Source organism: Blennius ocellaris (genome assembly GCF_963422515.1).
Source record: "Blennius ocellaris genome assembly, chromosome: 17".
Lineage (NCBI taxonomy): Eukaryota > Metazoa > Chordata > Actinopteri > Blenniiformes > Blenniidae > Blennius > Blennius ocellaris.
In genome coordinates this window covers 2,853,164-2,925,252 of record NC_137666.1, presented here as the reverse complement: position 1 = coordinate 2,925,252, position 72,089 = coordinate 2,853,164, and the positions used below count along the sequence as shown (strand labels likewise).

The 72,089-nt window shown below is 43.6% G+C and overlaps 3 protein-coding genes across 4 annotated transcripts in view; 1 reads left to right on the top strand and 2 right to left on the bottom strand.

Annotated features, from left to right (window-relative positions):
• Nucleotides 1-6,049, bottom strand: part of bcl11ba (BCL11 transcription factor B a) — a 40,445-nt gene extending 34,396 nt beyond the window's left edge. Inside the window, exon 1 of the mRNA XM_080513348.1 lies at nt 5,948-6,049. Coding sequence (XP_080369474.1) covers nt 5,948-6,002 — 55 coding nt within the window. The 5' untranslated portion in view covers nt 6,003-6,049. The remainder of the gene's footprint in view (nt 1-5,947) is intronic.
• Nucleotides 6,050-21,902: 15,853 nt separating this feature from the next.
• Nucleotides 21,903-43,559, bottom strand: setd3 (SET domain containing 3, actin histidine methyltransferase). Of its 2 annotated transcripts, none has more exons than XM_080512281.1 (13): nt 43,534-43,559; nt 40,049-40,167; nt 39,762-39,854; nt 39,227-39,375; nt 39,072-39,144; nt 37,358-37,614; nt 32,316-32,374; nt 31,400-31,514; nt 31,060-31,134; nt 30,641-30,807; nt 28,513-28,598; nt 26,917-27,077; nt 21,903-26,820 (listed from the first exon to the last, which is right to left on the bottom strand). In XM_080512281.1, exons 2-13 carry the CDS (start codon nt 40,149-40,151, stop codon nt 26,344-26,346), a joined length of 1,815 nt encoding a protein of 604 aa, XP_080368407.1. In that variant the 5' UTR covers nt 40,152-40,167; nt 43,534-43,559; the 3' UTR covers nt 21,903-26,343. The 2 variants fall into 2 exon arrangements, with proteins under 2 accessions (XP_080368407.1, XP_080368408.1); XM_080512282.1 differs by lacking the exon at nt 43,534-43,559 and adding an exon at nt 41,453-41,590.
• Nucleotides 43,560-59,360: 15,801 nt separating this feature from the next.
• dio2 (iodothyronine deiodinase 2) lies at nt 59,361-71,691 on the top strand. Its single transcript, XM_080513063.1, has 2 exons — nt 59,361-59,775; nt 66,679-71,691. Exons 1-2 carry the CDS (start codon nt 59,551-59,553, stop codon nt 67,255-67,257), a joined length of 804 nt encoding a protein of 267 aa, XP_080369189.1. The 5' UTR covers nt 59,361-59,550; the 3' UTR covers nt 67,258-71,691.
• Nucleotides 71,692-72,089: the final 398 nt, after the last annotated feature.

Below are 72,089 nucleotides of genomic sequence, written 5' to 3'. Positions count from 1 at the left end.
CGCAGATCACTGTACAGGTGTTGCTCATCCGTCTGAACCTTTCACACTCTCCACAAGAAATCATATTCACAGAGACTGTTAATGATCGACAGCCAATCAGAGAGCTGGAAAGCACGGTTGAGGGGTGAAGTGTGTGTGTGTGTGTGTGTGTGTGTGTGTGTGTGTGTGTGTGTGTGTGCACACGAGTGTAAAAACAGTAAATATAAACCCCGCGAAAAAACAATTGCAGCAGATGACAAGATCACAATCGGTGAGTTTTAAGCCATTTTTCCAGTTTACACACACACACACACTGCTCTCTGCAGCTATTTTCTCTTTTTGCACATATTAATTTTATTTATTTATTTTTATTACTACTTTTGGCTCCTGAAAGCACCCAGATGTCGTAGCAGCTGCAGGTGAACACATCGCAGCAAAGGGATGCAGCACGTAAACAGTGCACACCAAAATACTGGGAATCATAAAGGGGGGAGGGGGGGTGACTGTCTTGATGTCAGAATGAAACGCTTCTAAAATTATCTCGAAGGAGCGAGAAATATTTCAATCTGATAATGAACTGTTTTCAGTATTTATTTCAGGTGGTGTGTTTGCAGAGCTTTAGAATTAATTCCGGCTATTCCTCTGTGTGTGTGTGTGTGTGTGTGTGTGTGTGTGTGTGAGCAGTGAGTTTCCAAGGTGCAAACTGTGTAACCTTCACCAGCTTGAAGCTTCGTCTCCGCCATTTCCTGTCACCTCACTCCTTCCAAACGATCAAAACATAAAAAAAAAAAAAAAAGCTTCTTTACAAGAAAAACGCTCTATTTTTTGCACAGCAACATTCATTTGACGTAGACAAAACAAAAAGTGACGAAAACATTAGGATTTTTGACCCCGTTTTGACGCTCAACGCCGCCTCGACGTCGAGATAAGGGCGTTGGGCCTGCGATGGTGCGAACTGACTTCTGCACCTTGTTCGGCTGCGGTGTCGGCGGGATCCGCTGCAGCGCTGCAGCCATGCAGCGCTGCAAGCGAGAGTGGCAGAGGGATCAGATTACGGCACGGAAACACCTGCCCGGGAGGTGCCGTGGTGGGGATGAAGCGCACCTCGGAAATACTTGCAGCAGCTCAGCCACCAAAAAAAAATGTAAAAAAAGAAGAAGAAACACTTGGGAGTGCAACTCGGAACTCGTTACTGGGCTACTAAAAAGACCGACGCTGATGAAATGGTGCGAGAGGGCCGAGGCTTGTGAGAGTATCGTGGAAACACTTTTACACAGGACATAAAATACCAATGGTACGTACAAGGGACGTCTTTAAAGCTTCAAAACTGATCGGCAAACAGACAACAAACTACAAGATTTGCTTCATCTGATCTCAGGATTATTATACTCTAGTGTATACATCTACACACACACACACACTCATTCGAACACTGTCGATGCAGCTCGAGACGTCAGTCAGACCCTGTTGTGAATTGACAGTACATGCTGTAAATAAGAAGTGCCACAGGGAGACAGACAGTCAAGTACAGGGTGTGCAGCTGTTGACAGTTAAGAGGTGAATGTGGTCTTTCAGCGCTGATGTCATCTGATTAACACACACACACACACACACACACACACACACACACACACACACACACACACACACACACACACACACACACACACACACACACACACACACACACACACACACACACACACACACACACACACAGTAACCCTTCTCACTGGCAGAGCAAGTACAGCACTGACAGCCTGAGAGCTCCCCCTAGCAGAGCGAGAAAGAGAGAGAGAGAGAGAGAGAGAGGGGGGAGAGAGAGAGGGGGGAGCGAGCGAGCTTACAGAGCCTCAGCTGAGCAAACCAACATGCTGGTATGCAAGCTATGGCAGGGAACGTGTGTGTGTGTGTGTGTGTGTGTGTGTGTGTGTGTGTGTGTGTGTGTGTGTGTGTGTGTGTGTGTGTGTGAGTGTGTGTGTGTGTGTGTGCACACGGCCTCCTGATCAACCAAATGAGTTCAGACATGCTCTCTGAGAGGTCTCAAAAACCTGTCCTACACACACACACACACACACACACACACACACACACACACACACACACACACACACACACACACACACACACACACACACACACACACACACACACACACACACACACACACACACACACACACACACACACACACACACACACACACAGTTATGCCTTCTGTGATAAAATTTCCAGCAAAAACAAGCAATAAAAAAAAAAGACAATTTATGACGACTTTATGCACAAACAGACATGCTTTCCTACTTGACATCAATAAAATTTGTACAAATGTACACCATGTCTCCAGAAGCCAATTTCTCAATGGCTATTGCTTCAGGTTTCACTCAAATTTTTTTTTAGCTTTTTTTGGTTTGTTTGTATTTTTCGCTCCAGCCGACTTCAGATACAGTGTCGAGGAGTGCAAGACGAACTGGAGGCGTTTGCTTAGAAATAATGAGTGATACGACTATTAGGGCATATCATTATGTATTCATTACAATCAGCGGCGACACTTAATACGACACAGTGAAGGAGTGCATTTTCATTTGTGGCCTTTAAAAAAAAAAAAAAAAAAGAAAGGCACCTCATCTGCAAAATGCTTCAGTGCATGAAAGAAGGAGGTGCTGGCTTCTCTCGCTCTCTCTCTCTCTCCCTCTCTCTCGCTCTCTCTCTCTCTCCCTCTCGCTCTAACAAAGACTTAGCCCCAGCAGGGTGCACGGCTATTTGACAAGCCAAAGGGAAACATGCATCTCAAGTGGGCGACTGCAATTTACACGCAGCCCTTTCTGTGTGCGTGTGTGTGTGTGTGTGTGTGTGTGTGTGTGTGTGTGTGTGTCTACAATGGCAGCTCTCGTCCTGTTTGCGTCTCCTCACACTAAATCAGCCTTCTTGGAGGGAAAATCTGGTTGTTGTTGTTTTTTTTGTTGTCTCTTTTTTTTTTCTCATTATTTGCAGCGAATGAGAAGCAGAAGGCACGTCCGCACCTTCGGGTGTAAAGTGTCGTGGCGTGGCGACACTAAAACGTGCACCAAATGCCTCTGACTAAACAAAACAAAATAGATTTCCACTGATTAATCCCCCCCCCCCCACCAACACACACACATGCACTACTTTCTCCTTATGTGTGGGGAGGAAGACAAGCTCTACCCAGAGCTCTTTCCACTCCGCTCGATTTTTAACGGTGCGAGGAAGTGCGAATTAGGTGAGAGGGGAGGTGGAATTTTGTGCATATTTACCGAGGAGGGGAGAAGGCAAACATGCAAATTACTACTCGGTATTCACGGAGTGCTCGAGATTGTCCAAATCCTGATTTATTGCAATGAAACAGATGAAATGTGAAAACCGTGTCTGAGACGTAGCTTCTGCCGGGAAACAGAGGAAGGAGGCCGCAACTCGGCAAAGAGGAGAACATCTCGACCGAGTGTGAGTGTTAAAAAAATAAATAAAAATAAAATAAAAATGTTGCTTTCGGAGTGAGGCCTTTTCCAGAGAGCGGTGGGAAAATCAGGCGATTTCACCTCCACGTGCGTCTCGCCTCTCTTCAATAAAGGGACGTCACCGTAGAATTGATGCACAATCTTTTGTCTTGGCATCACGCTGTCAATTAAAAATGCAGCGCAGTTAAGAACCCGGGTCAGATGGATTTTATCACCTGACAGCTCGAGAGGATTTATGGAGATTTTGCCGCACATGTGTGTATTTGCATATAGCCGCGTGCGTCTCAATGTCCATATATATATACACGTGTGTGTGTGTGCTCAGCCAAAGTGAATCAGGGAGTTTCTCTTACACATAAATTATGGAGCGTACATGCTGCAGCGCGAACGGTGATAAATCAGACCAGCAGACAGACAGTCAGGTCGGACCTGCTCCGTGGACACGAGTACCGAGCAGCTTTGTTCCAAACAGCAAAGCAAGAAACTGTTTTTTTGGGGGTTTTTTTTTTTAATGAGCCTGCCTTTTTCCCCTCTCTACCTGTCCACATGTCTGTGGGCTGCACCGGGGGTTCCAGACGTTTAACGCCCGGCGCTTCACTTGCAAGGCCTGCGAAGTTGCGGCTGTTTGCCGATCCGCTCCCCGACGAGCGGTTTGACATCTTAACCCCTACAGGCAAGTTCCTTTTGAGCGTGCAACGGCTGTGTGGGTTGGCAGTGCGTCTCTGCAGAGCCGGGCATTGCAAACAAGCAGAGGTGAGAATTAATATACTTGTAGACGAGCAAAGCCTTCAAAAAAATTGCAAAAAATAAAAGAGAGAGAGATGAAGGCAGAGCCCTACTGTAAATACCAGTGTTACACGCTCAAAGCCACTGAGGTGAACGCTGATACTCTGTAGTGTAACTGATCTGATCTGGCAGCCCCCTCACACAAGACAAGTCTCCCCAAATAACCTCAAGCTGGAGGACAGAGAGGAGGAATATTCACCATCATCTGACACCCCTCTCCAAAAAAAAAATCAAGCCCCATCTACCCACCCCACTCCTCCTTGGCGATTTCAAACTCAATGATGCACGCATGAAAGGGTATTAGCTGTTTAGCCGAATGCAGGTGTCAGTCTTTGCTGTTATTCGTTTTGCTATTTGCTTTTGGGGAAGTTCTGCAGATCAGGAAGAGGCTGCTGTCAGGATGCAGCCAACATGCAGCCAACATCAGCAGCAGCAGCCAGGGAAAGTGATCCGAGGCCAGAAATATCTTTTCACTGCTGAGAAAGTTTAGAGGCGAATAGTGTCAGCAGCCTCCCCAGAAGAAAGAAAGAAAGAAACAAAAAAAATAAAAGAACAGAACTGGGAAGGCCAAGTGCTGAAATTCATTTTGGGTAATTTAGACGTCATCGCGTGTCAATCGAGTCGATTTTCTCCTCATAAAATAAATCAATGCATTTTTGTGATCCTTTATCACACATATTTTCCAGGATCTCTAAATGCATTGGAGATTATTTCGATTATCCTAATATTAATCTGTAAATAGCATCACTTAGTGCGCACTGCACGAAAAATGCCCTGGGAAGAAAAAAAAAATAAACCTTGATTTTCGCGCAACTCAAAGAGGCGTGGGGAGTTTTAAATAATCCAAGCAGTGCATTAATACTACAACCGAGGGGTGGAATAAGCTTTGCATCCATTCAAGAAGGAGAAGGGGGGGAAAAGCACAGGCGGGGACGAAATAATTATATAAAAAAACAGTGCGACCCGTGCTGCTGAGAAAACACACCAGTGACTTTCAAAACTTTCAATTTGATATATTGTTTATTAAACATGGCTAAACAGCAAACGCCTGAGTTATCTGCTTCGTTAGGCTTTCTTAATAAAAGATTAACAGAAATTAAAAATAAATCACTCATTAAAATCGGGGATGGGTGTAAGAAATAGCGTTGGATTTGCTCACCAGCAAGAAGTATATATATATATTTTTTTTTGAAAGACGCAGAGTCGAAAAACACAGATTTAAGTTGGATAAATAGCGAGTCTCTGTATTATTAGGATTTTGGAAAAATGACACGTAATAAAAGCATCAACGACTCCGCTGTTCAATGTCAAATCAAAGAAACGGCGTAAAAGTGTCAAGTAAAAATGATTGGATTCCAGTAAATACTCAGAGATTTTTTTCCCCCACTCCCTGCGCTTCGTGTGTAAATTTACTACCCTGATATCGGGTTATCTATAGATCAAAAATAATCAGATAAGAGTATTATTGGATTTATCTATTTTTTTTTTTAAAAAGCGAAAAAGAGGCATAACGGGAAAAGGTCGAAGTCTGGGGGAAAGTTTTCTGCTCCGAAAGCCTGAAATTGTACATTTTACGCACTGAACGCTTAAAACATAAAAAAAAAAAAAGAAAGAAAGTGTCGGCGGAGAAGTTAAAAAAAAAAGAAAAAAGAAAAAGGAACTTAAAGCTGTGTGGTATGAATGTGAAGCCACGCAGGTATACTTACGTGTTATTTCTCTCTGGGACAGGTGCTGCGGGTTCCCCTGCTTGCGTCGGGACATCGCCCTGGCATTTACACTGGCATCGCCTGGAGAGCGGCGCTGGAAGGGTCGGCTCTCCTTCTCCTCCTCCGCCTCCTCCTCCTGCGGCTCCGGTAGCTGGCCAAACTGGCCCCAAAACCGGCCGACGCGTGGCCACCCCAAACTGACCGCTGCGCACTGGCCCCTGCACGCGGCCCTCGGACTGACCCCTGCGCGCGGATCTCCCCTCGGCGGCTCCTGCGCTCCGCGTTGACCGGCCGTGGCGCAGCGCGCGGCGCCCGGGCGCTCGTGGAGGAGCTCGGTGCTGAAAGTGGCTGCGCGACCACCCCGCAGTCGGTGGAGGTGAGGGAGGAGGAGGACGGGGGGGGGATAGTCCGGCTCTACCCGTCCGCCGCCTTCACACCATCTGCGAGAGGAGAGCCGAGGGGGGGACGGGAGCGCGGGGTGGAGGGGATGGAGACGCGGCGCGCCGGCGGTCACCTCCTGGTGGTCAATCACTGCTCCGGACACCGGCCGCTTGCCGTGTGCGCGCGTGCGAGTGGGGCGACGGCAGGTGTGCTCAATTAACGTGCGAAAATAGGAATCCAGTTGTCTTCCCGGCACTTCTGCGCGAGATGTCGCACAAGTGGTGGGCACTTCTGCTGCTGCTGCTGCTTGCTGCTGCTGCTGCTGCTGCTGCGCTGACAGTGCCGGCCGGCCGGGCGAGCAAGGCGGGCGGGCGGGTGAGACTTCAACTCTTCCAAGTCAAAGCCCAGCACTGGTCTGAAGACTGACTGCCACCCTCTTTTGTCTTTGCGCGAGCTGCGGAGTCCCGCATCCCCTGGACTGTGTGCGGCTCTGTGCGGCTCTCTGGCTTCTACGGTGGGAGAAAACTCAAGTTCAAGTGCGGACGTGACGTTCAGTCTGCGGTGAGAAGGGAGAGTGGAGACTGAAGAGCACTGGGGGCGACTAGTGGTAGCTTTCACACACACGTGTACACACACACACACACACATTTACAGCCACACACACACACCATCGGTCGCACACACAGGAGTGCCGCGTGCGCGCACGGCGGCAGCAGTGGACAGAGTCGCTGAAGTCACTGTAACCAACAAAGCGTCACTTATTAGAGGAGGTGGGGGTTTGTTTCTATTTATCTTTGACCTGGGGGGGGGGGGGGGGGGGGGTCCGTCCTCCTGTACCTGCCGGACACCTCGCGCGAGCTCGTGTGCGCCGAATTAAAACGTCTTGCGCGCTTGCAGCGGGTTTAAACGCAGCACGGTCCGTTACGCACGAGGAATGCAATGGACGGACATCATCTCGTCAAATTAATAACTATTTTCTTAACTTCACAGTCAAGTTTGACCCTTTTTACGCCACGCTGGTACGTCTGTGCGTGCGGTGACTTCACGTCAAAGGCCTTCCGTAAAACAAATTAACTTAAAATGTGCAGAAACGATTTTTGGACATGAGCAACCCCCCCCCTCCAAAATACTCTCAATAAATTGATTCCAATTAGGAAAGTGGATACAATCCCCCTTCATAAATAGTACATATACTACACCTGTATGGTCATTTAAACTTTAAATGACTACCATACAAGTGAAGTTTCACCAGACTTGTTGTGGCCTCGATATACACTCACACGTATCGATCTCTCACTAAACACACGCTCTCGCGCACGCACATGCACAAGCCAATCATTTTAATTCCAAATCCGATCATTTATCATTTCTACACTCCATTTTGAACGGTCGTATCTTCGGAATCAACCTGACCGACAGAGGATTCTGAATAAAGTGTATTTTATTTTGGTGGAAGGTGTTAATTCGTCTTTTTTTTTAAAAAAAAAAACGTATTTTAACGAGGCAGGTTTGTCAGTTCACTGACTTGATCTAGTCTTTTTTTTTTTTTTTAATTTGTAAATGAAAATTAGAGGAATTTAATGAGGATTTTACTCAGCCGGTAGATGAGGCAGCATATTGCAAAAAAAAAAAAAAAATTACACATTTCTATTTTGAGAATTAAAGTGTGATTTAATACACAAGTCAAGATGAAGCTTTAAAAGGTGTCACAGCTTCACCAACAGTATGACATGTTGCTGTGTGTGGTGCACATGAAGTTAGTTGGAGGCCGGTGATGGTGGAGAGAAGCATCTTTGCAGAGAGAGAGAGAGAGAGAGAGAGAGAGAGATGCAGGTATGCAGAAGGAGGAGAGGCTCTGATTTCTGTCTCCACCCCTCCCTGGAGAAGAAGTGAAGGAGAGTCGGAAGCAAAAGTAAAAAAAAAAAAAAAAAAAAAAAAAAAATGGGTGACTTGGAGAAGGAACCCTGTTGAGGTGTGTGTGTGTGTGTGTGTAACGTGTGTACACACACACGAGTTACAGTCAGGGAGCAGTGGCGTCTCTATGATGAAAACCCACCTAACTCAGATTTAGATTAGAGGAACATCAGTAGGTTTTTTTTTTTTTTTGTACAGTGGAGATTTGAAGTAGTGGCCAGTCAGCCTTGACTAGCGACTGCAGCTGCCAAACCCTCTTCATCCCGGCAGCACCGCATCTTGAGCTGGATTAAGCCGCTATCACATTCCAAAAAACACTCCCGTCCCCCCCCCCCCCCCCATCCCCCCCCCTTTCGTCTCTTCATCATCTGCATGTCTGCGTCTCAACTTGGTCGCTCCGTCTCTATCCTCCACCCTGCGGCTCGCAGTCGAAGAGGAGAGGGGAACTAGAGAGAGGAAGAGGAGGAGGAGGGGGGGGGGGGGGGCACGGGCCTCGGGGTTCTTTTTATCCCTCCTACCTATCTAAGACAAGCCTGTAGTTTGTTCCTGGGCCAGGTGTTGTCAGAGCAGCAGATCATCCAGCGAGAACGCCTTCTCTATGCCCCCCCCCCCCACCACCACCCCCTACATACACACACACACACACACCTTCGCTCATCTTCTTTCCCTTCATCCACGCAGCTTTGTGTTGTTGGACTTCTCGCTACTTTTCCACCGCCATCGCCTAGAGTGTTGGTGCAGCGTTCCTCTGTCCCCCCCCCCCCTGTCCCCCCCCCCACCCCACCTTCTTCCTCGCTCTTTACAGCGTATCTTCACGGGGGCTCAATCTCGGCGGTTCGGGCTGTCTTCCCAGCCCTCTCCTCAATTCCACCAGTGCAGCTGTAGGAGGACATAAATAGATTTCCCATGCTCATTTACAAGTAAAAAAAAAGAAAAAAAAGAGGAGAGGATGGCAGGTTTGTCCAAATGTCTTTGTCGTTCGCACAACAGAACACCCACTTTCATTTGGGAGGGATTCACGCGGCACCGTGTCACAATAACAGGCGACAGAGAGCATTATGTTGAAATGTAAATCATTGTCAGTTTTAAGGCACAACTCAGCGCCAGGCGCCGTTTTTCTCTCTTTTAATGAAGATATGCGATTAAAGCCGCTTTGAGTCGGACGGAAGGTAAAGGAGAGAGGAAGCTGTCTTTTTTTTTTTTTTTTTGTCAGTCATTTTCAATCCACACACACACACACACACACTGGTATCGGGGAGGCTGGCTTGGAACGTAGGTTTTTCAGGTTCCCTCCCGTTATCAGCGGCGAGCTCTGCTAATGCTACAACCGGTGAGAAATCGCGTCTAATTGCGGTGCTTTGTTGTTTTCTTTTTAAATTTTATTTTCCAATGTTGGGACTCTTTTCCGGGGAGCGTTGTGTTCCGTTGGCGTCGTCTCAAGCTGCGAAATCCTCCTCGCCTTCGGTGGGAGTCGCGAGTGCCTCCGCGCCGTGAAGTGACACTCCAGGCCAACATCACTATCTGGATGTGCTTCCTTGTCCTTGCAACCTGATTGGCTCATTAGTCAGATGGGCGACAGGTGCATCATTCCACTTTCTTATTGGGGGGTTTTTTTCGACGGCGATTTCTCACTTAAAGGCCATCAGTGTGAGTTATGGCGGATGGCTCCCGGCATCCTGCTTTTGCCCTTCCTTCATTTGCATATATATATGCGGCTGTTTGTTTTTATGTTAATGCTAAATAAGCCCCCCCTCTTTTTTTTTTTTTTTTTTCGCCTCCTCCTCCCCTCCACACCAACCTCTTCTCTCTCTCTCTCTCTCTCTCTCTCACCCCCCCCACACCCCCTTCACTATCACCACCATCGCCTCGGCTGGGCGGTTAAATTTTAATTAGAGGGACGTGGACGTGTCCTTTGGAGTTTTTAAGATCACTTTGCCAACAACTGTTCACCACTAAACTGCTAATATTGATGTTTATGTGTTCAGATGCGGGGCTGGCAGATAAAGCAGGGTGTGGAGAGAGATACAGAGAGGAAGACAAATGTGTAACACCAGCTTTTTTTTCTTTTTTTTTGAAAAAAAGAAAAACCGGATGCATTTTGCCTATTTCTAAGCAAAGCAACATTTTTTTTTGTTTGCTTTTTTTAAGGCCAACAACCAATCAGAGAGCAGAGGCATCTTCTGATCAGAGACGTGTAGGTGCTTGATTTTTCTTATCTTCAGTCCACTTTTCTTCTTCTACATGAGTGGGTTTTTATTTAATTTTTTACTTTTTTTTTTTTTTTTAAGTGTAGCCAACGCTACAAGCAACCCTCACTGGTAAAGCGAACCGCAATAATTAAAACTTTAAGACGGGAGATGTCATGCGGGGATAAGTTTGAAATCCCCTTAAACATTTTCTGCAGTTGTGCACTTTTGATTAAAGCGGGACAAAAGTTACAGGAACACACACACACACACACACACACACACACACACACACACACACACACACACACACACACACACTCTCTGCACCTCACATTTATATCGCTCAGTTTATCAATGAGCAGCTGACACGTCCTCTTTAACAGCAGCCATCAAGTCTTAATGTCAGCTTCATCCATTAAAGGGGTGATTTTCTTTTCTTTTTTTTTATGATCCAGTCATCAGTAATGAAAAGCAGATTAGAAAGGCAGGTGCTGGAGTGATGAGCTCCTCACTCGCTGAGAATGATGACCCTCTGCGCTCCGACCAGCAATGCAACACCACCCTCTATTGGTTATCCCACGACACATGCAGCATCCCTGTCGCTCTCTCTCTCTCTCTGTGTGTGTGTGTGTGTGTGTGTGTGTGTGTGTGTGTGTGTGTGTGTGTGTGTGTGTGTGTGTGTGTGTGTGTGTGTGTGTGTGTGTGTGTGTGTGTGTGTGTGGAGGAGAACAGAGTGACCCCTCAGTGGGTTGGCAGACTTTTCTATTCTTGGAGTCCGAGCCTGTTTGACAGTGTGTGTGTGTGTGTGTGTGTGTGTGTGTGTCTGTGTGTGTGTGTGTGTGTGCTGTAGATGATTGATCACTCAGAGCTCCGGCTCCTCTGTGTGTCCCATGCATCTGCATCTGCATGCACGTGTCGCCGCGAAGCGCGGCCGACTTCGGCTCACACGCCCTCGCCGAGCGTCTCGCCGGTTTTGCCGTCGTGGCTTTCTTTTATTTAAAAAATAAAAAGAAGTAAACGCCTAATTATTGCAGGTTGCGAATGGGAGGGGGGGGTAAATGAATAAAACGCCGCTGCGATAGTCTCCACATGGGCTGAAGAGCGAGCGTTTGAGGGCCGGCGGAGACGCGCACAAGCCCTTAAGCACAATTACGGGATATCAAAGTTGAAATTATTCCGTTTAAAGGGGGGGAAAAATGCTAATCATAGATTTATTTAGAGCAAGTTAGCAGCACCACTGAACTCTCATTACACACACACACACACACACACACGCACACACACTCTCACCCAAACATGTGTGCGCTCACACTTCAAGACCTTTCACTCCTTTTATTCTCTCGCTTTTCAAAGGAATTTATTTTCAGAATCATTAATTCTGCCACAATTACAGCCGTGGTTAATGTATATGTTGGTCATTATTCATTCTCATATAATGAGGCAGAGAAGGAGGAAACGGGAGAAAAATAAAGGGATGTGTTCTCAACTCAATGTGTAGCGTCCTAATTAGCTTCGCCTTCAATTAGAGACTATAGATGAGCGGGGCCAGACCTCCGATCGCTCATAAAAGTTTGGGTACACCGAGAGGGATCCGCAGCCTCCCGCACAACTACAAGTAATTAGTTATGTGTGCTTTTAACGCCTCGTTTCGCTAAAATAAAACGTGAAATGTACATTTTATCATCCAGGTTTTGTTTCTGTGGAGTTTTTGCGAATGTTAAAAAAAAAAAAAAAAGTTGTGAACGTACATATGGGACTGTTTCCTGATTGAAATTGTATATAACTGTTCACATGGAAGCATAAATATAAAGAGAAGGATTATTTAAAATATGCAATGTTTGTTTGACATTACATTCAACATATTTACTTGTAATCTGAATAAGATTTACAATCATTTGATCGTTGTGTTGGCTCTTATTGGGATTATTTCTCAACATTATCTCTATTTTCCTGCATAAAATGGCTTTTAAATGTTGCTGGTGGAGAAATTGCCGACAAAACAAGTGACCCGAACTGCTTCTCTGTCCATCCAGCCAATAACAAGACAGTTTTCCGAAGAATTCTTTATGTCAAATCTTCCTCAGACAGGAAAAACTGAGCGTTTGTTTGTTTTCTGTGGGGTTTGTCGCCCACATTCTTGTGTTTTTGTACGTTTTTCTCTCTAAGGAATAGAACCGAAGCTGCACGACTGTAGACTTTAACTTAATATGAATACCGTTGTAACCCTGCTAATTTCTATTTCTCCTACATACTGTTAAGAATGTGTCATTGGAAATGAAAGAATTTAATACAACATCGAGCAAGAGGAAGATGCTCTATGATGTGCACGGAAGGACTAATGCTACTAGAACTTCAGAAAGTAAAAGTAAACTCATTGCGCAGCGTTGGCGTCCGACAGTCCGCGCGCAGGGACCAGAGAACTCGAGGCTCGATGAGCAGAACGCGCTTGTGACTGGTGACGGGACGGCGCGGCGTCCGAATGGAAATACTCCAAGCGCCTCGTCCATCTGGCCGGCCGCGCAGCCCTTCGGCCTGAAGAGCAGCGAGCCAGCTAGAGACCGTCAGGCCCGGAAAGATTTTGAGTGTTGAGGGGGGGGGGGGGGGACGGCTAAATCAGGTCCGCTTGGCAGCCGAGCGGCGAGCCCACTTCCACCAAAGTCCCAGGAGAGCGGCGAGCGAGAGCAAACAAAAGAGTGAGGGAATGTACGGCCCAGAGCGTGTGCACACACACACACACACACACACACATAGACACACGCTCACACAAATTCTGGCATCTGATCGATGAACCAAGTGCTGCCAAAGCTTTGTATTCACCACAATTAGCTCCGTCCTCAGACGATGGTCCTAAAAACCCGGCGATGGCGAGCCAAGTCCTCGCTTTTTTTTGTGTTGAAGAACCTCTGGTGTCCTTTCCCTTTTCCAATGTTGACATGACTTCTGGCTGCGTAACCCCTCAACGGTGTCCTGTGGTGGACCAAAAGAAAAAAGGGAGGAGAAAACAAAAACCCCACTTTACTATACACTGACAAACAACAAAAATCCAAATCACACAGGTCTATTCGCGAGCGGCACCTTAATGAGGTTTGATTTACGCGTGAGGATGACAGCAGGCTGTCGCGGTGGCAGTCCCGGCTACAAGCGGGGCCCGAGCTCAACGTGTAAACCCGCAAAAGTGCATTTAATTGAGTTTGTAGATGATGGCGAAACAACGGAGCTGCAGAGTCTCACAGCTGTGACAGATTTTGCCAAGAAAAAAAAAAGAAAGAAAAAGTGAAATGAAGCAGCCGCGGACTCCCATTTAGGCGAGCAAAGCGGCGCAGCTTTCAGCGCTTACCCGCACCGCGGGGCGTTCGGGGGGGTTCAATTTCAGGAAACATAATGAAATATAATGGAGGTAAGTTTGCCGGCGAGGGAGGCGCGCAGATAAACACAGCGGTGAGTCTTCCTCGGGATGAAGCCGAGGTGAGACGCGCCGCGCTGTCACAAATAAGAGCTGAAATGATCAATACTGAAGAAAAGAAGTTGTCAAAAATGTGGAGCAACACACGCTGCATGTACACAACAAACGCACGCACACACACACACACACGGAGCCAGAACTCGCTGCTATTTCATGTAAATGAAGCTGAGGTGGAGCTCTTATCGGCCTGAACCGTGGCTGACTCCTGTGTCAGGGTGGTGAGAGACAGAGCCGAGCCTATCCATCACTGTGATGTATGAGGGAGGGGGGGGGGGAGGGAGTGGGGGGGGTGGAAAGAGAAAGAGGGAGGGAGGAAAACATGAGAGGGAGAACAAGTAACATAGCAACTTCATTAAAAGATCAGTTGTGAGACACAGCCACAAGTGAAACCTTCCCACTGAGGATACATTCAATAGAGGGGGATTCACCCCCCCCCCCCCACCCCACCCAAAACACACACACACACACACACCTGTCTATACTCAACCCAGCGCCACAATATCAAGACAGTTCAGTTGCAGGATTTGTTTTTCCTTCAAGCGCAGATCTTCCATTCTTGCTAGAAAACTCAAATTGTTCCCATTTCGACTTGCTTAACTCGAAAATAGGCCAAAAAATAAACAAATCGTATGGTTTAACAGAACCAGACGACACAGTAAGCGGTCGCTCGCGTCCGATTCTCCCTCTCTCCCCTCGAAAATGAGATTTCCACTTTCGTCACGAGGCCACGTGTCGCTGCGTTTGATCTCAAACGTGCCGGACCAAAGAAGTTATTTAAATTAAATAACAAGTGACTCAAACTGTTTCCCCTCCATTCAAGTATGAACAGTACAGCTACTATCTGGAAACTTTGTACTTGAAACATCCACAAAACGAAACAGCAACCTGAATTTCTCTTTGAGGAAATCGTAGTGGACGTCGTCTTTGCCACAGCTATTGCAGAATTCTTAAAAAAAAAAACGATACTACGAATGCAGATTCCTTATGTTAGGTTTCTCTATTCGCTTTGCTCTCTTCATAGATGGACCTGAGAGCCATGGGGACACAGTAGGAGTCGTCCCGCGCGGCACAACGCCAGCCAGCAGAAGGTAATCTCACTACATCCTCAAACAAAACCTCGAGTATCAATGTTGTGCTCAATGCAGCCCCATTTAAAGAGGAAAAGCTTGAAGTGACTCCTTTGATATATTTGTTAGATTCTCTCTCTTGCACTCTATGTGGCTGTCTTAGTCAATTAAGCCGCTCCACTTGGTTTACTGTCCTCCGCTGCCCCCTCCTGGTCACTCTCTCCTGGTCACTTCAGTCCCACCTTGTTCTTCCACTATTCCTGGTAGGTCATTAGTCAGCGGGTGTTGACTTGAGGACAGGGCTTTGGCGGTAAACTCCTCCGTCCCTCTGTCCTCCTCATCCCTCCGTTCTTTCCCCCCCCCCCCCCCCTCTCTTCAGATATTTGGCCTGACAGTCGTGGAGGAGCCCACTGTTGCCAGGAGCCATCAATGTCAGGCACGCTCTGTCCACCTGAGCATCCGCAGCCACGGTAATCATTGATGTGGTCAGAGGGCGCACTCCCACACACACGCACGCACGCACACACACACACACACACACACACACACACACACAGACACACAGACACACACAGAGGAAGCTCGGGTGGCAGGTCTGGACGATTCTGGGTCAGGGCTGGGAGGTCTGATGAAGATAAGGTAGGACACCAGGACTGGGCCTCTTCACCGCTCACTGGTCAGCGCACCGCTGTGCCTGGCCGTGTCGTCTGTGTGTGTGTGTGTGTGTGTGTGTGTGTGTGTGTGTGTGTGTGTGTGTGTGTGTGTGTGTGTGTGTGTGTGTGTGTGTGTGTGTGTGTGTGTGTGTGTGTGGATCAGGTCTGATCTGAGCTGATTTCCTCGACTCTCCGTCCTCTCGGCAGCGTCTCCTGACAGGCCATCACACCGTAACCAGGACAAAGAGCAGGGTGGGGTGTGTGTGTGTGTGTGTGTGTGTGGGGGGGGGGGGGGGGTACGGAAAATAGCAGAACGAAGAAAGAGGAAGTCGCTCTGCATCTCTGAAAGCCGGATAATTAAGTCTGTGAGCCGGTGCCGCTTTGTTTTGACCGGAGACTCCAATTAAGCCAAAGTCATTGGTAATCTGTGTGACGGTCCCTTTTTTTTTTTTTTTTTTCGTTTTTCTAACGCCTTTGCAATGTTTTGTTGATCATCGACTAGATTTTCACTCACGTGTCGCGTGTGTGTTTGGAGACGGTGTAGATGTGATCGACGCCTGGGTTAATGGCCGCATCACAGGTCATGCTTTGTTCAAATCTGACATAAGACATTAGTTATACTTATTATCATCCCATTCTAACCAGGATCATGACCCTGACTTAAAAGTTAATCAAGCTGCTTGTGCAGCGGAATCGAACTGAGCAGCGGAGGAAACAAGTAGGTGATGACTCTCGTCATCATGAGGTCGACTCATACAAAACAAATCATTATAGTAGTGTTGAGAAGTGCATCATGTTGTCAATAAAGAGTTTAATCATTAGTTGTGATACTCGTGGCTTTTGGTTCAACCTGAAGGGTACTTTGGTTTTTCAATTACCTATGTGGGAAAATTATTAAGTAAACAGCTTGAATGTTTAATTTTCTATGTAGAATGAGTCTAGAATATGCAAAACTAGATTAATTTAGTTTAGTTCATTGTAAAAATAAAAATAATTTAGTACAATACTTATTCTATAAGATGTCTGTCTTCTTATGACAGTTGGCTGATCCTGTTGACAGTTTATTTTATTATCAGGTAAGGACATTAAATATCTTTTCTTACCTGGATATGTCTATTTTTCACCAATCCAGAGTATTTAGAAAGTACTTATTGCCATCCAGGCATTATGGAAGGGATTAAGTTTGTTTTTCTGCGGTAAAATGTTATTTAAACCATTAATATATAACAAAAGCAGTTTCCAAGCATAAAAGTGACCAGAATCGCACAACTCAGAATGCCATGCAATGTATTTCTCACTGAGCACTCAAGTCCCAGTAACATTTTCTGGTTTTTAAAATAAGTAAGTGAAAATTAAATCAATTGCAATGTGTGCAATTATGAAAAGTTATCTTAATCCAGAGAGCAACTACATTTAACCCTGTATTCAGTGATTGTCTTAACTTCTATTTTAGTTTGAAGGTACCACAGTTCGGGAGTTTCCAAATATTGTTTTTAAAACAATATGTTTACACGGAAATGTCAGAAATGCTGGAAACGATGTTGTTTTCATGTTGGGACACTAGTTTGGCTGTTATTTACCATTGTAATGAAACCACATGAGTCAGACAACAATATGCTATAAAAAATGTTAACGTTTTCCAAAAAATTCTACTTTTGAGAGCCGCTTTGCATTTTCACTGATTCCATGCTTCAAAACAAGACCCAAAACCCAACAAAGGTTTTTGTTTTCACTGGTAAACAAGGCCTGTGAATCCTCTTTTCGGAGAGATCTAAATATGATCAACCAAATGCAGTCCCTAGTCAAAGAGTTTGTTCACAAGTTTTGTAGAAGCACCAGGAGAATTAACGTCTCAGACCTTTAGTCCAACAGCAAACAGTATGAAGATGAAAACATGCACCAATCTCCATGGCAACATGCCATATCTCCAAGCACACTATCCACAAGTAAAGTATCAGCTTTTTTCTGCATTAATGTCCATTTCATATTCATGTTTCCATTTTTAAAAAAATATTTATACTCACATAGCCGCTTGGGGGAAATGCTAGTTAGCCACAAGCTAACATGTGGCAACGGCTAATAAGATCATGTGATAAAGTTACTTACTCAAAGCGTATCCTACTTGAGAAGAATCAAGAAATCCATTCGAAAAGCACAATACAAAATACTTATTTATGTTAAAATAACTCAAAGAGACCCTCTTTTGTCAAAAAATATGCCTTCGGGGTCTTAATGACGTCAGCGGGACTGACAAGTGGCTGGCCAACAGGAGAAAAGGACATTTTATGAGCAGTTCATGGTCTAACTCAAAAGTCAGGAATTCTAAATGCTCTCCACATAATTGTTGATATCTTGAAAATAGTTATCAACTGAAACAATCAATAGAGAAATAAAACGGAGAGTCATTAGTGGAATACATAGAGTGTCTGAATTTTGTGAAATTTAACTTTTAAAGTGCTCAATGTGGAAAAGCTGGTCTCTTACAAACGTATCACTGTTTGGCCAAATATGCTCCTTACTTCTTCGTGAAATTCAAGCTCTTTTATTGGTTCATATATGTGAAACCTCGCTGCATGTCACTGATTCTCGCTGGATGGCTTGAATTTCCAGGTATAACAAACTCAGTCTTGACTTGACTCATATTGTGCGCTCTGCACCTCAGTGACTTATTGAGTGACACGTTAAGACCTTTCAACATCTTCACATATCAACACATGCAACAGGAAACTGTTTAATTACATGCCGAACCAACAGGAGGCGACGTACAACTTGAGCACTGCTGCGTCAGCACAGGTTGGCTTGTACCATTGAGTATTTGCCACGTGGTTCTCCTGAGCCTCTTTCCCAAGTGTGCAACAACAAAAAACTAAACTCAGCCGTGCTCTTTGCTGCGTATCACAGTCGACGATTTTCTTATGGTTGTGCTTCTTCCGCACACTTGGTTTAGGTGGCGGCGATAATGGTGGAACCATATTCCTCTGCTGCTTGCAAATTTGGTACCACTGGACTTCCTGTTGTTTCAGTGCCCTGAAACAAAGGAGCGGCTTGACCCACACTTTGAGAACTGCCGGCTTAAATATCCGAATTACAGCATTAACCCCCGAATTATGATGATCGTATGTTGTGGGTTGAAAATGAAAATACAGCCAGGGTGTTTGTGTGTGAGTGCGTGTGTGTGTTCCCGGTCCCGTAGAGTCAAGCAAGGCCACACATACAACCACACACCACAAGGTGATGAGGAAGGAGAGCTTTCAACACCACGCACATGCACAAAACAAGGACGGCACATTTGTTTGTGCGTGTGTGCGCGGCGTGTGCGGACGCGTGCGCGCGTCCCAGATGTCCTCCAACGCAGACGTACCTTGTTAAAGGTATTAGGGATCAAGTAAGTGATTGATCTACACGTCAGGTGACTAAGTAGTGTTGTGTCCACACCGCAGGTCAATTAGAGGCGTGTGTGAGAGCGAGAGAGTGAAGTGAACGGAGGAGAAAGGTGACTAAAGGTAACAAGAGAGCTGAGAGCCACAGCAGTTGAGACGGCGGACGGACTTGCGTGTCTTTGTTTTTTCATTGATTTGCAACAGACGTGTTTGTAGTTAATTAACAGTTTTGTTAATGATCATGAAAACCTCACAGGTACTGTGCTGTTGAGTAGTTGTAAGTAGACATTTGATTTTTTTTTTTTTTTTTTAAGGCTTTTGTTTGCATAAAACAACACGATGGACCTGGCCTATATGATGCAATTAATTGTATTCAAAGTTTATTTCCCCAAATGCAGCTTTTCAAACCAGGCACTTGTTTATGTTATGTTATATAAGCTGTATTGTGTGCAGGTTTGAAATAAAATGATTTACTTACTTCATTTTTCTTGATTTTCCTCCATTTGAATATTGGATCATCGGAGCTGCATTCAGAATCTGCTGCGTCTGTGTGAGCTGGACTGGCTCCGCCCACGCAGGCCCATCTTGGGAAGAGGAGGAAGTACTTCCTCTCGTGGTGCCATGTGCCAGAGCAGAGCTGCGTGATTGTGGGAGGGGCTTCCTTGATTGGGATTGGCCACACCAGCCGTTGACACTCTACATGGAGCAACACACTTTTGATGAAATGAAACAAGCCAGAGAGAGAGATGACACACTTTCTTCACTTCTGGGACGCTATTCCAGGTAGGGGGACGGTTTTTACTGTTGAAAACTACAAGAAAGTCAATTTTACATAATATGACTCCTTTAAAAGTCACAATATGTTAATATGAGGCACCATTAAGTTGTTTACATTAAAAACGTTGATTTTGTTCACAACTGTTAGTGACTTCACTTGACTTGACAACCAATGAAAATGTAAATGAATGTGAAGCAACACTTGTGCTGAATCCAATGGAAGGTAAAACTTTTTTTTCTTCTCTTCTTCTTTAGTTTGTCTTTCAGATGCTTTGGGCCAAATATAATAATTTCAGTTTTATCCGAGTTCAGAAGCAGGAAATTACAGCTCAACTGGTCTTTATGTCACAAGGTGTATGAACAGCAGGTCCACTTGCATTGAAATCGTCTGAAATGCTCCGCCATCGTGCATTTCTTCACTTAGGCCATTTTTTGGTCTTTCTTGTGGTCAGTTTCTTCTTGAAACACGATAATTCATGATCAGATTATTCCTGCCATGGTGATGGTGGTCCTCGTCGACGTCGTCTGCAAGCCTCCATCAGCTCTAACAAATGAGCCGCTCGGCCGGGCAGGTGGCTGCGTCTCCTCCCGTCTCCTCCAGCCTCCTCCCGCCTCTCCTTTGGTGAGAAATGATCCTGGAAGGGTTAACCCCACCACTGCCACCACCACCACCACCACCACCACCCCCCCACAAGCTCTCCTGCCCCTGACTTTGCTCGTCTCCCTCCGCCACAAAACTCCCCACCCACCCGCCCACCCACCCGCCCACCCATCCTCCATCTCCCTGCATCCATTTGCAAATGATCTGGCTTGTCTGCATATTGTCAGCTGCAGCCGGCCCGGCCATTCATCACCTGTCAGCGACTCCCAGCGCCCTCCACACTTAATTGTTCCCTCTCTGACCTGGAGAACAGAGAATGATGTTCCTTCTCCACGAGAGGGGGAAAGAAGGAAGGAAAGAGAGAGAGAGAGAGAAAGGAAGAAAGGAAGACTAGCACAGTGTGGCGAGCCCCGTTTATCTTTGGTCAGATGTTTTGTTTTGTTTTTTGTTTTTTAGGTCAGATTAGAAGAGAGGAGAAGAAGTGATAGAACACAAAAAGGAAGACGAGTGATCCAGGTCACAGCAGCCAGTCGTCACGGTGTGACTGTCGGATGGGGAACGCTAGATTTAATAGCACGGGCTCACAACAAGGAGACGCAGCCCTTATCAGCAGGGACATTTCCATTAATCGATCTTCCTTTTCTTTCTGGGGTTTATCGCCACCAATCCATCACGCGTCTTTTTTTCTTTCATCACTCCTCACATTTTCGAACTAAAACTGATATTAAAGACTGACGAACCCGTTCACACGCCAGCGGTTCATGTGAAAACACGCTTTTGCATTTTCATTTCTTAAAGTTTTGCGTTCAGACGTCAATGAAAATCGATCTAGTTTTCCTGTATGACCACTATGCTGATGGTTGTTTTTCAGAACAATATTCATACCACGGGACAAAATAAACCTCCGAGCGGCCCGATACACAGTCCATCTTCTGTGCAGCTGCAGCTTTAGCCTCACCCCAACCACTGGGAATGGCATGTTTATAAGTCTCGAGCAAAGAAAGGACATCCATTATAGATACTGCACTTTCGCTGTTGTAAAACACTGCAGCATTTGTGATTCATCCAGATAACGTGGAGCTTCAGAAGCACGGAAAGCTTTAAAGATATCCGGGTTTGGGTTAAACACTATGAGGGCCGAGTTTATAAATGGGAATCCAAAAACAGAAATCCAGTTGACTATTTCTACTGTGCCGCAGTCGTGTTTGCCCGTCCGCGACTCGATATTGTCGCATTGCCATTGGCTCAGAACAAGATCTCAGAGTCGACATAAATAACACACCTGTGAGAAAAAGAGGTTCATGGTTTGTCAAGCGTTCATTAAAAGAAAAGAAAGAGGCAGGAAACCTTTTCAATACAAAAGGGGGCCCATGCAGGAACTAGCACAGCGGAGATATGACGGTGAAAAGAAATCAAGGGAATGATTCAAACGAAAGATGTAAAATGAAGTAAACCTGAGACACACCGATGCTAAAGCACAATTATCCAGGTCCTGTTTATATGATAACGTTTTCTTTTCAAATCTTATTAGCATTTTCACTTTTATTTTTTCTTTCACAACAAAAGAACAATGTGTATAAACAAATGTGTTGAAAAGTAATTGGGCCAGTCAATGTAGTGCGTTTTTATTAAATTGAATAAATTGTGCCCAATCCGTTTCTACATCCGAACTAAAGTCGTGATTTTACGTCGTCTCTTCCCACTCCGAAAAGTAAAGACATAAATGAATAAACAAAATAGAACTAGACGGGGGAACTGAGACATAAATCGTTAAGAGGAAGAAAATAAAAAGAATGAAAGGAGACATACAGAAAAGTACACGGGGGAGGGGAAAATTATATTTTCAACTTTATGGCATTTTGGGTGTCAGTTTACAAGACAACGGTGCAAGTTTTTGAAAACGGGGCCTAAGTATCAGCTATCAAACCAACTCCAACCTTGTTTTCTTGAAACACTACCGGTGGCCAATGGGGGCTTTCTGTGTAATTTGTTTGTTCTCTAAGTTTCCTTCTCCTCCTCCTCCTCCCCCCTTCATCTTTCATTCCCTTCACCTCTCACACCAGGCCACAGCCTCCTCCACCCCTCTCCCATCCGCTCTCTTTAATAATGAATGGCCGCCTCCATTATGAGCCGCCCGGAGCGCCGGGCCGTAGTCGGTCATGGCGTGGGGAGAAGGGGGACGGGCGGAGACAAGCGAGGACAGGCGAGGACACGTTGCATGTTGGCCTGAAAAATGTTAGTCGAGGTTCCTGTGGATAACGTGTGGATAACGTGTCGAGAGACGACGAATTCCTGCCAAAGAACAAGCGACTATCTTACCTGTATTGAAACCGACGTACCGTTTCCTCGGGGAGACAGGAAGATTCCCATTATTAATAAGATTGCTTCTTGAAATAAACCCATTTATAAACCCAAGGACAAACGACAACAAAATAGGTAAACTACCATCACGCAGACAGTGGAAGATGTTATTACAGGCGAGCGAATAAATACTCACACGTTGCCGTCAGGACGAATAAAACGCATCGTTTTTGTGTTTTCCGATGTCGTCAGCATGTCACGTTGGTCCGTTTTTGTATTAAAACAACACATGTGCGGAGAACCATCCACTATAAGCAGAAACAATGGCGACAGCACAGACATTTGTATGAACAAACAACGCAGTTGGAGAATATGGACTCGGGGAGTCGAAATAACGTTCTCGACAGAGAGACAATATTTCCATATTAAATTAAATCCATCTCCAAAATTCACAAACATGACGTCACATGTTGTGAATTTAACCGCCGATGTGTTTTGCAGAACAATCCGACATGAGTCTAAGTGGTTTACTGGCATGAACGAGCTTTTCGTCCTCTTGATTGTTTCAAAAGCGTGAGAACAGAAGTGAGATTACGGACTTCAAGTATCACAGCTTCCGTCGCAAACGAAAAGGGATTCAAAAATTTTTTTAAAAAGAAAGAAAAGAAAACGGTCCAGGAGTTATATTGAGGTGTGGTCAGGGTCTGAGGCAATCAACTGTCTTCTATATATGTTGACATCTGTTCTCTCGCATGGAACCACAAGAGGTGACCACACCGCCGCCATCAATGTACAAATCTTTTTATTGCAGACGTTAGCGACGCCTTTCACTTAAAGCTCGATGTGAATGCTTGATAAAGCTGCAGAATAGTGGGTTTTCTTTTTTTTCCAGCGACATAGCTGAGAGATATGGCACTTTATATCAAAAAATGAAATTTTTTTTAATTATTCGTCCACCGCAGTGAAACTTCCAATAGCTTTGATTCATTTTAACCAAAACAATTTTTGTAACGAGTTTTAAAAGCCAATCATTTGTGGAAAAAAATTAAAAACAAACGGGTGGAAACAAAACTTTTACTGCATTCTACAATGTCCGTTTACATGGCAACGGCTGCTGGTAACACAACTTTTCGAAAACGTGCGTGAGAAGATTAACAATAACGGCGGCCGTCACCGTAATAACGATCCAACTTCATCGCCTGTCCTCACGACTTTCCGTGTGCTCGCCATCGTTTATAGCTTATTGCTCTCTAGCACATATGTGTAGTTTGATTCCAAAACCAAAATGACCCAAAGACCTTGATTTTTAATTGTTGGTGTGAAAACATCGATCATCCCAGTTAGGATGAAACTTTCACTTCAAAAAGTGGGGAAACCGTCTGCGGCTTTATACCTGGAATTATTGAGGCATTAGTACCTGCTGTGAGAGACATCTTAAATTCAGCACAGGATATATTTTACATCGTTTTGACTTTCAAAACGCTGATATATAAAGATATGTACCAGTTCAGTCGAATGCATCCTGATACAAACCCTCAGGTTCATCAATTTCCAAGTGCCTTTTGGAAGTGAAAGTACCTTTTTGCATTAGTAACATCAAAACAATAAGAAATTAACCAAAATCATAAATAGTACCCACTTTAAGAAGTCTTGGTTACTTTTAACCACACGTTTACAATGTAGGCAAAACCGTATCGCTGGGGAAATTATATTATTTTCCTTTAAACCACCTGTAAACACTCGCATGACAATAGTCGCGGTAAACAAGCGGGGCTCGGCGCCCGGCATGCCGTATTAATAAGAACGGCGGTTTATAATTCATGGGGCAGGATTAGTTGGGAGTGCTCGTCCCAGGTCTGGTCGCGGCACTGACACGGCGAGTACTAACAATACTGGACATGCCTCGCTCTCCACTGCCCACCCCTAGTGCCCATTATAATAATATATTCAAGGATTAAAGTTTTTTTTTTTTTTTATCTTAGCCGGCCCATAAATTATGAATACCGCACTTCAAAATTTAATTGCCCCGAATTAAATGATTCAAGATAATGTTTCTTTTATAAATTCCTAATAAGGCCAGGGGGCAGAGGGAAAATACACTCAATAAATGTTCTTTCTTGGAACAAAAGGAGGAGGAAACGGAACAATGGGCGGCGGAGGAGGGGTAACCTGTGGCCTGGAGAGGGACGGAGGCTTCAAGAACTACAGCAGACACACAAGAGCTGCGAAATGGATGAACTTTAATCTCTTTCTTTTTTTTCTTCTTTTTGTGTGGAAAGTTTCCTCTCTGATGGGCGAGGGCCGCGGTTCAAGCTGGAATACAATGGGAACCCCCACAGAGGGCTTTAGAAAAAGCAGCCGACGGACTGAATTTGTAAAGGAATTGCATAAAAATACAGATCTGTGATGGGGGGGGGGGGGGGGGGGGGGGGGGTGGAGTGCTCGAGCGTATGGCGAAGGAATCGACTCGCGTCGCTCCGAAGACGCCGCTCACGGATCTGCTTTTCTAACTGAAACTCAAAACGAACAGATCTGCGGCGCCCGAAGCTTCGCCGGCGCGTCGAACGGCGACGTGACGTCTTTAAAGCTTTTACGACACAATTAAAAACCCCCGACTATTTCTGGAGTTTGCTTCTGTCGTCGAGAGTGGAAGAGTTTGATCTAAACTGAACTAATTAAGCCGGGTAAACACGGGAGTCCGTTTTTTTGCGGCAAAAAAACATTGAAATTACGACAAAACACCGAAGTAGAACGCTCGAGCTGAAGCTCTATTGGAACCGTTTATCGACGAGGCACGTTCCGTAGGTTTCTTAGTTACGATTAGTGGGAAAGCTTGTCTAGTTTTGTCGGAAGAAGAATCCTCTATCAACAGGTTTGATGGTGTTTTAAGAAAAACAAGCCGCCGGTGTGTGAATGAAGGCCTTCATAACAACCTCGACAATCCAGTCCAAAAAAAAACCAGAGCCTGGGTGAAATCTTATTCGGACGCCTCGTTTTAAGGCATGGAAGGAAAAGTAACCAAAAAAAAGAAAAGAAAAAAAAAAAAGCTTCCTAAAAGACAAATCAGTGAAAAGTTTCGGTTTCACCCGAGAACTCGACGCTGTTTATGGCTTCACCGACGGTCATCAGTCCCTTTAAACCACGGAGTACATTCTCAAGCAGACTTATCCCGCTCAACTTCGATTGGTCGCCAGTAGAGGAGGAGGAGGAGGAGGAGGAGGAGGAGGAGGAGGAGGAGGTTAGAGGTCAGTGACGATCCCCACGACGCGCCAGCAAATAACGATTGTCGACTGAAAAACACGCCGGAGACGAACTGCTGCGATGAACGGACGCCGGCGGACCGACTCGCACCCGGGAGCGTTTTGGCTTTGCGGAAGCAACTTTTCCACCCGATTCCCGTTTCTTCCCGTTTTTCCTCCTTGTTCCCGTCTCGCCGACGTCATAAAATGTAAACCTACGCTTCGTCACATGTAGAAACGAACGTTTCGATAGAAGCCTCTGCGCAGAAGCCCGTGGGACAAAGTAAAAGCCACTCTGGATGAACTTATCGATGACTTTTGATTTGTCCTTTTTTTTTTTTTTCCTTCTTCTTCTTCTTCTATTTCTGAGTCCTTCTCGCAGACACAAAAATAAATAAATAGCGTGGGCTGCGGCAGTAAGTGGGATCCATCTATTCGCTGTTCTCTTTGGGATTATCTTCAGTCCGACTGGCACTTCGGTTAGCCGGCTCCCTTTGGCCCTTCTGGCCGGAGCCTTCCACCGAGGCCGGCGGCGAATCCACCTTCTCAGTCTCCTCCTCGCCGTTGGCCTCCTCCATCACCGCCCCGTACGCCACCTTATCCCCGTTCAGGAGGCGGGTGTGCTCCTCCAGCCGCGTCTCCGCGTCGTCGGCGTCGTCGTCCTCCACCTCCTCCAGCTTGCGCAGGATGACGGGGAGCTTGGCGTCGGCGTTCTCCAGCAGGGCGATGTCGCTCTCCTCGTAGCGCGGCAGAGCGGCGCCCTCCTCCAGCTTCCCCTGGAAGTGCAGGCGCTTGGCGCGGCCGTTGGCCGAGGCCTTCTCCAGGATCTGCTTCTCGGCCAGGCGCAGCTGGACGGCCAGGCGGGAGTGGAGGGACAGGTCGGGTTTCTCCAGCGTGGCGAGGTCCTCCTGGACACAGAAATCACATCTCCGACGTTAAATAAAGAGAAATAAAGGTTGAGTCGACGGGTAAAAGATCTCCCGACGCAACTCGTCTCCACCGACCTCCGAGGTGGTCTTGTAGGTCTTCAGCAGCAGAGCGGCTCGAGTCTCCAGGAAGGTCCACAGCTTGATCTCGTTCTCCCAGCTGACGGGGAAGTCGCCGTTACCCAGGATGAACACCTTGTTGATGGCACGCTCGCCCAGCAGGTAGTCCTTCAGTTCCTCTGAAAGGAGGCCACATGTTAGCATCTCGCATGCTACTACACTGCTGAACGTTTCTGCCATTAAATGCCACGAAAAAAAGTGTCTGCAGCAACTTTCTTGATCTGTTGTGTTGCACAGACGCTGCGGACGTTGCTGTGCTGCAAAGCATCAGAATTATTTAAGTTAACAGTAAAAAAACAACATTCAAAGTCATTTAGAACTAGACAGAACATTAAGTATTTAAATTTTGCCAGTAGATCCTTTAGGCTTTTTAAAGGTAAATCACAAGCCAAAAATAGCACGGATGTTCAAAGACGCCCAAAAATTCAACACATTAATGATTAAATATGTTGGTGGATCATTAAACACTGTGTGGCAGCGTCAACAAATACACAAATCACGCCAGGGTTTGTTTTTCGACTGGACAATACATGGCAGGTGTTTTTTTTTGGGGGGGGGGGGCTCCTTCACAATAATGCTGTGGTTGGCTCTTAAACGGAACCGGGATGCTGTTCCCAGAGAATTCTCCTGATTGTTTATTCATGCACCGGAGTGCAGTGGGACCACACCTGGATTACGTTAAGGGTCCCGGATGGCAAACGTGAACGCTGGAGATTCTCGGCATAAATCCAGCGCTTCCAACACTTTCTGAACTTCCATTTAAGTAAACTTCATTATTTACATGTATGTCATAAAGTGTTACAAAAAAAAAAAAAAAAAAAAAGCTGGTGGAAGCATCTTTGGTTTCTTCCCCCCCCCCCATGCTGCCTTTGATCTGAGGACTGGAACATGACTCGGTTACCCTGGAAGATGAAAGAGTAAAAACTGCAGCGCCTCAGTTGTGGGTGAACATTATTCCATCATGTCACATCTGTTAAGAAATGTTGACACGCGTACACACACACACACACACACATGCAAGCGGTCGTGCGAGAAATGATACCCACACGCATATCCAGAGGCATTGGGAGGTGTGTGGGGGGGGGGCTTTAAAAATTAACATGCAGCAGAAATGTGAATAATATATCAAGCGGGAGGTCCTGGAGACGAGTCCTGCAACAGAGGAGGATGTGGCCTTGTGTGGCTGGGGATTTATGACACCGCTGCCTTTCTGCATGTATGCCGATGAATATTGCAAACCCCGCCGTGGATTGCTCCTCGCACACATCTGGTGGCCTGCCTTGATCAATTAACCGGCTCGGGGAATGGACAGGCCTTGCCCACCACCACCACCACCACCACCACCACCTCCTCCGCCTCCCATTTACTTGTGGAGGAAGCAGCCGCTTGATGGCGGTCTCAGAGGAGTGTGGAGAAAACCTGGCGTGCTTTGTTTTTTGAGCGCGATCAGGTTTGAGCCGGGGGAAGTTCCACGGGGAATGTCCTGCTCTTGGTGTTTCAGTGTGTGTGTGTGTGTGTGTGTGTGATGTGCTGGCGTATCTGTCAACGTCTTACCCTCCGTCATGCAGAAGACTCTGAGGAAGGCGTGGAGCTGGGCTGAAATCGGGGGTTCGTTGCAGTGCAGAGCAAAAACACAGGACCTGAAAGGGACATGAGCGCACGGGACAGCGTCTCATTAACAAAGTGAGAAAAGAACCGGCAACATTGTGAAAAAACGACAACACAACGGCACAACTGGAAAACAAAGATGTCCTCGAAATGCAAGAATACTACGTTTCTGTATATTGGGAGCAAATTCGAGAAGAAACATCCTTCAGGTTCCCGGCTGGGAAAACTCGAAACGGCAGCAGGAAGTGGTGAAACCTTTAAACCACCGATTCTAAATCTGTGGTACAGCTACCACCAGTTCGACGTGAGCGCCCTCCCGTGGTATGTAGAGCAAATAAAAATAAAAAAACATGTTTGAACCAAGTCCGCCGTTTACGGAAATAAATGTAGACGGAGATTCGTGGACACGAAACCTCGCAATTTTATCAAAGGTTAATCCAATCACCAGTGTCAACCATGTGAACGTTTCTTCCTTTTTTGTTTTTTTTTCTTCAAACATTTTGGCGGTGCCGTTTCCCCCAGCGCAGATCCGTGACTCGATTCGCGTCCTTGACGGAGAAGTCGTAAACATGACGGATACATATCCGATTTGGTGCCGTATATAATCGAGGTCTGGGTCTGGTGTGTACATTTACTCAGACTTGCAACGTTCACACGTTCACAACACGGATCGGAACTGGCCAAAGTGATTTTTTGAAAACATCAATGACTTGATGACGGAACACAGAAGTAGTAGGACTTCCAAGTTATTTAATATGTACCTTTACAACCTTATTCTAAACAACAAATAAAAGCTATGGCTTATGACGTTAATTTATTAAAAAGCCTCTATTTGGACCGTGTTGTTCACTTTATCTGTAATCACTAACATCCTTTACACACCCAGCTACTAGGACGTACTTTCCACTCAGGAAGAAATTGTTTTCCAATGATGTTTGATTCTGGACTTTCATTTTGATATGCAACTGGAGCGTTGTCGCTGAAAACATCATGCAAATATCAAGTATTGCTGTTTTCCTGCAATACACAACGGTCAGCCGAGACAAAGTTTTGGTTGGTGATTCTTTCCTCCCGTTTCAGCAGAGTGAGACATTATCACACTGCTGCTCTCGATCACATTAACTCTTTGTGCGGCGCCGCGGCAACAGAACACAAGCGGCTCACGCGGCTCCGGGAAGTTCAGTCCTCGCAGAAGAATATGTTGAATGCTTGCCATGTTTCCCAATTACAACATCCAAACGGATCGATTTGTAAGTTGTGAAGAAAGGAGGGTGGGGTTGGGTGGGGGTGGGGGGGTACGGGGTGCGATGATAGCAGCCGCCGGTCGTGTCGGCGCGGCCCGACACGGAATCTGTTGCTCTTCCCTTTGAAAATGATCTACGGGCTTATCTGTCACTTTAATAGAGCGCCCTGGCAACAACGGGGATTGTTTCACTTAATTTCCACTGTTGAGATTTCGACTGTCATCAATAAGAGATTAAAAGGCGTCTGATTAAAAATGCCGAGCCGAGGATGCTGCATAAAATTAAGGGGCTAATGATAAAATGATTAAGCTTCTTGGTGATGAAAGTGTTGGGGCGGATGGTAAATTGATACTGGGCGGTGAGGGAGGGGAGGGGGGGGGGGGGGGGGGGGGGGAGGAAAGAAAAAGAAACCTGCTGCAACATTTATGGTATGTGCTTCAATTATGCCAAAGGAAGAGGGGTGGGGGCTAATTGGTTAAAATATCTACCGTTGGGAGGCTATGTGGAAGGTTATGTGGAGTAAGTCGTGAGCCTGAAGCTCCATTCGACCCACATTGGAGGGTTTAGCGCTCCTTTATGAAAAACTCCCAACATTTAGGTGAAGTTTAAGTTTGGGTAATGATTAGATAAGTAATAGTTGGAGCGTCGGTCGAGAAAGTAATGTGTGTGTGTGTGTGTGTGTGTGTGTGTGTGTGTGTGTGTGTGTGTGTGTGTGTGTGTGTGTGTGTGTGTGTGTGTGTGTGTGTGTGTGTGTGTGTGTGTGTGTGTGTGTGTGTGTGTGTGTGTGTGTGTGTGTGTGTGTGTGTGTGTGTGTGTGTGTGCGTACGTACGCCGGGATGCTGGCTCGTGCCAGGACTTCAGCCTTCATGGCGTAGAGACGCTCGCTCTTGCTGACGCCGAGCTTGATCTTCACTCGGTCGTGGGCGTTGTCTTGAAAGAAGAAGCCGTTGTGGATGACGAATTCAGAGTTGGACCTCGTGCCGTAAAAGATGTAGATCTGCGGGAATCGCAATCACAACGTGGCGCGTGTATGAATAAGTGAAGGAGGTAAGGAAGTTTGGGGGGGGGGGGGGGGGGGGGGGGGAAAGAAAAGACATCTGAACAGTATTCAAGGAGTCTGAATTCAAAACCGGGTTCCCAACACTCAAAGTCAAGACTTAACTTGATGCACCAACAGGTGAGAGCAACTGAGATGATTATTTATAGAGAAAAGGTGAGAAGTGGTGAAAAAGAGGGAGCGTCCGCTCACCTGTTCGTTCTCCTTGTAATCCTGCAGGGCCACACACTCACAGCGGTCGTCCTCCAGGTTGTAGCCAGTGGTGATCTGGCAAGTGACGAACGCACACCGGAGTAAATATACTCGCAGAAATTGTGACATTTCATAATGTTGCAGAAAAAGCTATTATCTGTTTGTTGTTGTTTTTATTAGTAACAGATCAAGATTGAATGAAGCAGCTAATGACTTCTAATGAATGAGTGAATCCACAAAACAAAAAAAAACAAAAAAAACAACCTTCCATAACAATGTCTCCAATATTGCTAAATCAGCAGTTTCCAATCGTATGGCGTTGGGAGTGCGGGATGTTTACCAGTCCGTTCGTGTGGTTGCACATGTCCCAGAGGGGGATGAGGGCCAGGGTCACCCTGCTGCCGTCCTCGGTGGGGATCTGATTCTGACGGGTCATCACGGAGGACACCGCCCACCTGCAGAGCAAGACGGCGCCGCTCGTTACATTACTCGCGCCAGTCACGTGACCCCCCCCGCAATGAGGAGGTGAGACAGCAGTATAGAGATTAATGGAGAGGGAATGAGGAGGAGAACAGCCAGGAGCTTGACGAAAACCAAAAAAAAATGTCAGATTCATATCAACAGAGCACTAAATGTGTAATAAAAGGTTTTGGTGTTTTAGTTGTGTTCTCTTTATGCCTGCATCCTTTTTCTGTTTCTCCCCCCCAAAATGAACTGATGAAGGTTAGAAAAGCCTGAATAACAATGCACAGTAGTGTAGTTGGGTTTAAAGCTCCTGAGCTTTAAAGACAATATTTGAACATTTATTTGGCCTCACGCTATAATTATGTCCGAAATAACTACATCACTTCACACAGTTGAACGACGTGTAATTACAATCACTGAAGATGTAATTACTGGTTACTTTTCTTGCACATGAACAAGTTACAGAAATGCCGTTTGAATAGTCTCTATCGCACTAAAGTCATCTTTACTGGAGGGGAGAAGCTTTAAAAACTAATCAAAACTCTTGACAACAGAGAAGACGCCTGTAAGTAAGCTAAACGTTGGGCAGCTACAGTGAATTCACCTTATACCGCCCCACTGTGCACTGTGCCGTTGTTTTACTGATCTCGGAGTAAAAAAAAGGGGGAGAGAAGGATCAACGGGAGAGAGAGAGAGAGAGTCGAGCTGCAGGACATCAATTAGTTTTCACCGGTTTACACCAGCAACACACGGTGGCTTCCCCCACCTCACACGCCGACACGTGCACTGACCTGTAGTCGTCAAACGTGAAGCTGTCCTTCAGGGGCAGTTTGCTGGCGGCCGGATTAGTCTGAGGATGCGAGAGGGGAAGGTGGACGAGAGCGGGGAAGAAAGAGAGAAGGAGAAACACAAATCAGTATGCGGGATTTCATTATGCATGGAGGGGGGGGGGGGGGGTGATGTCTGACAGGGATGCCTAACAAGAAGGACTGGGAGTAGGGGGCCATCGCCTGGGCTGGGGCGTGTGTGTGTGTGAATGTGTATGTGTATGTGTGTGTGTGTGGTCTGTTAGTGCAGCATGACACTCGACCCCCCACATACATCACTGTCAACTTAATTTGTTGTGGCCAGCAGCCGTCATAAATCTGCCTCATCTATTTAGGGGCCTGAAGGGGTACCTGTGTGTGTGTGTGTGTGTGTGTGTGTGTGTGTGTGTGTGTGTGTGTGTGTGTGTGTGTGTGTGTGTGTGTGTGTGTGTGTGTGTGTGTGTGTGTGTGTGTGTGTGTGTGTGTGTGTGTGTGTGTGTGTGTGTGTGTGTGTGTGTGTGTGTGTGTGTGTGTGGTCCCTCTTTATTAAAGAAGCCACCTAGTAAAGCCATTTGCAAACTGTCCTGAGCTTAAGTAGAAGAAAGAAGGAGCAAGATTGAAACAAAAGTTGAAGAAAATGAAAGAATAGAATAACACTGAAAGGCACATGGTGCTAACTACACACAGAAACCTCAATCGAGAATATGCAGTTAAAGACATATATAAATGAGGCCATCAAACAAGTCCGAGGCAGCTTGGGGTTTACAATTTTCTTTAAAGAGCAACAAGATTTTCCATCCGAGCCGCACAACGCAGTGGAAAATTTACACGATAGCACACATCACCAAAGAGTGAAATGGAAGAAATGACGTTGGTGTGCATCCAATCTCTGCGTGTCAACGTACTGGTCGATCAGATGGACTCTCACTGCTCTGGATCTCGTTGATAACACTTTTTTTTTTTTTTGTAACATCTCATCATGACTGACGGCTACAGGCCACAAATCACCTCACAAGAAAAAAAAACACCAAAATGAATGAGAATAAGTACTTAAAATACCAAGTTGTTTTTAAAGCTAATAGTACACCTACAATCCTGTGGAGAAAAGCTAATGTTACAGTAGGGCATCTTTCATTTTGCCGTCAGGACGATTGGGTGAGTTCAACGTTAATAATCGCTCCTCCAGTAACATCACACAGTCATGTGGATCTACGTATACCACACCTGTAAAACGGAACAAACCCAAATATTCCAGACGCATACACCAAATGTGAGACGCTCCCCGCAGAGCACTAAGACCGAGCTGACAAATATACCAACAAATAAACCAGATTAACATGAATACCACTGAGCTACGCGCTTTCCCACACATTCCCCCACATCGGGACTGGATGCAGGTGAAGCTTCCGTCTCTTCTCGTCGCTCGGTGTTTCCTTCCGACACGAAGATTTCTAGACATTCAAGTCGACGCACTCGCTGCTCTAAGACGCAACAACAACAGCATGGAAACCATACATGAACAGCTTCCTTTAATCGAAGTATATCCAATAAGAATTCACCACCACCATCCCCGCACCTAAACTCTTACTTAAATACATAAATACATTCCGTCATTAGTTATGAGAACATATTGTCGTATCGCTGTAGTCAAATCAATACAATAATCAATACAAGTGGGGAAACACATTTTCCTCCCATGTGTTTGCACTTCACATGGAAACTGAGCAAGAATGGGTCATTGAGAGGGGTGTGTGTGTGTGTGTGTGTGTGTGTGTGTGTCTCATCCACTCATCTCCGATACATCTCCTTCCTTAAAACACACACACAGACACACACACTCTTCACTCCTCCTCGTTTTGTCCCCAGCTCCTCCTCCTCCTCCTCCCTTCCTCAGATGACCGGCCTGGAAAATTAGCTTGTCACATTGGCTTTGAATTGAATTGACCTGAATGTACCTTCCTCAAAAACCCCTCTCTCTCTCTCTCTCTGTTTCTCTCTGTTCCCCATCCCCCACTTCCTCCCGCCACCTCTCTGGAGTGTGTGTGTGTGTGTGTGATATATGCAGAAGCAGCCACACAGTCCCATACATGCATGTATGTTGAAGTGCAGAAACAAATGGAGCCACTTATAACAACCTCCCCACAAACTCGTGTCAAATCCTTTTTGACGGATACAACACGCGCAAAGATGAAACTGCAAAATACGACGTCGTGTAGAATTACAACGCATAATCAAGTGTGGAGACTTTATGCAAAATGTACCTTTTGTGTTGTTTGACAGTCAAACATAACAAGAGTCTGTGACGGTTGTTTGACTGCATTTCCTTGTGCTTCGTCGTTGAAAAGACGTCTGGGCTACAAAAGGAAATCGTTTTGATCAATCATCTGCTCCACGATTGAATCCGGCTTGTTGTGATGATATAGTTATTCCATAGTTTCGTCTTTTCCTTGGTGAAAAACGTCAAGGTAAAAGGTCAATTCAGGGATTTTAGAGACAAAATTTGACTGCTTAATAGTTTAGAGACTCTTGTGATTGAATCGTCTGCATAAAAAAATAAAAAATTGAAATAAAAATCAAAGAGGGAAAACTACAATGTTCTTTCATTAAAATGCCTTGCATTGCAAGTGGGACTGAGAAGAGCAATGATGATTACTGCCCTACTTTTCTTCTGTTCAGCTAAAAGTGCCTAAAAGTACTGTTTAACACCATTTAAAGCTCACCATCAAATTAAAATAAAGCACACTCAGCACTTTGCATTCCGCACAATTCCAACAATGTCCTTGCCTTAACTGGATATTTTTTATATAAACACGTTCTTATTTTTGTAATTTATAAAACTGTAGCAGTGTAAACAAAAGATCTTATATTGAAGATGAATATTAAACTGTGGCCAGAAGTTGCAAATCCATTTTCTGCCTGGACCATAAACGATCATTAAAATAAAGTTTGTTCCATCTGTGGTTAAAAACAAACGTGACACGCGGAAATACACAACAGTGACATCAACTACGAATGTGTGATTACTTAACATCTATTTTTTCTTGTTTCTCGGCTGCACCGATAGTGAAGCTTTTACAAACGACTTAATGTGAGATCATCAATCAACCAGGAGGGTTTTTCTTTTTCTTTTTTTTTTCTTTTTTTTTTACGATGAGGGCGTTTGGAAAAAAAAAGGAGAAGAAGAAGAACTTGGCCACTTTGTCGAACTTGACAAGCATGAGTCTCTGCACTCACCTGTAGGGATGAATCAGTGTCACCACACAGAGCAGCTATTCAGCTCCAGAGGTGAAATATGATGTGACCACTCCATTTTACCCTGAGGAGATTGAGTGTGTGTGTGTGTGTGTGTGTGTGTGTGTGTGTGTGTGTGTGTGTGTATGTGTGAGAGTGTGTGTGAAGAAAAAATCTCCCCTGATAGAAAACTGAAAGCAGCAGTATCATTAAACACGGTTGCCATCAGTGTAACTGAAGTACAGTCTTGCGAGGCATTTAAAATGAGCAATTCATGGTAACTAAAGTTAATCAACAGGTTATTTTTTTGTAGTATTTTGCAGTGTTTCTGTTATCTGCAGCTCAATCCAAGATCTGATCACCTGGATGGAAGCGCTTCTTCAAAGAATTTTGGAATTCTCCAAAAGAAAACTCCCCCACGATGTGAAAGCTACAAAGTAAAAGCATGAACACGTTTCGCAAATAGCAAACTTTGCACATGTTTCAATTTCAGGTCTTTCAAAAAAGCTGTAAAAGCACAGAATAATCAAGAGTGACGGTTCAGACTGACGAAAGAAAAGGATCATCATCAATCATGGCGTTATGTTCTTTAGATCTTTCTTCTGTTTTGTGTTTTTGTTTGTAAGTTGCACATATATTCCATTGAACTAATAAAATCGGCATAAATAAAGCACAGGATTCAGCTTATTCATTTTCTTGCTGATTTAAAGCGGACATTATTGGTGTTTGTATTTCATGTGTGTTCACTTATCTGATCACACTTACCAGTCATTCATTGTTATATATATATCCAAGTGAAAGCGTTCATGCTGATACTGTGCACGTGGTTATTTCAAAAATAAATCAGAAAGCCCTCAGATGGCGTCCTGACACTGAAACCAGCGGCTGACGCTGCTCCTGGACCAACAAGCTTCTTTTGTCTTCTTCATACAGAGCAGGTTAGAGCACAACACTCCCATCTAGTGGAATAACGCCACCACGGTCAAAGAGGCACAAAGCAAACTGTTATCCCAATGTAAATAAACGATACTGTGTTTGAGCCAAAAAATAAAGCAAAGCAAGATCAAACGTGTGCTTAAATATGAATATAAGGAGGCATATGTGTTACTTGCAGATGTTTATGACAAGAATTTCAAACAAATAGCTCAGTGAAGGCAATAAAAAGAATGAAATCGCTCCAAAAAATAAACTTAACTGATTAAAGTGGAAGAGTCTGACTTCAGAGAGGACTGATCAAAGCTGAGCTGGCACTTTGGCGTGCTTCAGATTAATAATGGGCGCATTAGCATATTTGGAGATTACCATCCCGCTATCTGTTGTCTGGGCCTGTTAACCAATATTTCATCATGTAATCACTGCGTCTATATCTTGTTCCATTTGTTGGCAGAACGCTGGACAGAAAGTTTGTAGAACTTTGGAGATGATGGTTTAAAGATTGTTTTGGGGGAAAAAAAAGAAAAAAAAAAGGAGGGGGCTGATCTTGATATGGAAATCACTTTGTTAACCATCATATTGTAATTAGAAGCTGAATGGAAGAAACGTATCAATGACACCGATCAGGGACAGGTTCAGGACTGTCTGGAGTTCCTCTTCACTATGTGACTATATGCTGCCCCCTACTGGGCATGAATCAGGATTGGAGGCACAGACTGAACCACTGAAGCCCGTTTCTAGTTTATTTTTGAATTTGGCTCCAATTATGAACCAGTGTCGTGTATCTGGAAAGATCGCAGTCGTAAATACATCGGGTTCCACTGCGAAGCTCAGTAATATGTGCGAGTGCCGTCTGCGCCCACCTGGATCAGCTTGTAGAAGTAGGCGTACTGCCGGGCCGTGTTCTTGTACTGGCTCAGCACGTCCTGCACGGCCTGCGTGCCCAGCAGCAGCTGCACGTCCTCCTGCTGGTAGTACAGCGGCGTGTCGTACTCCTGAGGGAGGCTGCGCACGTACGGCAGCCAGAACGAGGCCGGGTCGGCGCGCTCGCACAGCAGGTAGAGCGCCAGGGTCACGTTGCCCATGGCCTGCAGGATCCGGTCCTGGCTGTACAGAGGACCTGAGGCACAGGGGAGCGGGTATGGTCACGGCACAGTTGCGGGCGCGGGTTTCAAAAAGTGTGGCGAACTTTGTCGTCAATTTGACTGGAAGTCTTTCGGATTGAGAGATCCTACCGTCTCTTCCACGTGAACACTGTGTACAATTCTAAGATTGAGAATGACAATTATAACCTACGTAGGTGTTCACGTTAAAATATGTAACCATGACTTCACCGAATCAAAATGGAAATTGAAACCTATGTACGAAATGGTGCTTTTCGTCTTGCGTGAATATTTGGGGTTTTAAAACATTGGGCTTCGGGCTCTGAAGGCCATGGTGGAGGTCAAGCACCGGGACACGACGGGGAAGGCCAAAGACGGCTGCAGCGAGTCTGATACGCGGACATCAATCAATCCAGAGGCCTATCTCGCGGTCACCCTGACATTCTGCAGATGACAGAAACTCCTTGAACGTTGTTTTCGGGATGCGGCACTGTGGAGAGTGTGGCCCGACTTAAAAGAGCCACTCGTGCAAAACTTGGATGTCCTGCTTGTTCCAAGCAGCCAAACGCTCCATGTGTGGAACGCACACAACAGGCCTGAGTTCTCTGACACACAGGACAAGTTGATATTCCAGGAGCGGCGCCATTGCAAAAGCAGTCTAAAGAAACTCTCTTTGCCAAAATGTGTTTCAACTTCCTAGGTGACAAACTGTGGCGACGCTGTAATGCCGAAACGAGAGAGAACGTGACTGCTGATGCGAACGTTGCGCTCAAGCGGTGCATGACGGAGGAAAAGACTTCCCTTGAACACCGCGAGGGACATAAACAAGAAGGCAATGACATTTCTGAGCTCCCCTGCTCCGAAAAAAAAAAGGTTAAATACAATCTGAGTGTCAATACTGTCATTTTAGAGAGAAACCAATAAAAGCTGTACTGCTCAGCAGAATAGACAATATCTTAACAGGGGTTTATTTGGCACATTCACAGGCGTTTTGCAAAATACACTTCAAACTGAATGCCTGTTATACACCTTTTGTCCAGTGGGTGGCTCAGTAGAGTGAACGAAGCCGAATAAATTTGATGGAAACGTGAAAGCTTCGGGAACTACTCTAAACAGTTTGTTAGCTGAATCCTAGGTTTATATAACGAGGTCAAGAACAACCAGGAGGCAGAGGCATTAAGTTTTGTTCTCATTACAGTGGAACCGATGTTGCCTCTCAGCAAAGTCGTCGGAAATGAGAAGTGCTTCACAATTGACCTACATGGAAAAACGAAGATTAAATTAATAAAACTAAACGTGAGGATCTTGGAAGCGTCAAAAGCTACCAGATATTGACATTTTAAATCATCGAAGGAAAAATAAATCCTCCTCTTCCTACGTCTCGGCCGGTCAGAGTGACGGAGGAGGTCAAGATTTGAACGACGCGATGCAATTTGGAGGAATCCACAAAAATGTGGCTGTGCCTCTCACTTACCCAGTACAGAGTTCTGGGCTTCTTCCACCGTCATCAGCATCTTCCTGGGAATCCACAGGAACAGCTCCTCAGCCTGCACACACACAACGACATCCACAGCTTTAATCGCGTGGTGAACATTTGGATTAAGAGACACGAATGTAAACGTCCGGAACCTTGATGTCTCTGGTGGCCCGCAGGCCGTAGCCCTCCGTTCCAAAGTTGTCCACGGTGAAGCAGTCGCAGGCGGCGCCGTTCTCCTGCGCCCAGGACATCAGGTCGGAGAAGTAGTCCTCTCTGTGGCCCTCGAACACCACGGACATGCCTGAACCGGGACACGGTGCGGGGATAAATGTTTAGAAATGAAAGATTATTAGACCTGGGAAGACTAGGACTTTTGTACACAACTAATGAAAACACAGACCAGGCAAAGATATGTTTACCATTCAAACTCTAATTATCCTTATAGAACTCATAAATATGCTATTGGGTGGTAAAAAAAAAAAAAAGTCATTACCAGGAAATATATGAACTCTCAATTCTCATAAAATGAAATTATGCAAATATAACCATTGTATGGAACAACTGAACAACTAAACAAGGAGGAAGTACTGGAAGAACTGGAGGTCAACCCCCCCCCCCCTCATTGTTTTGATTTATGTTTTCTACATAAGCACTCTTCATGATAAACATTCTTCTTTCTGCTCTCACCTTTTTGTTTCTTGCGGATCTTCTCCACCAAGCCTCTGATTTGGACGTACTCCTCCCACTCCTTACCAGCAGAGGGCGCCGCGCTGCTGCATTCTAGGAAAACATGCTCACCGTCAATGGGATCACACAGTCATGGCGGTTTTAACTTGTGACTTGACTATGGAGGTGAATGGAGACGGAGTTAAATGTTGTGCCTCATTCTTGCGTCTCACATTGACACGGATCAGTCATAGTATGGCGACAAGGCGCCGAGGACGTGTAGTGTACGCTAACCAAACGGGACATACTCTGCAGCAGCTCGGAGATGAGATACATCATCTCTTTGGGGGAGACCACAGCAGTGGCTCCTGAACCAGACTTCTGAGTCTTCACCCGACTCTTCTTTCCCATGGTGCTGGATGGAAAGCTGTGGCGGGAGACAAACGGCAAATGTGGTTATCGAATCGCTCAGCATGACCACACTGACGCGGCAATGCTCCTGCAACACAAACAGCTGCTCTGACAAATTATTGTCACTGCTGGGTTTTGTACACCGAACTCACAATCTATTCACCAGTGAGAGCTAATCCTGTACGATTAGAAAATATGTCCGTATTCTCAAAAAGTTGCACAGTCATCAGTATGACTGGAGGGTTTATGGAGGGAAAAAGAAAACCCCAGTGAAAGAAGACAGTGAACTTAAGAGGATGTGGAATAAATTCAATCCGGCAGGACTCTGTGGACCATTAATATTGAAATAAAAGCACACAAACAGCAACAAGTGATCAGAGATGCATGAAACTGAAACAGAGCTCTTTGGAACTGCAGTGGAACACTCATTTATAAATAAAGCACAGAAAGAAAATAACCCGTCCAATAACTGTAACGAATGATAGATTAATTATCATGCAGATGCCGCTTTGCTGCCTCTGGTACTGGCACAATTAAACATCAAGTGGCAATGAAATCTGCAAATTAAAGATATTTTAAAGCAAAATTTGATCTTTTTGTGTTTCCAGAATCAGCGTGTTAAACAGTCTGGATAGCATGCAGGGTTCACTGCTCATCACCGGTGATATAATTGTGTAGATCTATTTTCAGCGCTGAGAATAAAACATTTATAACCGCTCCATGTGGCCTCTGAACTTTGCCTAGGCATGACCTGGATATCAGACAATTAGAACCATCCGTCCCTATTGGACGCCGCTTTACGACAAACACAGAGATACAGACAATTTAAGGCCCCATTTCCACAACAACAGTTCAGGTGAAAGCGCAACGCCTGTGCGTTTTCACATTTACACGGCAGCGGTTAGTGGTGAAATCGATGTGATTTTCATGTAGGCCGATTCGTGGGTGCTGTAAGTTGTTTTTGTAATGAAACCACACACATGCATGGAGAACAATACGCTATAAACATTAGCGACGGTAGAACACTACGGGCAGACCACTAAGTTGGATTGTTATTCCGGGTGAGTCTTTATAAAACTCTAACTCGACTAAGTCCAAGGAGAATATTGACTGGGAGTCATGACACTCTGGAGGCCTGCCAGTATTGGTATTGCCCATTGTCCAAACATGGCAGATTGAGTTAGCGTAACAATTCCTTTTTAAAGCGTCAACATCCAGGCAGAGCAACACGTGTCTGGAGTGTCAGCTGGCCGCGTCATTAGGAAGACGGAGAAGCGGCGTTAGTCCGAAGGCTTTCACACCTTTAAATAGACTGAGAGGCAATACCCCGTTGACAAGCACCAATTCAATTCCCTCCAGGCCCGTTAGGCTCTTCGCAGCTACTCGGCTCATTCGCTCTCACTGATCCACATGAAGGGAACCAAACTGGGGGGAACCGAACTGGAACAAAGGGGGGGGGGGCAATAAATAAGTTCTGAATTATTTCACAGTTCACTGACAACTAGAAGAATCACAAGACATAAAACAAACATCGATTCAAAACTTCGATTAAAAAGCAGCACCTAGTTTATTAGCGACAGCTGAGGGTCACCTAAACGTATACAACTTGTAATCTGCAACAGGTTGGAAATGTAGGATGGAAATAAAGTGCACTTTCTGAGCTTGCTGACAGTAACAGTAAAACCTGCATTATTTCCATGAGAGAAAAAACAAATGAGCTTCTACGCTTTCAGCAATGATCACAGAGGGATCACTGATAATATAAACGAGGTCTGTGCAAATAAATACAAATAAAAAAGTCGATTTAATCAATTTATTGAATTTGTAGCTAAAAAAATTGCTATTTTGCAAATTCCGTGTGAGTTTCCATAGTTGTTGCGCTTTTGCTTAATCCTGGGTTAAACCTTGAATTTGTTGAATGACTGCACCTCATCTACATTTTATTTTGGGATTGTTTATATGCATTTTAGCTCCGAGGACAATCACAGCAATAAAGTTGCACTTTTGACAATACAATTTCCTTTTTTAGGCCAATTACAAACTTTTTCATACTACAAAAAGTATTGAGCAATTTGAAGGTTTATTTCCTAAACGTGGAAAAGCAACACTGGAAGGCCTTACTAATCTGCATGGAGACGCCTCAACAAAAATAATTGGCACATTAATGACCCTTATGTGGGTGGTGTGTGTGTGTGCACAGCTGCTCTGTGACATTCAGTAGCAGCTGTCACTGTAGACCAAAGCAAGTCACTTATAGGAAGAGAGCAAGAGGCAGCCATTATGCTGGACCTCTCCAAAAGGATGAAGAAGCAAGAAGTTTCCCATCACTTAAACACTGGATTTAAGTGAATCTGCATATGTGTTCATGACTTGCACTTAAAAGACCCAACTGTTGATCTTTTGTTTGTGTATGGTAGATTCAATAAAATATAAATAAAAGAAAGGAGGCTAGTTATTTTAGTTGTAAACGGCATTCATTTCACAAGTATGGATAAACACAAAGTGGTTGGCTCAATATTGAAAAACTCTTTCCAGTAAGCTTTGTCCAACTCAACAATAAACCAGTCAAATGAGTACAATGAATACATTCCAATGCTACTCAACTGTGGAACAAAGTTCCTGCTGACACACTTCTTTATAAATCAAAACTCACTATTATTCAAAAAAAAAAAAAAAAGAATAGATTTGACTTGTTTTATCACCCTTATCGTTTTGTAATTCTCCTTTGTTTTAATGCATTTCATAAACTCAAGATAAAGATTTGTAAGTGTCTTGTTTTAATTAATTGCATTTATTTCATTGTAAATCACTTTGAATTGCCTTGTGTCTGAATGATGCCAGAGAAATGCATCTGCCTTGCCTGTGCAGGCTAAATTAAACACAGTCCAGGAAAGGTATACAAAAAAATACCAAAGTTCCAACAACAGACCACGAAAGCAAATTATTTTTTCATGAGACAACAGTCCCACGAATGTTCCTTTAGGGCACCATGCAGCAGCTCCATGTCAAGAGGCAAACAGCAGCACTTCCGTTATATTTTCTATAATTAGCGAGGCTTAATTTAAACCATGGCTTGGGCGAGATGTTAGTGAGGTCTCATTATTCACCCCACCTCCGATTAAACCCTCCTTTATCCTCCCATTCATGTCCCCAGCCTGAGCGTTAGCCAGCTACTTAGCCGTTAGCTGCTAAGCTGTCAAGTAATGAAGGATCAGTGAGTTTTAGGGAGGGCTACACTGCGCAGGGGGGCCGCCTCAGCTGGACTGGCCCCACTAAATCCCCGCCGTCTGCACGCCCCGCGCACGCATTGATAGCCAAACGCGGCCAACACCGTGTGTTAAACCTGGCAAACGTTTATATTTGTCTACATTTCTCTCATTACCTTCTGACAGCAGCAGTTCCTCTGTCCCTGCGCTCAAACCGAGCTTGACTAAGACGCGCATTTGATTGGATATTCAAGAACTACGCCCACAATTGCGTCAGGGGCTTTGCACAGTCTAATTGGTTGTGGGGGCTGTGGCGAAAACGGGACAAGTGCCCGCCCATTGCCTCCGTTGATTGGACGTTCACTTTTAGAAAGACAAGGTTGACCATATATGGTCATGGTTGAGTTCTAATGATTGGTTTGACAGCATGTCAGTAACAGCCGCTTCCTCCTTACTGCTTCTCCATCAGATTCTGAATATTTATTAATATTTATAAAATGTCTAAATATTTGTCTTTGCAAAGGCTTATGATCCTTAACTCTCACCCTCATTTATTAATATATATATATATATATATATATATATATACACACACACACACACACACACACACACACACACACACACACACACACACACACACACACACACACATATATATACATATATATATATATATATAAAACTTGTTGACTCCTGCTTTGCTCTGATTACATTTTTTATTTCTTTCTAGTATTATTTTGGGCATATATTTGCGAATCCCCAAGATGTGAAGAGCTTTACAAATAAAATGTATTTTCATCTTAATTTTTATGTCGTTTATGAGTAATTTATGTTGACATTTGACATGTTTTAGTGACTCAATTCATATTGTTTTATAGAGCATATTTTCCAACACAACACTACACTAAAAAGGAAAATATATCTGCTTGAGCAGGGGTGTCCAAACTCATTTTAGTTCAGGGGCCACATTCAGTCCAGTTTCATGCCAAATGGGTTGGACCAGTAAAATAGTGCTGTAATAATCTTTTTGTATTAACTTCATGTCCTAAACTATTCTCCTATAACTGTTGCACAACCTTGACAGCATACAAAGGTAAGCTATCAGAGTAGGCAGCAGGAGGAAATGGAAGAGCATAAAAAGTCCAAGAGAACGACAAATCTGCTAAAAAGAGAAAAGAAAAGTGTACCAACTTAGTTACATAGAGCATGGCTTCATAGTAGCAGAAGACAATAAAATGGGCAAACCAAAGTTTGAAACTGTAAGCTGAAGTGACACCAGACCACCGAACTCCCCCGAGATGGTGTGTGGACGCCGAAAAGTTTATCCTTAGGAAAAATAACTCAGTGTCACAAAATACAATAAAGAAAGTGTTTTTCACATATATTGTGATATTGGGTTCTTTCAATTTAATTTTTTCATTTGGAGATGAAGAGGTGGGGGTTGGCGGTGCAAAAGTTTACAATAGTGAATATTAATCCCTTGCGTCAAAAGTGGAAATGACACAAGGTTAACCTGTATTTTTGAAGGGCTCAACGAAATCTGTTGATTATGATCAACATGATTGTGTGTGTGTGTGTGTGTGTGTGTGTGTGTGTGTGTGTGTGTGTGTGTGTGTGTGTGTGTGTGTGTGTGTGTGTGTGAGAGAGAGAGCAAATTGCAAGGTTTCAGCTGACAGCAGCAGATGAAAAAGGTGATGACATCCCAGGCACAAAAATGACATCATCACAGCTATGACATCATCACGTTTAATCCGTTCGATCTTGCAATCACTTTGGAGAGTTCAAAGAAGATCAAAGTGATGACATCAAGTGTGTCCACGGGAATCCTATAAGAGGATGAAGAGTCTAGGAAGATGGTCAGAAGTGAAAAGGCAGAAATCTCTTTATCGACACAACAGCAAATTCAATATTACTGGTCCGAAATGGAGAAAGGCAAGTCAAATGCTAAAAAGATGAATGCACTCAAGCATGAAGTGATGACAGAGATGAGAGTAAAACAACTTATTGAGATGTCTACAGACGGAGATAAAGTTAGGTTGCAGAAAAATGTGGTAGCATGTGAAGCAACAATCTCAAAGTTGGAAAAAGAAAACAAATGGTTGAAGGGAGAAAACAATAGCTTGGCTGACCAATTTGTCAGGTCACAGAAGGAGACAATGGACTGGCAAACTAAACATTCGGCATTGATTCAGAGCCATAAAGAACACAACCTGATAGAGAGCAAGAAGTCCAAAGAGGCAATACAAAGAATTTCCATTCTGGACCAAAAAGTGCAGGATGTTGAGAAAGAAATGACAAAACTAAGAATTAAGAATGACGAGACAAAGTTGAAATGTTCAGACATCTCGAAGAAACACAAAGAGGTGCTCAAAGAAAAGGAAACACTTTCTAAGTGTAAAGAACAGCAAGATAAAGCCATAGAGATACTCAAGGAACAGATGAAAACCAATGCTCATCCAAAGCATATCAAGCATGATTACCATTTTTGTACCGGACAAGCACTGGAATATTACAACGGGAAGTTGGAACACCAAAGAGAACAGTTATGGAATGTGAGAGAAAAACTGAAGAAAAGCAATGAAGCAGTTTGTAAACTTCAGAAACGATGTGAGGAACTGGAGGGGAAGAACAAGGAACTGGAAAAGAGATTATTTAAGTCAAAGACGGTGCATGATGATAAGCGGACTATAAGAGAACAGAATTTAATAATTCAGTCTCTTAAAAGCCAGTTGTATATTCTACAGCAACAGGCTGTGGAGCGCAATGTCAAAACAGTGTCTTTCCAAGGACATCAATTAGGCACGGGTGCCAATTCGATCTAGCATCAGTATCGGGTTTCAATACTAACGAAATTGACAGATCGGAATTTTCCAATCCAGCCTGCGGAGATTTACGATTCATGAAGTCTCGTCTGTGATTTACTGTTGCTGAAATGACTCCACAAGTCCCTGCTGGCTGCTCGGCTCTCTGGTTGCAAAATCTGGTTGTGGAATAGATTTCCTGAAGGGAAATGAGTCTCAATGACATGAGGAGTAATGAGTCAGGAAATCCTGCTTATCTCATTGGTTGAGGTACAGTTGCTCATGAACAAGGAACCGGAAGACAACAGATGAGCAAACAAAGCAGCCCTCTCGTGGTTCAAATGGAGGCCCAGAGAGCCCATTCAAAACCACTGCCAAGTCCCACAGTAGGAATCTGAAGAAAAATTAAAAAGCCAACCAAATAGAATGCAACTGGTGGAAAGAGCAGGAAAAAAACTAACAAAATTACACCCAACTCTTTCAGATATCTTAACAAATAAGGAATTTATCGGCAAAAGAAGTTTACTAATTAGTGCCATTATCTTAAAGGTATGTAGTGCACAAACCTGTGACTAATAACATAACTTTTTACACAAAAACACTTGTAATTTCTTTAATATTCAAGATATCAAGAAATTTATCATGGCAGATATATACATACATGTCTGAAATTCTTTCTCCTCAGTAAACTTTTGAAATTTTTCCAGTGTAGCTGACACGATCCTCTTGATGCCTGCTTCCAAGTACTTTACTGACGCAAATCTGTTGATGAACCAGTCGGTACTACCAGGGTTGGCTGAGGCCACCAGCCCCAGTACTTGGAGGTATAATCTATAGGGGACCCTTCAGATTATGTGCAGGGTGAAGCGTGAGAGACAGGCTCTGAAAGCGTTCAGCCTCCAAAATGCATGCGAAGTTAATTGGCTACAATAATAGTTAAAGGTGTGAACTTGAGTGTGTCTTGAAGTACTCCTCACATTAGGAGGGATTATGCTGACTTGGTGAATTGTCCGTTGCCAGTTTCAGGGGGAAAAAAAGCTCGACCATCTGTTGAGGTTGGCCATAGCAGCGATCCTTGGAGATGCTCAACATTTTCTTAGGTGGCGCTTGACAACCACCAGTGGGAGAGCAGGCCTGACTTTCAGCCACTAGATGACACCATTACGCTCTCACTGTTTAGACCTGTGCGCCACAGTGTGTCACAGAGTGTGATTTCCCATTCTGCCTCAAATGTCAAGGAGATACCCGTCAGCCGCCTGCAGCAGTCTGGACAGTTGACGACTGTTCTGCTCAGTGTCCCACATTGTTCATAGAAAACACAGAGAAGCTTCTTTTAATTAAAAACCAAATTAAACAAGTTAAGTAGAAACAATTTAGCACTAAAGCAATTTTGTTAAACGCCTGTACTCAGTATTTGACAAAGTATTACTGAAATCTTACAGTATGTTTGTAAACACATCAATGGGTGATCGGCCCTTCTGTCCTGTTCTGTCCACGAATGACCGATGCTTTTAAAAAACAAATAAAAACCTACCTTAAAAAAAAAAAAAAAAAAGCCTATTTTTAATAGTGTTTTTAGGTGTCCCTTTTGAACTTCAATGGTTTTATGTCACCCTGACCTACCCTGTTCTTTTAACAGCTGGAGCACTTTGAGATTGTTTAAATGTAAAGTGCATTACAACTGAAATGTATTCTTATTCTTATTATTAAACGCGCTAATGTTGAATGTCAGTCACACTTCAGTGGCTGTCACCCATGTACAAGAATATTGCTCAAATAATAGACAATATCTGTGGAAAACTAGATAAAATTCAAACCTACTTTATGTGTAATGGTGTAACTACTCGGTTTCCTTGACTACTCCAATGCAAGTACTCACGCTACTCTATTTGGAAAAAAATGGTTTCGGTGCATTAGTGACATTAAATTCTGTTCATATTCTGATTATAATTTCAGAACTGGTATTAGACACGATTGTAGCTTAATAATAGCTTTAACACAACATTACAAATGGCATACATTTTCTTTCCCAGCCAATATAAATTCGTTGAATAACATTTTAAAACCTGCCTCTGCCGTCGCTTTGTGCCCACATCAACATGACAATAAGTTCCATGCCAACCCTCCCTTCTACGTACCGGCTCAATTTCTCCGTATGCCATGTATTCTGGGAACAGATTTACCGGAACAAGCCAGATGTGTGCAGAGTAAACAGGTCATAGGCCGAAATTAATCTAAAAACAGACATCAACTCATCAAGCGACAACTGTCAACTTATCGGCTACGATGTGCCAAACGACTGAACTTTACATAACGTGTCACACTCTCGCCATTGTCGAAAAACAAAAACAAAACACTGAATTTATAGAAAATGTGCTCCTTTGGTAAAAATTCACACACTAAAATGATATTCAGTCATTTATTTCTAAGTTCTAATCCCATGCATTGTTTAAATTAAACGCCACAATATATGTTGCACGCAGTAAACATCCATGCCACAGTTTTATTTTAACAAAGAAAAGAAATGCAGTATCAACTGTTTCATGCATCAAATCTGTCCGTATATTCAAAGGAGATCAAAGGAGATCAGCGTCTGTTGCCATGGAGACACCCCCTGCTCAGTGTTTCACACAGTGATGTAGCTACCAGAGCTAATGATGCTAAGTCGGTTTCAGAGGTTGCGTGAGGTCTTGATGGTTTGACAAAATATGTTTCATGTTACAGCAGAAAGTCACAAACGCCTGTACAAATTTTGAGCGGTCCACCATGGATACTATAAATTTTGTTGTCCAGTTTCCCTGGATCATAAAGTCAGATTGACATTACAGATGGCTGATGTTAGAACCGTCATGGAAACATCTGCGTTCGTCCCGTCTCCGGCCTCTCGTAGTTTACAGAGCTTTCTCACGTAAACTGTCAGGCAAAGGTTTTCGAGTCGGCTCCAAACAGACGTAGACTCTGCTGCTCAAACTCGGCGTTTACAAATAAACTGATGGGCAGAGGTCAGGAAATGCATTTAAAGGGTTCAGCAGGGCAACCGGTCACGTTGCAAACACAGACCTAGTCATTGCCTATTATTGCTTCCTCACCAGCCGATCAATGGAATCCTTGCGATAATATTTGACGAACCCCCAACCCATATGTCAGGGATGATTATTAACTGATGTTATGGGTTGTTTTGTCAGGAAAGAAACTAGGTTAATAGATTATTTTGATTACAAAATGAAGACCAAACAAAAGTTATTTGACTTGGATTTGGAATATAGGTCATTCTAAGAGTATTACTATTCTGTGACACCTACGTATTTCCAAATGTGGTGCAACCGACTGATTTTTATTATTTATTTATTTTTTTTTTACAAGTGGGAGGACCAGCATGGACGGTTTGTTGACAGACGTGGTTATGCAATGTTAGGTGGATTTTTATCCTTGAACGAGACTTGGTGTGTGTGTGTGTGTGTGTGAACTCTATGATAAGTTTTGAGAGTGTATCAACATGTTTGTCTGGGCTGTGGATCCGTCCAATTCCAATGCTTGTGAAACTCGCCTCGGTTGTTTTGTCGGCTGCTCAAGCAACTGTGGCGTGCGGCGTAGGAACTGAGCGTGGATATAAAGGTCTGTGCTCAGACGTAAAAAAAAAAAAAATGGATCGATAAGTGTGATACAGGGTGACCTCTTCGCGTCTGTCCCGTCTTCAGTGGGCAAATATGTGAGTCAGTGAGAAAATCTGTGTGGGATAACCTTATATAATGTTACAAGAGACCTGGAACTGATCTGAAGAGTTCATTCACACAGTATTTGCAGTATTTGACGACAAGTTGACCTTGTTGGTGGTTGGACTTCTAAATATTTTACACTAGTCTCTTCAAAGCTATCGCAGTTCTTCTGGGGAAAAAAAAAAAAAAAAGATTTTCTAGTTCCACTATAAGCCCTGTGACGTACACCGGTCAAGTAATTTTGTTTTTATGGACCTGTATTTGCATGGGATTTGTCAGTTCTCCTTATGTCTTCCTGGACTTGTGAGTCTTGACAGATTCTTACAGTCCTGTATGGTTTCAAAACAACCTCTTCTGAGGCTCACTGTAAAGCTTCACATTGACAACCATACATACGGAAACATGTAAAGCTTCCAACTTTAGCTGCACTGGTCAAAGCAGATAAAGTAATTGATAAAGTTTTAGGTAATTATCTCCTGAGTTGAGATTTTATTTTCTCCCCTAATGGTTAGAACAGTTTTAACTCTATTAGCAATTTCCCAAAACATTTTTTAATGGGATTTTACCATTGCCATTTTTCCAGTATTCCTTTTTTTTGAGTAGCTATAATTACTTTATAAATATTTTGCAATACTAGATTTTTTTTTTTATTATTATTTATTTATAGCTCCTTTGCCATCTTTTGCTATTTTTAGCCAGGAGATTAGATTATTTCTTAAATAAACAAATAAATAAATAAACATTGTCGTATTTGCATAAAATAAAATCAAAAACAAAATGTTCATTTATATAGAATTTTATGAATTGTTCAGGGAGCCACGATGGAGTGTATAAAGGTTGCAGACTATGACAAGTTTGTTGTGGTTTTTTTGTTTGTTTGGATTTTTTTTATATACCAGTTTTATTATATTTGCCCTTTATTTGGACCTTATTTTGTCTTTCTTCGTCTTCTGTATTGGTTCACATGGAATTTCCCCTTGCAACCTTTACACTTATTGTCCATGAGTTGATCCCCCAACAAACACGATGGTTTTTGATAGTGCTGCATCGAAAAAACCTTGGAAGGAAAATGGCACAAAGAGTTGTTCTATAGTGCAGTTTTCCCCTTGTGATTTATTCTGTACAAAAGATCCAATATTTTCCACGAACGGATGGTTTTCATATGTTCCAACTGTTCATACAGACACATGTTACATGTGGAAGTGGTTGGAAAATGTATGAATATGAAGGGATGTTTATAAACTTGATGGCACCATCAATCAGAAGCCTCAAAGTTCTACAAGTTGGCTGGTTTGGTTTCTTTTGTTGTCCTGAGGTGAAGACAATACGGTCTTTCACAAAGTTCTGTGACGGATGAATGCATCAAGGCTTCGACCTCGCTGTGCCCACCAGCAGCAAAACTTGTTTTTCCTGTTGCCTCTGTTGTACTTCATGGACTCTTGAAGTTTTTTTTCCAGATGCTTTTTGCATATTTTTTGTCAACATGGACATTTGCGTTTGGTAAAAGCCATGTAAAATAATTGCGCTGCATTATCTTCAACAATTTCGTCTAGAATTGGGACTTTGACACAGCCCGGGTCACATTTAGATTAAAAACCAATAATCTAGTAAAGTTTCATCTAATTTTTTCTTTTTGTCACAGTATACTTTGTGGCCAGAAACTCAACAACAATCTTCTTGGCAGAGGATATGAACCACGTATTGACCTGTCTGTGGGGGCAGACAGACAGCAAATACCCAAATAAACAGAGTCAACGGTGAGCTACAAAGCAGTCAGGAAAACCAGCAGGACAGATCTGGTTATTTATTCTATGTGAATGAGATATACTAGAGTTTACGACTGGTCAGCATGTACTTCCAAGGTTAGCTTTTAGCAATGACACACTACAGCTTAATATTATACAGTCCCCCAAACCCCCCCAAAAAATAAATAAAAAAAACTAGTTCGTGACCGATATGGGTGAATGTGGGAGGCATATGTCAATGACACTGCAGGTAAAATACAAGTTATCGTTAGTCCTGGAAATTCACCAGAAACCAGAAACGTTACTGAAGCTGACGAAAGAAGTTGAAATAGAAACATAGTTTTATATTTTACATAAACTCTGTCCTTCTAAAGGAAAGATAAAGTATTATGTACGGGCGGGGAGAAGAAGGAAAGAGATATTTGTGCCGGTGTTTGGCGTCACTGTGTACTCGCAAATTAGCGATAAGTGGGCGATAACGGCGCTCTTTCTCAGGCAAAAATCAACTGGGAACTAGTTGGAAATACGTTGAAATGATAAATAGATGATCAACAATTCTAAAATCCCCAGGCCATCTCGAAAGCAGCTCATTTAAATTGCCTATTTGTTGAGTGGCAGGTGTATATAATGCAATCGTTGGCTATAGAAAATCCCTATTCGGGTTAACAGAAACTTGAAAATCTGTGCGCGTGTGGCCAGGAGAGGGCGTTATTGGTTAAGACTGAGCGGTGGATTCACCACGACTACTGAAATTAGACCAGAATGAATCCTACAGATTTGTTGTTTGGTACATCTACCAAGTGGGGGCTGGTTTGAGAATGTTCATCAGCGTGTTCGTGTCTTTTTTCTGCCAATGCGTTGTGTGGACGTCAGATTGAAAGGCTGAGTTTGGGACAAAAAAAAAAAAAGCCTGACAGCAGATAATTACAGAGCGTGGCCCATGGTGGTGCATTTCTCACCGACGCTAGCTGTCAATGCTTTAACACCAGATGGAGCCCATGTATTGAAAGGAACAAGCACAAGTTGAGTGAGACCTATGTGACTCTGGATGAGGCTCATGGGTAAGTGTCAGTATGTCGTTTCAGCATGCTGAGAGGATAGCACTCTTACCAAGAATGCGCAGAGTCATCTATAGGCACACATTGATCAATCTCCATTACTGATTTTTTTTGCTGTTCATGTTAGTGGGGGCTAACGAGGGCAGGGTACACCCGGGACAATTCACTACTCTGTCACAGAGTCACACAAATTGCACTCGCCAATTATGGTTTTTGGCGTGTGGGAGGAAACTGGAGTATACCCAGAGGCATCCTATGCACGCTCACGGAGGATTCCACACAGCCGACAGCGCTAACCTTGCTGCTTCTATGCACGCATATGCTTGTTTTTCCCAATTTTTTTTCCTTGTTGTGCTGCTTTGAATTTAGGAAAACTTTACCTTTTGGTAAAAGTTACCTGATTTGGACAAAAGTTCCCATTTGAATCTGGTCTGCTTTACATTCTAAGTATTGTCGTTACTAGTGGGCCAAAAGTTTGAGTATGCATGTTGTGGTGGATATTATGAAAAAGAACCTTTGTGAATTGTTCAACAATGCTTGAATTTAGCCAAATGTTACCCACATTGGATGATAATAGTATTTGTATCATTATATAAAGGGAATTTTAGCTCAGGGGCCAAATATACACCAATTTTGGGCCAGATTGGTTAAAGAAGAGCTAGAATAACCTTTAAATGTAAACTTTAAAGTACCCATAATAGAAATGTTGATATTTTCAAAAAAAACCAACAAACAATTACTACTGAAAATTACAACATTCTCAACATTAAGCTGATTTTAATGATACCTTTATGGTTTAAAATTCTGTGAAATTACCAAAATAATTCATTGTACTATGCATTTATTTTACAAACTCACCCTGACATCATGGCTTGGAGGCTAACGGCAGCTCGCTTTTTCTCAATGAGGTATCAAGCTTCCATGGCAGCGTCGCTGATATCTTGGAGCGTGTTGTGGCTGCCACTAGGAAGACATTTGTTAGAAAAGAAAACAGATTTTTCTTTTAAAATTTTGGCAATTTGCTCGGTGGTTGGGCCTGATTGGACTCTCTTGCAGGCCGATTTTATATTTGGCCTTCTATTCCCTCCCACACACTGGCGACAGACAAAAAAGATCTTTTGTCACATCGCGCGATCGATGCGGTTACAGGTTTTGGGTCCGTGCTGCGTTCAGAACAAGCTCTGACCGGCTTTTCAAACAGGCGCTTAAGGGAACTTCCAGAATCGTAATTGGGGGGTCGGTGGGGGGGGGGGCTTTGCGCCGACCATCAACTGGAGAAACGGAACGGCTTGAAGACAGAACAAACAAGAAATGTGGTGCAAGTTGGTGAGGTCAGTAACCGCAGACCAGGAACTTGGAGTTCTGGAGACATGACTGCCTGTTTACATTACGGTTACATCCTGTTATAGCCACGACTGATAGAGCAGAAACTAAAGTTCAAAGTCAAAGATCTAAAAGATGGTGACAAGTACCAGATGCACTTTATTTTTGTAGAAGTGATATGGGATCGTTTGCGCTGGGGGTACTTTAGTCAATCCACGAAAAGAGATTGAGCGTTAAAGTGTTAAAAGAAAGAATGACCGTCACAATCCGAGTGGTTATTGTTACTACTTTACTTTCGTTCTGTTGGCATGTTAGTTTTTTTGTGTGTGTGTGTTTCTTTTTTTGTTCTCTATGTTTTGGATTGTCTCAAATTATGCCAATTTCTTAATTTTTTCCTGTTTGTTTCACGCATTCTTGTCTTGTTGAGTCTCTGTGAATGTCAACACCTATTGTCTCAGGACTTCAACGTTCAATTTAGTCTTATTTCTTTTTGTGCCAAATACAACACAGTCATCTCATGGCACTTTTACAGCGACAACCTCCCCCAACGATTCCACAGGCATAAGTGACAGTCGAAAGAAAAACCTCCTTTTAACCGGAAGAAACCTGCAGAACCAGGCTGAGAAGTTGGGTCTTGTGTTTCACCTGTCTCTCAGTTTTCCTCCGATTTCTCATTATTCTTTGAAAATAGAAATAAAAACGGAGACTGTTCTATTCCAAAAAAGGGACGGGAAAACCGTGATGAAATAAAGGGAGAAAAAATAAATAAATAAGAAGACGACATCACACATTTCTGTTGTCATGAAAATGTAGAGACAATTTGGAGAGTCAAGATGGCAGGATGAATTATTATACATACATTTGTGCATGAGTCGACAGTACAGCAATAAAAAAAAAACAATTTTAGGCTATGCATTGTTTGGTTCAATAGATAACGTGCACGCACACACACACACACACACACACACACACACAGATAAGGTTTGCTGCTTTTATCTTCACATCCCTGTGGCTGAGAGGTGCTGATATTTTTAAGTTATGTTGACATAAACCCTGTTATCTGGCGCAGCACTGGTAGCAACATGCGGAGAAGACGTAACAAGGCGAGACTGGACTTGGTCACATTGATTTATTTATTTATTTAGCATCAAAAAAGTGAGGCTTCATGACACGTGCCCCAAGTTCAGCGTCGTCTCTTGCAGTCCTACTATGAAAATCAACAAACAGTGAGAGCAATGTAGTCTGCCTCTTTGAACTTCAATACGTTGGGAGGACGGGCGTGACTCTGACAGTTGAGTTAATTGTACTTATCCGAATTATGTATTTGTAAAAGGAAGATTTGTTTTTTTTCCCCAACATATACAATCTTAACGTGAATGTGAAGTGAATGCATAATATATGAATAGTAGACTATGGGCAGGGTTATTGCTGTCAGCTTAACTTTTTTATAAAAAATAGCAAACTACCAAATAGTTTTCTCTATTTGTAAGTCGTTTTTTTTGTATTTGGTAGTGTTTTATTCTCTTATTTTATTTGTAAGTATTTTCTCTATTTGGTAGTGTTTTCTGAAGTTTGTAGTGTTTTGTACTTCAAGGTCATTGTATAAAGTCACTGATTTGCATTGTTGGGAGGCATCTTACTACGAAAAAGTGAAGGTACTTTATGGTTATGCGTGAGTCGTGTGGTCCCCTGTGTCCTTTATTTATCTTATTGTTCTTATTTATTTTTATTGCCTTTTAAGCGTTTTTATATTTCTATTTATTCTTTTAAATTGTTGTATTCTTATTTGTAGTTTTTAATGTGTTTGTAGTTTTTAATCTGTTTTTATTTTTATTTTATGGTTTTTTAGTGTTGGACTAGTTTAGTTTTTTTTTTTTTTTTTTATGTGCAGTCACATGTGCAGCACTTTGGGAACACGTTGTTGTTAAAATGTGCTATATAAATAAAAGTGGATTGGATTGGATTATGCATATAAAAATAGACCCGGAGTCCATAATTGAAGCAGACATTTTAGTGGGCGGGGTTAAGGTGAGAGGGTCAGAAGTGTCAGAATACTAGGGGAAAGAAAATACTGCTGAGTGAGCGAGCAGTGCATTACTCGCACGCTTACCGAAGGGTGACTGTGTATACGTCACCGTAACGCGGAAACATTAACGCGTGTGCATGTGAGCTGTGGAGCGACGCAACATTCCGGCAGACAAAACTGGCGCTGACAAGATTTTCAATGACTTTGTGAAACGGTTCAAATTTAAAACAAACAAACAAATAAATAACGAAAACCCTTGCCACGAGTTTGAAAACAAGCTCTCAGAAACTCACTGGCGTGAATCACACCGGGAGTTCCCATTATCACACCTTGTAAGCTAACGCGCCGACGAAGACTGAGAGAGGAAAACTGGAACGATCACCTCCCTCGTGTCGTTCGTTCATACCGTTGCACCAAACATGAGTCAACAGGTTACTCCCCCATACGCTGCCTTTGATGTGGCCGCCACCCGTGACTCCCGTTGCCCTTCCCTCCGCGCCGCAGGATGAAACAGAAACCAAGAAAGGAAGAAAATGGGCAAAATAACGATGGATAGGTAATAATTGAATTGGGGGAAAAAAAGAAAAGAAAGCGAGGCGACAAAGATAACGTACTCTGTGAGAGAGTAGTTTGGTGATACTGGAAAGTCGCCTTTAATCCGCGCCCTTCACCCAAACCTGTTGCACTAAATGATTTACCTGTTAAACCATCAGTTGAAAACACACCTGAAAAAAAAAAAATCACAAAAGAATGAAAACCGCCTTAAAGCCCTGCAGTACAGTCAAACTGACTCATAATCAGACCGGGGGAGAAGAAATACCATGGTATTAGTTGGGAATTCTACACATTCATCAGGAGTACTTAGATGTGGCTGCCTTTTGTAACTTGACATCACATGATGTAGGATAAGCCAGCGGACGTGTGGGTCTTGGTGTTTGCATTTCAAAATCCAACAAAGTTGATGTACAGGTTTGTTTCGAGTTGAGGTAAATTGCGGCTGTGTTTTTTAAAAATCATTTTCTTCCATATTTAATGTGAACCCATGTGGTAAATGTAAGCTATTAAAGGTATAGCAGTACCCCCCCCCCCCCCCACACAGGTTCTCTAAGGCGAGGCCTTCTACAGTGACAAACTTTTCATTACTGTTGACATTTTGCAGGTCAGTACTTGAGTAAAAGTTACCTTTAAATGATTTTCTGTCTTTGCACGGTTCAGTATTTCAAGTTGAACCCTTGTGGCTCATGTTAGTGATTGAACCTGTTCTGAAGAAGACAAGGATACCAAACTTGTCCTGAATGCAAACTCTTTCATGCAAAGTAATGTGGAATGTGGAATCAGGTTTAACCACATCGGGTGCCCCCCCCACCCCCCCCCACCCACCCCCCCCCCACCCCACACCCAGCTGCAGTCTGAACTCAACGAGATAACAGAGTCCATGTAAAAAAAAAAAAAAAGGATCAGCGATTTCTACAGGGAGGTCCTCTTATCTCTGTGTAACGTCTGATTCGGTGGAACAGCGATGGCCAATGTGCAACATGTATCAACCGAAATCCCACAGCAAAGTGGACTTTACAAAAAAATTGGATTTGCCACTTCTGGGAATTTACTCCTAGTGCCACAGACAAACAAGAAACACAAGTGGACCTCCACACACTTATATATATATATATGTCAATTTGTCAGCCCTATTCATTACTATTGACAAGAACTGGGAGATGAAACATTTGCCTACATCAGCTACTGGAACTCGGAGAAGCGCTGACTCACCACAGGGATTCAAATACACCAATCACAAAAAAGTTAAGATTATTTGGATTTGGGTTTCGGGTCTGGAGAAAAATTTAGCCGCCTCCATTTGTGTCTTGCACACAGACCATGTCAACGTAAATAGTTTCCACTGATTTGACGTGACACTCAAAAGCCTTTAAACATCCCTGGAATTGAATGACAGTCATCATCCGGTTCCGCCAGTTCTCATAGTTCGGTGCATATTATAAATGTCACGTTTGCGTAGAGCGATTGTGTGCAACGATGTGGTTAGATATATGGTCTGATGTTGATTGCTGTATTTACGTATATTGTATTGAAATTATCATTCACTTGAGTACATGATACTAATTGTGTGGTTATTCATGTTGCATGTTATAGTTTTCTGTATTCGTTTGTAATTTGTCAAGCATGTAAATTGGTTGACATGCTGTCTTGTGAAGTGGGCAATGGCTAAAACAATGTCATTTTCTTTTGTGAGTGGATGTAAATCACTGATGAAAGGAGCCGCTGTATAAAATCTCCCAGAGGGCGCCAAATTGTGTCAGGCTTGTGCAATATGGATGGAACATGGATCCAATAAAAACTGAATATTTAAAATGTATACATATATTACCAGACATTTCTCCTTTAAGTTTGGAATGTAGGGCCAACAGACTTTTCTTTTTCCAACATAAAACTATAACTAGATATTGAGCAAAAATGTAAAACAATTTGACTAATTACATTGTGGATATGTGTAGAAGATGGTTATGAGGTTATGAATGAGCTCAACATCCTCACTTTGTCCTGCATCAAAGACAATGTTTGTCAAAAGCGTGCACGAGCACATTGAACCAGTTGTATCTGTGTAAATTTAAGTCATTCATTAATTCAATTACACATGCACCCATAGTCATTCAAACTGTGATGGAAAAAGTGCATGTGCATAATGTATTGCTATGAACTTAATAAATATTTTTTTAAAGGCTGTGTTTTTATTAAAGTGACTTATTTAAATCAGGGCTGAAAATATTATAATGTTCTCATGAACTAATTTGTCACTACTGTAAACGCATTGTTAATTACCTTCACTTATTAGTCCCCTGTTTTAATTGCCTTTGAAGTGAACTTTCATTTTCCTAATATCTTCTTTTATTTTTCTGATTTATTTGCCTTTGTGAAGACACTTTGAATTGCCTCGTGTATGAACGGTGAGGTACGGATATAATTGCCTATAATTAGAAATAATCATCAATGGAGATTATAGTTTACTTTTCCCATTATTAATGTGTTCTTATTTTGAATTTTTTTTTTTTTTTTTTTTTGGGGGGGGGGGGGGGGGGGGGGGGGGGTCCTGTTCAGCCTTTTGAAATCGGTGGCCAAGTGCGTTAATACAGAGTACCGAGTGGGAATAGAAGTGTGGATGGGCTTGCTCCACAGACTTGGCACGGGCGTGAGGGAGGAGAGAAAGGAGGGGACAGGCCGTGCACCGTATCTGACGTCAGGATCCCGCTGCTGAGATAAGCTGCGAGGCCCGATATTAACTCCAATGCTCATCCCGTCGGTCCGGAGTTGACCGCAGTCAGTGCGCGCACAGCTCCGCCGCTGCGCCCGCCCGCCCGCCCGCGCGCACTTGTTCCGCACCGCCGCCGGAGCCGCGAGACGCAACAAGGGTCAGACAGAATGACCGGAGTCCATCAGACCTGAGGCTTTTTTGAGGCGAAGAGAGAGAGGAGGGGGCGAATAGAGAAGAAGAAGAGGAAGAAAAGAAAATGATCATGGCGAGCGAGGATCTGCTGGTGACGCTCCAGATCCTGCCCGGCTTCTTCTCCAACTGTCTGTTCCTCGCGCTGCACGACTCCGTGGTGCTGGTGAAGCGCGTCGTGTCGCTGCTCAGCTGCTCCCGGTCCGCCGGCTGCGGAGAGTGGCGCCGCATGCTGACCTCCGCCGGGCTGCGCTCCATCTGGAACAGCTTCCTCCTGGACGCCTACAAGCAGGTACCGCTCGCGCACTGATGCGCGTCGCGCGGAAAGGCTTTTTTTTTTTTTTTTTTTTTTCTTTTTTTTTAACTCTTGCCAAAACTTTTGACCGTTTCGAGCAGAAGTTGGGATTATTAAGGAGTTCAGTTGGATTGAACACTTTTCCTAAAGATACCTTCTGAGCCAAATTATAAATGAGTTTTGCAAAAAGATGGCACTTTATGAACAAATAAAACAGGAGTTTTCTGAAAGGAAACAATAAATTGATGTAAAAGCTTTACATTGAGGGTTAATACTAACATATGATTACCCCCCCCCAAAAAAAAAAAATAAATAAAAATACTCAGAGTGATGTAATTCTCGATAAACTCACAAGAATTTCACAATCTATGATATGATTGAATCATATGACGCAGTATTTACATTGCTGGATTTCTTTAAAAAAAAGCTTGTTCTTTTGGAGGCATTTGATTTCTTTGTAAAATTTTGCAGACACATTTTTGAAATGATTTGTAATGGTTAAAAGGACACCAAATATCACTTGTTCAGCACATTTACATTGTTCTGTGATCAAACGTCAGGCACACTTTACCTCATTACAAGTAACACATATTTAATAATAAGTTGAACATGACATCAAATTACTTTCTCTAATCAAACGTTTTCATGTTAACTCGGCTTAATATAACTGCTGGAGTTTACTGTTTTCTTTTGTATTGGTATTAATTCAGTTCATGCAATTTGAAATGTCATCACTATCAAGGGGCTTTAAGGTGAGCTCCACCTTCGATCAAATATTAATACATTTCGGAGTGTGCAAGTGTGCAAGTGTCTGCCTGATATTGGTTGTTCTTGCCTATGTGGCAGTGTGTGTAGTAGTGTGTTAATGCAAAGCTTGTGAGTATAGATCATCTCAGCGAGGAGTCGTTTTCTGTTACGTCGAATCCAGGTAGGTTGTTTTTGGTCTTTTAACGCATGACACAACAGATGGAACCCTCATGGTGCAGTAGTAACCCCCCCCCCCCCCCCCCCCTCTCTCTGAAAGCACCATGAGCTGCAGAAACAATCCAGTTTTCCTGCAGCCGCTGGGTCATTCACATCTTTAAACTGTATTCTGGCTGCCGGGGAATCTGCTTGCTATTCGTTCTATGTTTGATGTGTTTCTGTCTGTTGATCTTGACAGTCTTTTGTGGGGTTTGTTGCGGCTGCTTGACGGATGCTGACAAGATTTCAGCAGAGAGAGAGAGAAAAAAAAAATGATCCAAAAACATTTTCAGCAAAAGTTGAGAGGGGTCAAGCCGACCCTCTAGTAAAGACGTTCATGTTTCTGCACAGATTTCATTTCTACATTCCTGGCAAACTCTTTAGAATTGTGATGCAGTCACAGTTATATTAAGTTTATTCGACCAAGTTGGATTCAAGAGTGAGAAGCTTTGTAATTATTTCAAACATTTGCTATTGACACCATTCAATGCCACATATAAATGTGAAAACAACCCGTAAAAACAAGTAAAACTCTCCAAAATCGTACATATTTCACTACAGACTTTCTTTAAATTCTTAACATTTTCTGAGTTGACTTCCGTAAGAAGAGTTCCCTTTCTGTGACATCAGAATACAACTTTCTATGTTACCAGGTCATATATAAAGTACATTAAATTCACTGTCACATAATGTGGCTGGTGTCAGGCGCTCACAGCGACACATCAACATTTATAGTGTTTTTTCTAGAGCAGAAATGTGTATTTTCATCAATTTCACACAGTAATTCACAAAAAAAGGCAACAATATTGCAGTCTCTAGTGTCTGTGCAGGATGTGGAAGAGGAAGTGAGCAGTCCGGGGGGTTAAATTGCACCTCCATAAAGCCGATAAGAGAACGTTTGATAGATGATTAACTCACGTGGAGTGTGTTTCGTGTAAAAACACAGAGCGATCGCTCACTACGTTTAAGTAAATTGGAGGGAAGCTCAGGATTTCGAGATCACATCTCGTGGGCTGCTAATCAACTGAAGCAGTTCCAAGTTGGCTGCTTCTGCAGAACAGTTGAGTAAATCCATGACAGAGTGGCATCAAGCGAATAGAAAATCCTCCTTTTTAAAAAATGTTTAGTGGCCAAGTTACACTTTATGAGCTCGGAGAGCCGTTCGCAGTAGATATCCGAGGAATCCAGCTGAGCCAAAGCGTCTCCGTGAAGCAGAATGATCCTCCTAAACATCGCAGACACAGCAGCTACCGAAAAGGGCCCGCGTATGGTTCTCGTTGTCCATGGGAGTTGAACCAGTTATATAAAATCCAGTTCGATGTTTAATCTCTGTGTTCAATAAAGGCACCGAAAATAAGAATCGTTTGTGTGGGTTTAGGTTAAGCACATGTCTGTACTTGTGACTCAGAGCAGATCGCGTTTTTTTTGTCAACAGTTTATACAAGAAACATCACAAAGGAGCATGCCCATGGACGACTCTGAAAGCCAAACGCTGGAACCAAACTTAAACCAGAGAGGCAGCCAGTTTAGACTGCAGACACGATACAGTCCTGCCTTTTAGAGATTCTTACAAAATCTGGTGGTCGGGGGTTCGGAACTATCTGGAGCCAGAGTGGCTTTTTTGGCAAAGCCCCGGGTACACAGTGTTACAATCGCCCCGACGTGCAGGAATACATGTACGGCTGACCTTCTTAAAAGGTCCGTTTTGGGATCAAGATTATTTATCTTTTTCGCAATATTGCGTGGTTGGAAGAAACTATCGGCGGCACTTATCTTCCACGATTTGGACAGCCGTGCTGAGCTCGACGTGAAAAACGACACCCAAGATGCACACGGGACTGTTTTTTAACATCCGCGGCGGACAGATTACAAGATGTTCCATCTCAAGAATGTTTTTCCTCCAGCAGGTTCTCATAACGCTCAAACTACTTTCTTACCACCTCAGGGTTCACACCGTGCACCAGAGAGAGAGAGAGAGAGAGCAAGAGAGAGAGAGAGAGAGAGAGAGAGAGAGAACCTCTGGTTGGTTTCTCAGCACAGAGGTCTGGATCCCATTTCAAAACATTTTGAAACCGGTATTACTCAGCAGTGCCTTTTAACTGCCACAAAGCCTTTGATATTATTAAGAAAAATCTTTTTTTGGTTTTGTTTTTTTTTTGTTTTCTGGCGGAGAACTCGATAAGGCCAGCATGTTCTTCCTCAGATTTCTCTGGCAGGTATTGCTTCCTCCCAGATGCACGGCCAGAGCCAGCAACTTTGCTGCTTAAGCACCTATGTAAACGGCTGTTCGGATTAATCCAACCCCTCGCTTATAAAGGGAACATTTGGCGTCTGCCCTCTCTGAACTTATCTCCTGGAACTCATTAATGGCACCCTCACTCTGCTCTCTCTCCACTGGCTGCAGTGAGACCCTTTTTTTTTTTCTTCTTTCTCTTCCTGTTTTTTCCTCCTTCCTCTTCTCCTTCTCTCCGCCTGTCTCTATGCTATAGCCACGGTGACGTCGGATTCCGCGACTCGACAATATGTGTGCAAACTGTGTGTGGTCCTGTGGAGCTGGCAGTCACTTCAATGAACCGGTTGACCTCAAGCAGGCAAATGAATATGAATCCTCCTTTTCAAATTCCAGCATTTTGATATCAGTTTAGATTTCTTTATGGCCGTAGAGGCGGGTTTTTAGGCGGTAGAACAACTTTAAGACTCAGTGGCCTTAGTTATCCTGCACATGGGGGTGAGCTGCAGCTCACACTTATGTGCACTGCTAAACAAGTGTATGAATGTTGAGTTTATCTCACTTGATTTAAAGGAGTGGGAGGAAGAGTGCAACTGTGATCATGATGATGGGAAATGAAAGCATACAGAAAACCCACCATATATAAAACGATGCACGATAGCCGAATGAGGAAACGTCAAGTGTTCGAGGCTTGAAATGTGGAAAACATCAGTCCAGTCATCTTCAAGGTCTCTGTCTGGATTTAAAATGAAAGAAAACAAAGTGTTCCTTTATTGTGCAATACCAGCTTCTACCACAAGATGACGTACCGAGTCAATGTTGTGAGTTCTCAATGCAACAAGACTGATGTCGACGACTGTCCCTTCTGGAGCCAGGCTCACTTCTGCCCCTCAGTGGACAAAGGAACAATTAGAGCGATCTTATAAACCGTCAGATTGGACTTTTCTGAGCAGGTGGGAAGTTGATATGGCGTCGATCAGAATCGATCAAGGAATGAAAACATTGGCACGAAAAATAGATTCCCAAACAGCAGCAAGAGCTTCAATGGGCGTTCAATTTCAAAGTAACTTTGGCTTATTTGAAATCCCAATCTGTGCGGATTTCAAACTGTTTTTGACTTGTTGGCTGAGCCGTCAGGAAATTTAGACCATTTCCACACTGAAAATGATCAGTAAAGCAGATTTTTCGTCGATGTCTGTGAACCACCGGCTGAGATTTTTGTTGGAAGTTCGTAGGTCAGTGTGAAAAATCCTTTGTAAAAAGCAGCGTGGTCTTTCTTGATGTGTGGAGCAGTGGGAAGAGAGCTTCTGCATGGGTATGGGGGGGGGGGGGGGGGGGGGGCTAAAAAGATGTTGGCTCAAATCTTTTTGGCAATTACTTCATTAAACGTGCTTCAATCCTGAAATGTAAACACGTTGAAAAGATTGTCTTTGTGAAAACACAGTCAAGGTCATACTGGCCAACCCCTACTTGTGAGTGGAAGAGATGTACAGACTGCAACGCAACTCCCATAACACCACAACAAAACTTGTACGCTGCACGAGAAGGAAGTTTGTGATCTGGTGAAAATACCACCACAAAAATCCACAACGTCTTAAAAAAAAAAGGGGGGAAAAAAAAAAAAATCAAGTGAAAACACAAGCGGAAATTCCTCAGTTACACAACAAGGGGTCTGCAGCGAGAAGACAGCGGTTCCGACATCTGTCACATCCTGGGTTCGGCCTGTGTGCTGCTTTTCACACTCACGTCAAACTGCATCAGCATCTGCTTGGAAGTGGACCAAGACCGGCTTTTTCAGACGGTCTGACTCTGTTTATGTTGCAACAACAGGGGTTCAATGGCAGGATTCACAACCCCCCCCCCCCCCCCCCCCCCCCCCCCTCAAAGGGCTCGTTCTAACAGAGTCATCGCACAAGAGTTTTGTTTCACATGAAACAAGAGTGGGAGTAGCAGAGACATTTCTTCCAACACGAGCGCCGCCGATGCGTTCCTAAACGAGCCGCACCTCCCGCACCTCCACAAGCCTCCGATTTCAATCCAGGATAGAAAAATCTCCAGCTCAACTAAAAAAAAAAAACCTTCCGTGTGGTTAGTCGGGGGAAAGACATCCGGGGCAATAAATACAAAGAAATTGCTTTTGTGAAAATGTAGAAAACAGATATCTGCAGACTGTGTGATGAGTGATGTATTTATGGCATGCCCTCTTATGGCTGTCAGTGTGAATGAGTGCAAAAACAGATGCGTTTCTATTTTTCCAGATCAGAAAGTTGATTTGTGGCCATTTAGACGTCAAAACGTGTAGGATCAGAGAAAAGAATGTCCAAGTCTTTAAAACTAATGTTTTCTGAGTCAAGATCATTAATATTGATACACTTATTGCTAATATAGTAGAGATTAAGGACTTTTAAAAGGACAATCAGCTGCTGCTTCATTATTCACCATTGTGTTTTGGATGTCCACTTAAATGACAACGGTACTCGGAGTCACTGAAAACACGACAACGCTCCAAGTCTCCATGGAAATGCTGGAAAACACAAGTTTTCGGAAATGCTGTTACTGTGCACACGCACCATGGCTGTAGTAAATAGTCCTTCTGTATATGTGCAAGTGCATATGCAATAACGACAATGTTTGCCTTCAGTTTTATACTTGAGTCACTTGCAATAACACTTAATATTCGCAATTGTTAATGTTTACAGCATATTTGCATTTTCTCTTGTACCATTTTCACATCAAGGCACATTGAGTAATTGTTTGATTTCTGCACCACAAATGCTTAAACTGTTGTGGTGGTTTTGTGACATAATTGAATTAAATGCCAACTTGCCATTGGGCCCGGCTGGTTGGGAATCATTGATTTAGAGCCCATTAAAATACTCACACTGGCGCTTTCTGCTGTTGCCAGAATGACTTTAACAAGGTGGCTGGTGAGAAACCACAGGTGGGAAACCACCACGAGGAAAAACCTGGCCAACAAACAAGCATTGGCCCAGTATGATCCTGACTCTAATTTCCAAATATTTCGACTTTTTTTTCCCCCTAAAGAACTGGGATTCCACCGATCTTACAGTGTTGCTCCTATCCACTTAACCCCAGTCAGGTTTTATGGGACCCAAGCGAAACATTCCTGACGGCACAGGAAGCTCTTCAGATGCGATCAGACCAGAACACAGGTTAAAACTTGAGGACTTGTGGAGCTCATTCAACTTGAACATGGGAGTAGCAGATTCTCACAAGAGTCTGACTTTTATAAAGGTTGAAGTTACTGAGCTGATCAACATTGAGAAATAATAAAATATGTAACGCATTAGCGGCAATGAGAATACAGTCGAAATACAATGTTGAAATAAAGTCGACCTTTTAACGGGCGACCTCTGTTCCTCTTGAAAAGCTAGGTGTTGGTTCGTTTACAAACAATCTTTCTATATATCGCGGTTGTTTGTGGCTACTCATTAGCCACGAGCTAACTAGCCAAGCCACCGCGAACTGAAGCAGCGGGACTTCCAGACCAATCAATGAGCCGTGCTGCTTCTTTACTTCCTCCCTGGTCAGTGTTTGTTTCGGGCGACGGCGCCCCCAAACCATCATCTGTTGTAATTGCGTGACCCTTTCCAGGCGGTCACTCCCGAGTGACCCCTTAGTGGCCCTCATAAGTTACAATCCCCACAGTGGGCCCACAGTTCTTAATTCTTCTTTCCTTTTTCCAGGTGAAACTCGGCTGTGAGGCTCCGAACTCCAAAGTGGTGATGGTGCCCGACGGCCCCCGGTGGAGCAGCGTGCCCGCCGTACCCCGTGACGCCCGGGTCCCGAGCGGGGACGAATGCCGCCTCCTGGATTTCGAGTCGTCGGACCGTCCCCTGGTGGTCAACTTCGGCTCGGCCACCTGACCTCCCTTCATCGGCCACCTGCCAGCCTTCCGGCAGCTGGTGGAGGACTTCAGCGACGTGGCCGACTTCCTACTGGTGTACATTGACGAGGCCCACCCGTCCGACGGCTGGGTGGCCCCGCCCATGGGCCCGTGCTCGTTCAGCTTCAGGAAGCACCGGAACCTGGAGGAGAGGCTGGGGGCGGCGCGCAAGCTCATCGAGCACTTTTCCCTGCCGCCGCAGTGTCAGCTGGTGGCCGACTGCATGGACAACAACGCCAACGTGGCCTACGGCGTGTCCAATGAACGGGTGTGCATAGTGCAACAGCGAAAGATAGCCTACCTCGGCGGCAAGGGGCCATTTTTCTACAGCCTGAAGGACGTGCGCCAGTGGCTTGAACAGAGCTACGGCAAACGGTAGGAGGAGTCACGAAGAGGAGGGGACTTTTTTTTTTTTTTTAGCACTTTGGAAAACATCAGATTGCTATCATTCCATTTTTTTTTTTTTTTTTTTTTTTTAAACAAACGATTGTCCAGGACTTGCAGAGCTGCACAAAATGTTTGCATACCATTTGCTTATCAAGTGTATTTTTTCCACGTTCACTAATACACATTTATGTTTGGGGTTTTTTTTTTTCTCCCCCCCGCCCACTCACTCAGCTTCACCCATCCTCAAGACTTTTCACATTCAACCACAACTTCTAAAATTGGCACGAATCCGTGCACCCACAGCCACTCTTTTATTCATATAAACAGGATGAACAATGGTAAACAACTTAATTTCCTCGGGTGATGAATAACATTCACCCGCCCACGTACGCATTCACAAACAATTCTGACACACGCTTCGCCGGGGATTGAATGTTGGATTTGATATGGACTTGTTGCACCATGGCCTCTTGAAATTCTTCTGTTTACTCTAGAAAAAAAAAACTAAATAACTATGTCAGCGTCATACTACTCTCCAGCCACCAATAGGGTGAATATGACCTTTTGTTTTCTCTTGACAGTTCAGATTGTTGACATTGTACAGCAACTAATATGTGAATATTGCCTTGCTCCTACTTCCCCTCATACACAATCTGTCATCGGCAAAACGAACAGTTAATGATGAATGTATGTGTTAAAATGTCATTTTAGACGACCCATATTTCCAAATCCATTGTGCTCGGAGTGGAGCTGTGGGTCGTTGTGCTGATTGCTTTTCTTGTGACGACCGGGTTAAATTATATTTGTTGAATGAATATGTGATAAGAGGGTTTGCGAGGAGGATTTTCTTTTTTTTTTGCACAGAAATCGGCTTCAGTCATACGTGAAAAGAGGCCTGGCACAGCACAAATGTAGAGTTTCGACCGGACACGGACACACTAGGGTAATCGCACCGCTCGCATGTCAAAACCCCCACAATTCTGGCCCGGGTCGCCGCCGCCATCTGCCTCCCCAATCGTCTCCGTCTCATATAGGTAGAGATTTCCGTGCAGGTACACCGGGGTCATAAATTTGACGCGTGGGTTCAGACGGCACTATTCCTGGACATTCAAATTGTTCTTTTTAAGCCATTCTGGTATTGCTTTTAACATGCTGGGGCTTATTATCCAGCTGGAAAGGAGATTTTTTATTTTTTTTTCTGAAGCAGGTATCGGGTTTTTACCCTTCGGGGTATTCTCTGCCTTCCCTTTCATCCTCCTCTATTATGTGAGTGCTGCACAGAAGCAGCCCCGGGGGCTCCATGGTACACATTGTATTTAATGGCATGAAGCTAAACTTCATAAACTCGCCATGGTTTGCTTTTTAATGTAGAACAGAACCCTACTCTTTAACTGGAGAAAGATTTACAGCTGCGGCATACCCTCCATTAAACGCAATTTGAATCCCGATGGGCGCAGTCGGGGTTCCGTCAGGAGAAAATCTTGGTTGATGGGGTTTTGATAGAGCTGTATTTGAGGGTACCAGTGCAATAACAACCTAAAGACAATTATTCAGCTTTTGAATTTTTTTTCTTTTTCTTTTTCGAGAAAGAATAACCGAAGGTGGTCGATGTGGATGTACTATTTAAGGGTCAGAGTTTTGCACGAGGGCTAATGCTAAATCTGCTTCTATCGTTGGATTCACATCCCAGAGAGTTCAGTAGCTCACGTTAAAAAGGCTCAGCCAGTCAATGGCAATATGCACTGAAAGTGAAATCACTAATGCTCCATGACTCACATTTCAAACATGCACCGACTTGCTTGTAAGTGACTTGAACATCAGTGGTAAATCATAGTGAAAGAATTTCCCTCCGGGATTAATACAAGTATTTTCTGCTCTTTTTCTATTGCGGTTGGTTGTCTAGTGAAAATGACCACAAACGTCTCTGACTGTATCAAGCAGTAAGAGCACAAAAGTAACATGCTTGAAATGGATTCAAGTCATTTTCGAGAGACGAACCGGTTCTAACCACGTGGAATTGATCCGGATTGGGTTTCCTTCATTTGCATGTCCTATCTGCACTACTGTAGATCTTCAGTCAAGTCAAATTAAGTCATTACTAAATAGTTTTGTGAGGCGTTTTTGAGAAGAAAGCTCTTTCATCTTGATAATGTTTTGCTTTTGTGTCGTACGACAGGGAAGTTATTGGCACGTCGTCAGTGAGGTCGATTGCTGAACCACTGGACTGGAGTTCACATCTAAGGGCCTTTTGGTTGATTCAAAATGTGCAAACACTTTGGCTGAGCTTGTGAAGGAGGGCAGCTTGTGTTAACAAAATTAATTAAAATCACCAGTCCGTGGAGAACACCTGAAAACATCACAAAAATCTGAGTGGTAAATGTCAAATGTCAGTGAAATGCTTTGCTATTTAAGAGATTTAATTTATTGGAGTTCATCCCCCTCCTGAGTTCAAACCACATTCTTTACATATAATCTGCAACTATTCTCACACTCATTTGATCAATTAATTTGTCTCTATGGTACTCCGGAGAAATTCTTTTCTTTTTTTATCGTTTCTTAAAAAAATTTATTAATACAAAGGAGAAAAATGGAGAAAAAAAAAAGCCTCCACTTCACCTCACAGATTTCTCCTCCTGCTGATCATTCCAATTAGCTTATACCACAACGATTCAAGTGAAAATGCGTTGGTTTAGCATTTTGGTTTCGTTTTTGAAAACGATGTCCGTTGACACGGAGATGGCAGAAAAAAGCTGAAAACAATGCAGTTTGGCATTTCAGGCTAAAAAATTGGTGCCGTTGTTTGTTTTTTGCGAAGAAACCACAGGCACACGCCTGCGCGTGTGGACAGACGACGGAGTTGGATTGCTATTACGGCGACTGTCCTCCTGGGAGTCATGCCGCTCTGGAGGTAAACATTGTTGTTGTTATTGTCCATCTGCTGAGCATGTGCAGCAGAACCATTGGCTGCGGCCGCGGTCCCCATGCGCAGTATCAGCGTTTTTTTTAGAAAAGTTGCATTCTCCCCTTGTTTCCATGTAGCTTTTTTTTTTTTTTTTTTTTTTTAATTAAAGTTCCACATTGGGAGCCGTTTTCATAAAGTTGCATTTTTAGTGGCTCAAAGCACTGTTGTCATGGAAACGAGCGTCCAAAACGCATCGGAAGTTCAGCCAAATAAAGGCCATGAACCTGGGATGGAATGTTTTTTTTTTCCTCCGTTAAAAGTTAATTAACAAAGAAGAACCATATGAAAACACTAGCGAAGAAATTTGGAAATATCTTCAAATTCTTGATGTTTGATCGGCAAAGTGCTCACCGTCGTCTCGAGCTGCACGTTGATGTCACGACCGAAGTGGTGCCACACGGCGTCACCTTTTCCTGGCACCGTTTAGAAGCTTTCAAAACTAAAGATCCTATAATTTTCCTGTAGATCTCCGTGCATTTCAAACATTTTGCCCTTTCACACAGACTCACTTTGCAATGTGCACAGGAGAGTGAACATACAGTGAATTGTAGTCAACACGATTTTGACCTATACATACAGCTGAGTTAGCGATTTGCCTCACAGCAGGCAGTGCCATTTTTCTGGGAAAGAGCATGAATACATTATTTTTCTTTTTTTTCTTTTTTAAATCTGGAAGTCCTTAAGTCAAACCTATGGTTCTATTTTTACTGGAAAAAATATAGATTGGCACTTCAACTAACAATATCCCCCATTGTGTAGACACAGGAGAAAGAACATTAGTGGTTGGAGCTTAAACCTAACGTTACACAAGACATACCTTCTTGAACATTCAAGGAATAATTCATTGTTCTTGCCTTAGAAACACAAATCTCAGGTTCCAGCAAAGAGCCAGTTACCAAGTACAGTTTCTACTGGGTGTTGAGGCGCCGAGCGGACTTATGAGAAATTGTCTGTGTCAATATTGTAAAAAAAAAAAACAAAAAGAGGAAAAAAAAAGAAGTTATTTAAAAATAATTTGAAATCCATTTCAAGATTCTCGTTAGCTCAAACGTCGAGTGTTTTTTTGCGCGTCGAGTTGAAGGTCAGAGAGTTGGCGAGGGCATGTACGGTTGGGGTTTTGGGTACGGAGCACGTCAAAAGGAGTCGGTTTTTTTGTTTAGTTTTTTTTTTAAAAGACAGATGCGTTCGCTCTGGTCACGCTGGCGGCGGCGCGCCGATGAAAACCCTTGACGAAAGAGTCCCACCCGGCTCAGTCTCTGGTTGGATAGCTCCCTGCACCCCGTCGACGTGACGCAGATTCGCCGCATCTGTTCTCATCGTCGATCTGCTAAAATGACTGATGTCTGTTTTTAATGTTCAATTTATTGTATGCTTTTATATTACTGTGTAGTGCAATGTTTATTTTTATATGTCAGAGAGATTTAACATAAATGCAAAATAAATCTTAACGTTTACATAAAGAAACTGTTTCAGATCTGTTTTTTTTTTTTGTCTGAAGTAATTTAAGTTTTGAAGTTATATTGCGCATATGAAATACCGACTGGTGCGACCGCCCAGTATGAAAAAACAAGAGAGTCTTGTGCTCCTGGTTTCTCATTGACACATTTACAAACCCTGCCTGGACAATAAACAGACTGTAAAAGAAAGTCCCAAGTGAAGTAACACTGAGGCAATATAAAAGCCAGAAGATATTGTTCAAAGAGACCCCCCCCTTTTCCCTATTTTATATACTAGCATGTCCTGCCGAGAGCAGCGCACTCGTTGGCTTTAAATGAACACGATTCCTTATTTCATTCTGCATGCATTGCTGGCTAAACTGCCTTGGCTGCCAAACATCTGTGCTCCAGTGGGTGTGCTGGTCC

Bases quoted from the DNA above. Each gene is read 5' to 3' on its own strand.
- setd3 (XM_080512281.1), bottom strand. From the start codon at position 40,151: ATGGGAAAGAAGAGTCGGGTGAAGACTCAGAAGTCTGGTTCAGGAGCC. The intron at 31,135-31,399 runs GTAAACATCCCG...GTCACTTGCCAG, and splicing joins GCAACCACACGAACGGACTG to ATCACCACTGGCTACAACCT. The intron at 30,808-31,059 runs GTGAGCGGACGC...CGATTCCCGCAG, and splicing joins ATTACAAGGAGAACGAACAG to ATCTACATCTTTTACGGCAC.